Source organism: Urocitellus parryii, chromosome 4, assembly GCF_045843805.1.
Source record: "Urocitellus parryii isolate mUroPar1 chromosome 4, mUroPar1.hap1, whole genome shotgun sequence".
Lineage (NCBI taxonomy): Eukaryota > Metazoa > Chordata > Mammalia > Rodentia > Sciuridae > Urocitellus > Urocitellus parryii.
Window position 1 is genome coordinate 151,115,288 of NC_135534.1, and position 72,089 is coordinate 151,187,376.

Sequence of the window (72,089 nt, forward strand, 5' to 3'; positions counted from 1 at the left end):
ATAAAAGTGAATTTTAATTTCTTCATTATTTTGCCTAAATTAGATGATGATTAGAGTAATAGACTTGTGCATGTTCTGTCTGATCTCTCTGATTTATAAACGTAGACTACAAGGGGAAAACCCAATGAGGCAACTACAAAGAAAGTGTTTAAGAAGAAACTGCTTGCTGAACACAAAAGATCAGAGAATTTAATCTTACCTGACAACCCATAGAAGCATAATAATTGAACCTGTCCCCTGTGTGGTTCATCCACTTTCTCTATCAGCTTTCTACTGTCTTCTTGTAGCCTTGACTTGGCCAATGGCTATTTTGAAGGTGAGTATTAAAGAATCAAGTCTATGACACTAATTATTCAATAAGGTCACTAATGTAATTAGATATACATGCCTATTTAAAACTACAGTTATTTACACACACACACATGAGTTTGAGGTTAATGAGATGAGTTTTTTTATTTGTTCATTGACATATTTTTATTGAATATTCAATAGAAGTCTGCATTGGAGGCACTTAGGATACATTATTGAATCAAAGAAATATTTACTTTTTTTCCTTAGATGTCTTGAGGCAAAGACCCACCACTTTCATGTGAGGCTGAGGTTAAGCAGTAGAGACGTAGTTGAAAACAGAAGTTCAAAGGTACCATGTTCTATTATTATTATTATTATTATTATTATTATTCAGGGGATTGAACCCAGTGTACTTCAGTACTGGGCCACATCCTCAGCCCCCTTTTTATGTTCTATTTAGAGACAGGGTCTGTCTAAATTGCTTAGGGTCTCACTAAGTTGCTGAGGCTGGCTTTGAACTCACGATCCTCCTGTCTCAGCCTCCCAAGCCACCAGGGTTACAGGTATGAACCACTTTTATAGAGTTTAGATTCTATTAGGCAAATAAAGTCCTCAAATATTAAATCTAACATGTGGGTGAATTACATAATACTTGGAAGTTGATGTATAAACTTTTTTAAAAAAGATAAAAAGACAATAGGAACCAAATAAAGGGATCAATTCAAGAAGATGGCTGAAGTTGGGGTGGGGGAGAGTGCACTTGTGGTCTGGATAATTCTTTTTTTAACATTTTTTTCTAATTAGTTATACAGGACAGCAGAATGCATTTTGATTTATTGTACACAAATGGAGCACAACTTTTCATTGTTTTGGTTGTACATGATGTAGAGTTGCACCATGTGTACACTCATGCATGCACCTAGGAGACGAGGTTTTTAAGTGTGTTGTACATTGTATTTCCTAGAAGAAAATGGTGAAAGTTCCAAATATTTTTACTTTTTCAACTTTGCCTTCTTTCCCTTTTAACTTGCGCCTGATAAATATCAGTGATTTCCCACTCATGCCTTCAGATTTAGTGCTCCTTTGGGATGCCAGCCAAGCTGTAATGGACCAATGTCAGAGAGAAACCAACAATATTCATCTGATACCTTTCTCCATGTTGAGGGCACCTCCCAGCTTCCATTTCTTTCCTTATCAATTGTGCAGAATTAAAATAATAGGAGTCTACTTTCAACTATTTTAAGAATTGCTTTCTATTCTGGAGAAAGCACCAGTGATTTTTGACAGGAATTGAAACTGAACTATTACATGGGCCCCTTAAATTTGTTTTTAGAAATATTTGCTTTAGTCACACTTAAGTTCATGTATAATCATCTCAGACAAAAAGCAAGGTAACAACTGCTGGTGTTCGGTGCTTCAAAGGACCCTCTGAAAGCTTATCCCTGGTTCTCCTCCCTACCAATTCTCAAGGTGCCTGAAGTTCCACCATTATTTGTTCTTGTGGTTCTTATCTGGCTAAACATCCATTAAAATATGGGACTTTTGGGGAGATTATACATTAAGCTTTTATTATTAGGCACCTTAGATACCTTGAGGCAGAGATCCACCACTTTCATATGAGGCTGAGGGTAAGCAGTAGAGAAGTAGTTGAAAATAGAAGTTCAAAGGTGCCATGTTCTATTGTTGTTGTTGTTATTATTATTATTATTATTACTCAGGGGATTGAACCCAGTGTGCTTCAGCATTGGATCACATCCTCAGCCCTTTTTTTATGTTATATTTAGAGACAGGGTCTGTCTAAATTGCTTAGGGTCTCACTAAGTTGCTGAGTCTGGCTTTGAACTCATGATCCTCCTGTCTCAGCTTCCCAAGCCAACAGGGTTATAGGTGTGAACCACTGTGACTAGCTGCCATGTTCAAATTTTGACACCTTGAAAATTTGCTGAGAATCCACCTAAATTCTCAGTATCTTCATACAGTCTAAAATATTTACTTGTTCAAATATAAGCCATATGTTAATTCTTTAATCCATTCATTTCAACTTAATTTAATTCTACAAATATTTGTTAAGTATATTCTGTGTGCCAACCAGTGTGGCAAGTTCTGGGAAATAAGATAAGAAAGACAGGTATGCTCTACCCTCAGTAAAATCACAAATAGGAAAGATGCTCATGAAAATCTAATATTAACATACGAGGTAGACCATAGGAATGCCAAGCGGAGACTGAGACAGCATGCTGTGGGAAGGAGGAAAAAAGCTGTTTGTCTGCTTGGCAGATCAGAAAGACACTCAGAGAAGTGATGACATTTGACTTCAGCTCTGATTGATGAGTAGATGGAAAATAGAGGGAAGGACATTCTGGAGGCAACAACATGGGCATAATGGATTGGAAGCTTAAACATGTATGGATCTTCTGAGGAAGGTCCGTTACCTGGCGTGACTTCAGGTCTGGGTAGATGAAGGGATGAAGTGGGAAAGACCATCCATTCAACCACATTTGTTAGGTGTTTTCTATGCATAACACAATTGACTATGAAATAACACTCTACACAATAACTAAAGAGCAGTGTATGTGCCTGTGCGCACACGGACTATTTTCTAATTACTCTCAGTTCCACAGCAGATATCAATTTTGAGTTTCCAGAAGTGGAGAGGATGGAAATACAGAGGGTGATTGGTAAGGCATTCATAACTGGGGCCCAAACGTGCTCCAGAGGAACAAGCCTGGGAAATAACTGAAGCACGGGAGAAATAACTGGAGAATATTTCACTTATCTCTGAGAGGCAGGACTTAGGGAAGCTCAGGGGAAGTGCACATCACAGTTGATATTATCATACACCTCAAAACTGTCATTCAGTGAGTGAATAAAAATAGAGCAGTGGTCTGCTAAGTACTGGTCATTGGGCTCAGTGCTGGGGACAGAATGGAAACTACAGTTAGGTTAGGCAGAAACATGCACAAGCCAATAGCAGTAATGAGTAAGGGCAGTAGTTAAAATGGAAGATCAGGGGGGTTCATCCTGCTCACGGAAGACAAGAAAGACTTCCTAGAAGAGTCAGCAGGCAAACTGAGTTTGGAAGGATGAGAAGGCTTTCTCAGGGTCAAGTGGAAGAGGGGGATAGGCAGGCAAAGGCAGAGATTTCATAGCTTATTAAAATAGGAACTCCAAATATTTCCAGAGAGCTTAAGTAATAAGAGATGAGAAGAGCAAAGAGTTAGGGACTAACTCTCGAAGGACCTTATATGACATACAAAGAAATTTATATGTAATTGTATAGAGAATTAGTATCCCCGGGAAAAAGAAAGGAAGGCATTTATGCAAGCACATTACACTTTGAATTTAATAATAATATTTTTAATAAAAAATAAAATAGTCTATATTTATGGTATATAACATCGTGTTTTGAAATATGTTACATTGTGGGATGGCTAAATGAAAGCAGCAAATTAACATGCATTACTTCACACACTTACCATTCTCCTGTAGTGAGAATGCTTATCATCTTTTTTAGCAGTTTTCAAGTACATAGTGTTTTGTTATTAACTCTAGGAAACCTGTTGTACAATAGGTCTCTTGAATTTGTTCCTCTTATATTACTGAAATTTAGTATCAATGACCAACATCTCCCAATCTCCACACTCTTGTTACCGCCACCGCCACAGGTAACCGATACCATAACTAGAGTTAACTATGATGGTTGCTTGTTAGACTGGGCAGTAGTACTTGGGAGGACATGAAACCAATGCTAAAGAAGCCAACTGAGTAAACAGAGGGAGGAGGAAACAGCCTAGGAGCTCCAGCTCCATTTTCTCCAGCTTCTCATCTTCTGTCAGAGCCTTCTTCTAACTGAAAGTTGGTGGGGAAGGAAAATGTAGTCATCCCTCATCAATATAGAGTTGAGAAATAAAAGTCAAGGAATACAGTCAGGAATCGAGAGAACTCACTGGCACATTCACATATGTGTTTATATACCCTTAGGTAAAGTAATGTATAACACACGAAAACAGAATTTTATGATCTAATATCATATACTCTCTTTCAGATGCTATCAGATCTTTCCATGCAAGTATAGGTATTTTATTCATGTTTCTTTCTATTGACCTACCCAAATTAAGAAGGGGATGAGTATTTCAAAATTTGAAGTATTTTAAACAATAATCCTTGTGAGTTTCATAATCTGAACTGGGCAATAAAATATTCATTATTTTATTTCCTTCATAATTTAATCCAAATTTTAGCCACATAGCCCTCATAGTCTGCAGCACACATGGACTCATTTTCTGTATTTTGTGAATGCTCAAGGATGAATGTTCTTGCTTTCTTGAATCCAGCTCAAGTCTCTGTGAAGGGGGCTAGTGAATAAATACTATTTGATAATGAACTCATGGAAATGGAGCTTACAAAATGACAGTTGATTTCCTATTTCTATTGGTTTTTCTTTCCACCACAATTCTCAGTAACCTTAAAATGTATTCAGTGTGAAGAGCTCTAACATTGGGTTAAATTGTGGCAGATAAATATGTTTTCCCTTCATTAAGCCACATTTGCTTTAAAGTCCATAAAATAGTTTTATTCATGTTTCTGTTAATTGAAGAACTCCTGGTAATCTGCCAAGGATAATGACGTGTGCCACTTTTGATCAGTGCCTTGCTATAGAACAACTTCTTCAGACTCTTGCTGAGAAAAGAAAGAACTTATTAAACGGATTACACCACATTTGTTGTATGTCGAGTACCAAACTGTGCTGAGATCAGAGAGAGTGATAATGTCATGATTCATCTTTGTAACTCAGAAATAAAGAAACACTCAAATGTATCCTGACTGTGAAAGTTCTTTATCCATGCAGTTTTTCCTCTGCATTCTAGCATCTCATCTGAAATGAACAGGCAGCTTAGTTAAATAGTTTCTGTGACTTTTATTTCCATTTGAAGGTAAGGATAATAGTTAAAGCCAGAGTCACAGATTCATTAAAGGAGTTAGACAGAAAACTTAGAATGAAGTGGTCAGTGGCAAACCACAGAACACATGGCCCATCTAAAGACAGCAGCTGATTCTTAGCATGATTCAACACTGATGCAGGAAGTAATACCTGACACAAGATGAATAACCTACACAATCTGAGCCATCAAGCCATGTGCATGTTTAAGAGGAAATACTAGATCTTTCAAACAACAACAAAACAAAACACCAGTGAGTTCAAAGGCACTAAGGCAGTTAGTGGTTCCCAGATTTTGCTAAACATTGGAATCTCCTGGGCATCTTTAAAAATTATTGATATCTTTACCCATTCCTAGGCATTTTGTTTTAATTAGCTTGGGGTGCAAGTTGAGCATCAGGAGTTTCAAAATCTCCCCCAGGTGACTGTAGTGTGCAGCAGAGTTGGGAACCTCCATCCCCCCATGGTTTAGCTAATTGCTGTCAGGACTGCAAGACTGCAGCCTCCATGCTTGTAACCCTTTAATCTCTTGCAAGGATTGTATAGCTTTTGTTTTTCATGTATATTAATTCACATATGTTGAATTTTCCTAGTATCCCATGGATGACTCATTTGATATTGTGAGTGACATTTTTAATGTGCTGCCAACATGGTTTGCTAATATTTTTTGTTGAGGAATTTTGCATATATGTTCATCAGGACATTAGTATGTAGATTTTTTTTTGTTCTAGTTTGAGTTTTGTTGTTGTTTGTTTTGCCTTTTTTGGGGCAGGGGACTTGTTTTCATTTGGCTTTACCTTTAAGGAAATGTTTGACTTGTTATAAGAGTTTTGAAGTACTTCCTCCTCTTAATTTTTTGACGAGTTTGAAAAGAATTGGAATTAGTTCTTTAAATTTTGGATAGAATTCAGCAATAAAGACACCTGCTTCTGAGCTTTTCTTTGATTAGAGACTATTTATTACTAATTCAATCTCTTTATTCATAATCTCCTCAGATTTTTTTATTTCAACATAATTTAGTCTTGGAAGGCTGTAAATGCCAATTAATTTGCCCATTTCTTCTAAACTATCCCATTTGTTGGCATATAATTTTTTGCATAGTCCTTTTCAATCACTTGCATTACTGGTATATAAGTTGTAAAATTATTCTTTTTTTTCTTAGTATAGCTAAAAGTTAATTTTATCATTTTAAAAAGCCAACAGTGTTGTTGATTTTTCTATTGTTTCTCTAGTACCTATTTGATTTATTTTTCTCTAAACTTTATTCTTCCTTCCTTATACTAACTTTGGTCTTAGCTTTTTCTTGTTTTTCTAGTTCCTTGAGGAATTAGAAAGGTATACAATATTGGATTGTTTATTTGAGATCTTTCTTCTTTCCTGCTGTACGTGCTTATTGCTATAATCTTCCCTCTATTTTTGCTGTATCCCAGAGGTTTTGGTATGTTGTGTCCTGTTTTCATTTGTTCTGAGACTGTTTTATTTTTCTTTGCTAGGGATCAAACCCAGAGACCCTCCCGTGTTAGGCAAGAACTCTACCAATGAGCTACATCCCCAATCCTGTTTTGAAAAATATTTAAATTTACCTTTTTATTTCCTTGTTGATTATTCATTGTTCAGGATTATATCATTTAATTTTCATAATATAAAACAGGCTTAAGTCCAATATTTCTGTATTGATTCTATGTCTGGATGAACTTTCTATTGCTGTAAATAGGGAGTTGAAGCCTCCTATTATGATCATATTGCAGACTTTCTCTCCTTTCAGATCTATGAATACTTGATTTATATATTTAGATGCTTTTAGTTGGTACATACCTATTTACATTATTATATCCTCTGGCTGAATTGACCACCTTATCATTGTATAATGACTTTCTGTACTTTTTTTTAACACTGTTTTATTCAAAGTCTATTTGGTCTGATATAAATATAGCTAACCCTGCTTTCTTCTGGCCTCTGTTTGAATGGAATGTCCTTTTCTCCCCTTCACCTTCAGTCTATGTGTGTCCTTCAGGAGAAGTGAGCTCCTGCAGACAGCGTACAGTTGAGTCTTCCTTTTTCACCCATTCAAGTATTTTATATCCATAGGAGAACTGAATCTACTTAAATTCAAGATAATCATTGATAGGTAATGATACTATGGTCACTTTGTCATTTGTTTCCTAGCTGTTTTGTAGATTCTTTGTTCCTTTCTTCCTTCTTCGTGATTGATTTTTCTCTAGTGGTGTTTATCAACTCTGTAATTTATGTTTGCTTTGTATTGTTATTATAATCTCCCTATTAATTTCCAATCACTTCCTGTCTTCCACATTTTGTTAAATTGATTCTATATTTTTAAGTTTAATGAACTTCCTTAAAAGGGTTATTTTAAAATCTTTGCCAGGCATTCCATCCATTTCTTTAGGATCAGTCACTGGTACTTCATGTTGTCCCTTTGGTGATGTTGTTTTCCTGATTGCTCCTCATCCTTGAGGTCTTTGCCTTTGTTTTAGTCAGCTTTCTTGCTGCTATGACTACAAGACCCAAGTAGAGCAATTTTAGGGAAGGTAAAGTTTATTTGGGAGCTCACAGTTTCAGAGATCTCAGTCCATATATAACTGGATTCATTCCTCAGTGCTCCATGTGAGGCAGGAACAACATGGTGAAAGAGTGTGGCAGAGGAAAGCAGCTCAGATTATGATGATGATGATGATGATGATGATGATGATGATGATGATAGAGAGAGAGAGAGAGAGAGAGAGAGAGAGAGAGAAACGCTCCACTTGCCAAATACAAATATATACCCAAAGCCACACCCCAATGCCTCACCTCCTCCACCCCACCTGCCCTCAGTTACCATTCAGTTAATGACATCAGGTGATTAATTCACTGATTGGTTCACCTCTGGACTAGATCTAACCTGTGGCCAATCAGTTTCTAGTAGTTTCCATCTTATTGGAGCAAACTGATAGATTTCCAAAATAAAGGAATATTTTCTATATGTGAAACTATCAGTGTGAAGTGCCAAAGTATGGGAACTTTATAAGGGAAAAGTGAGGAGGTTGAGTAAGGCCAAGCCTATGTCATTCCTAGCTCAATCCAAACATCTTCACTTGATCTTGCCTTAGGACTGTACTTCTGTCCCCTGCTATCTCTATTCCAGCTTCTCAACTCATTTTGAAATTGAGTTTCAAGTCCAAATATATACTCTTTTTTTTAACTTTTATGTCACTGACAAAATTAGTTCCAAAAGATTCAGTTATATAGCTTAGTAGTACCTTCAATTTATCACTTATATGAAAAAAATCAAATTGCAAAAAGTAATATCTAGTAGAATCCAATTTTTAATAGTCTGTATATATATATATATATATATATATATATATATATATATATATCTTAGTAAATGTAACATTCTGGAAGAATATACCAAATACTAGAGTATTTATTTCTTTAAGAAACAAATATGAGTGTTTTAATTTTCGTTTTTTATTGCTGTCAACATTGAGTATGATTTTTTTTAAATGAGCTTATGATACTTTCAGAATCTACAGATTTTCCCATATTGGGAAGCCCTAGATATAAAGGAGTACACTATATATATATATATATATATATATATATATATATATATATGAAATATATTGAAAGATAGACAGATATTGGGTGGGTGAGAAAGAAAGAACCTGATACCCTGAAGATGCTAGTTTAATATAAGTGAATAAAATGCATAAATAGAGAAAGCATGAATTTTAAATTTAACATTTCTTCGACTTAAATGCATTATAAACATTAGTATATGACAGAGTTCAGTGAAAATTTTGCTTTGAATCTCATGCTTGGTGCAACCAACTCTCCTAGAGGCCCAAAAATGGGGAGGGAATAAAGAAGGGATGAGAGGTGGAAATGAAGCAGGAAATGGACATTCTTAATTGCCTTTCCACATTTTTTCCCAAAGTTCAAGTTCGTGCTAATTTCTAAAACGTCTACTACCTTATGTCCAAGTGTACTTCACTCTATCATTTTACTCTATCCAAATGTAAATTAAAGCTCTGATAATCAGAGGCCAGTGAAAAACATCACCATGTTATAAACAAGGTTGATTTTTGCTTAATTTCAAGGTTTATTTATTTTAAATGTGTTAATTTAATGTTTACTTTCTGTCTTCTTGTAAAGTGGGAATTTAGTCAGCAGATAAATGTTTGGGCTATGAACACTGGATGTACAATACAGTATTACCTTTCAATGGGCCAATAATTCTTTTCTCCTTTCTTAACCTTATCACTATCACCTGAACAGAAAGGAAGCCGTGGAAAGGAGGTACAGTGCTTTTTCAGTGCACAGTCCCCGATTGTGAGTTAGAATGTCCTTGGAGTTTACCTTTCCCAGTGATTCACAAACTTTATTTTAGCAGTAGGACCCATACAGTGAGAAAAAAATATATAACTGCAGCATCACTGAAAAAAAAAAAAACATAAATGCATCATGGCCTGGTTAAAGCATAGGCCTGAGACTTCCTCTTGTTGTTTCAGGTGACATTAAGGATCAACTTAGGTTCCTAGGGCTCCTAAGAGCAGTTTTAATAAGTGCTAAGCTAATCCAAGCTTCACAGCCTACAGATATTGAAACTGAGCCCCAGAAAGGCTGTGACTCATATTATACTGTCAAGTTAATGTGCAGAAAAACCACCTCTTGAATGTTTAATAGTGATGATGAGTGGATTCTTAATGGCCTTATCCAGTTTGTGGATTAGTTTTGCCATCTGTTTCATCTATTCTTCTCTAAAGGCTGCCTGCCCTCTGGCTATTTCACACTCATTAATAGCTCCATCAGAGGTCTAGTAAAGGGATAAGAAGATGGAAAATTCAAATCCCTTATTAGATCTTATCTATAGGAAGAAAGATTGAAACTAATGAACATGGCAAGATTGGATGTCAGCTCTGGCTGGGCTGAAAGTGCTATCAACTGTGTTCCTGTTCAGTTTCAATGCACTGTTCCACAGTCAAGTATTTCCACTCACCCAACTTCAGCCAGACTTTTCTCCTGAACAAACATGAAACTTTTGATGTTTTCTATCTAAAACAAAGACTTATGTTCAATATAAAACTTAATTCTACCTAGACTGAGGCTTGGTGCCTGGCACCAGACTCCACCTAGTTCTGTCTTAATTGAGAAATTTGATGCAAACTCAGCTTCTTGTTCAAGATTTCTTAGGAGCAGTTTTGGTTTTGACCCTCTATCAAAACATGGTCTCTATTATCAGCTTTTGGATTCTGGTCTCTGGGATTGATCTGCTTTTCCTTTGAAGGAATGGCCTTTGGCTTAGTGGTTTGGCTCCTAATCCCTAGTATATGATAACCCAGTGTACTTGCAGTGAGGCTAATGAGGAACTTCGTGATACCTCATTTTGGCAGAGTTCCTGAATGTTCCTTTCAAATTGAGACTAGTGGCCCTAACTTGTAGGTACAGGCTTAGAAAGGAAACCAGCAGCTCCACTCATTTAATATCAATTTGGTGAGTTGAGAATGGCAACCTCAAGTGTAGGAGATTCAAAGTCACCATCACTTAGTATGTATCAAGACACAAACCAAAGAGAGAGAAATTCAATAATATTGGGTATTTTAGCCACATACAAAACATTCTTACAGACTGTTTTACAAATAGGTATTCCATATTTAAGTCATTTCTTCTCTCACTTAAATTTGTTTTACCTATATATGTATAAATAAACATAAAATTATACATATTCAGATTTATAATATATATTATTACATAGTTTAAATATAGCTTTATTGGCTATAGCAGAGACCAAATAATGATGGTTTAAGTTAGAAGCATTTCATTTTCAAAGACTAGGTCTTAAATTATAGATATATCCTTTCCTTCTCCATTAATAAGTAGGATGCCTGAGTCATCCTCCCTCCTGTAAGAGCCTGAGAAGCAGAGTTGGTTTATTAACAATGAACTCTTCTCAGTGCACAACAGTCTACCACCATATATAAAGAATCATTTAATCTGCCTTAGCCCGAACGGCTCTCTCTCACTCAAGCATAGCTAATGCATTCCTCTCCTTTGGTAGATTGTTTGCTCTTGGAAGTGGGAATTGTATCTTCTATAATTTACCTTGAAAGGTCTTTGTCTGTGTAGATGGTGGTTATTAGCTATTTCCTATTACCGCAAAGGACAAAACAAGGAGAAATAGCTTTAAGGGAAAGGAGGTAATCAGATAAGTTGGTCAGACATTAGAGCATGTATTGAGGGAGTTCATTGAATCTTTTTCCTTGAAAATATTTCAAATAGAATAGAAAACTGTGTGTCTAGTCTGGTTTAGAAGCAATCTTGCCTGGATTTAAGTACCTAAATTTTGAAGCAAATGATTTTCTACAATTTGGATAGATTCAGTTGAGCTATTTACCTCTTCATTAGCCAAGAGCACATAGAGCTGGTTATAAAACCCAGTACATTTAATCTGAAGTTGGCCCTCTCCATTCCCTTTTAGGGTGAATTGTTGGGAGTCCTCTACCAGAACCCATAGACACTACATCATACTAATTAATTAATATATACTAAAGACTTTCTGTGCACCAGGTACTAGATACTGACCATAGAATTGTGAAGACGGCAGGATTATCCTTGAAAGTAAGGTCCTGGTTACACTGTGCACACTGACAACCTAGACATCCCTCTTAACTCCTTGAAGCTTAATGGCACTCAAGCAAATAAATCCCATACCCCTTCTAACTGGAAGAAATTCTCAAATTCTTTCTATTTCTGTACTTTGGTGGCCTTTAAGATCTGGAAGTTAAGAAGTGATACTGAGATTCTTTAGCTCTCATAAACCCAAATTTGAATTGTCATCCTAGATCCTTCTTATACTTATATGCATGTCTGAATACTTAGATCCTCCATCCAGGTGGGGGGGGGTGGTTATTGGTACAGAGTCTGACCCTTAAAAGTCACAATAATATTGATGTTTTATTATCTTCTTTCTTCTGTTTAATCAGCAGGGAATGGTAGAAGCACAATGAGACAGAGACTAAGAGGCATGTGAGGCATAAACTATGCACATTCTCAAAGCTAAGTGCTGAACTTCATATCCCATGTCCCCAAATTAACACACACTTTCATCTGAAAGGGAGATGAAGATCAGCATTAGCACTGATGATCCCAATGGATAGGTAAGTCTACAGTTTTGTAATTGCTTCCATCTTTAAACATCTACTAAGTGTCAGACACTGAGCCAGGTGTCTTTAATACCTTTCCCTAATTTTCATAACTACAACAAATGGTATTATCCTTTTCTGATAGCAAGGAATTGAGAATTAGAGAATCAAAGTATACTGTTAAGGTAGGCTATATGCTAACAAATAACCTCCCCCCACACACGTGTAACATATAATCTAACTTGTAATATATAACATAGAATATAATTAGGGTGGGCTATCTGCTAACAAAACATGTAACATGTGAAATTTTAGTGTCTGACAAAGCATAAAATTGTTTATTATTTAAAAATAGCCCAATATGGTTTTCCTGGTCAGGCAATCCTTCATATAGGATCCAGGATGGGAGTACCTTGGAGATTTCTCCAGCCAGTTCATGTGGAAAGAAAATGGAGAATTAAATGTGGTGTCACTTTTCCCTACATTCCATTCATCAGAACAATCAAATGACTCTACCTAACTGCAGGAAAGATGGGAAACATAGTTTAGTTGTGAGAACAGAAGAAATAGGAAAACAGATTGGTGAACAACCAGCTAGTTTCTACCATCCATATTATACAGTTAATATGTGGTGGGAATATGATCCAAACCTTCTGGCTGGGAGCTTAATTGTGTCAGTGTGCTTATAGGCCTATGCAGCAGGATGTTGGAGGGTCTTGACAAGGGGAAGTAATTCTTTGAAGAAAAGATGTTTAATTCATCGTTGGGATCCAGGAAGCACATTGAAATCAGAGATGGCTATGTTATTCCATCTGCAACAGTGATGAAGACAGTACTAAAGACTCAAAAAGGAAGTAGAAGTTTAGAGGTGGCTATGATACTCTTCCAGGAAACACAGTGATACCATCAGAGAGACCTCCAGGCAATCAATGCAGCTGAGTTATTACTGGATAAAACAACTAGCAGGAGAGGAGCTCCTGACTGTGTACTTTATTGAATCTGCACACTTCTCTGAAAGACCTGTGATCATGTCATTTCTATGAAGTTCTTGAGTGCCACAAAAGACCTGAAAATGCTTATGAATGAGTCCAACTCTAGCTTGGAGAAGACCCCAGCCCACAAGAAACACTTAGTTCATCCAAAAAATGATGCTAAGTCAATCGTGGCAATGGACCAAAAGCTATGAGCCACAAAATCACAAGGTAAATAAACTGTTCAGGAGGACTATAATCACCTTCATAGATTTTTTTTTTCACCCAGAAACATTGAGAAAGACTTGGGAGACACAGTGAAATCTTAAGAAACTAATACTTGGCTATTGCAAGATATCATGCTTGATTTTTCACTTACATATATATTTCACATTGTTTCTGATACATTTATAAGTGGATACTGGTCCAATATTTTGTCTAGAGACAAAGTTCTCCAGATTTGGGGAAAGCATGAACCAAAAGAAGTGACTCACACCCATAAAGTAACTTAGGGCCCAGATGTCATGGGTACTATAGATACAAGTATTGCAATAACATAAATATCTCAATTTCAAAAGGCATATTGTCTCAGAGGCTAACACTTCTGAAATGTTCTTTTTATTTTATATTGGTAGATTCTAACTTAGGTCTTCAGGCAGTATAATAAGTCTTATATAAAACAAAATCTCTACAGACAAATTTCATGGTACCTTTTCTTGCCTTCTCGGAAGGTTCTTTACTTTTGTTTTTGCCTATGTCGGTTTGGGAAATATACCTGCACTTACGTGTGTTTTCTTGGCCTTTGTCCATGCGAACTATTACGATTCTTTGGAGACCATGATGACATTCCTTTTCCTAGGTCTTGATAGCCTTGTTGCCCTTAGCATCCTACTATGCAGATGGAGATGAGCCCATGATAAGCCCAGCTACACGGAATAGATGGCTGTCTTCCTGGCTAAGAGTGCCCAATTCTGCCCCCAAATGGTTCACTTTGTCTTTAATTAAAACTTAAAGCATGAGCTTCTTGGCTCTGGAAAAGGCTCTCAAATGAGAACCTGCCTTACACAGATTTGTCTCACTGCAATCTGCCTCACAGCAGGCCCCTTAGATGGCTGCCATCAGATTCTGGGACGAAAGGAAGCTTGCAAGCTCACAGAGCCGCAAAGAAATGCAGTTAATGGCCAGAGATACCTGCAGCTCCTCTCAGTTCATTAACTAACACCAATGTGGGGATCATTGCTGGAGGGAGGCGGCTTTGGCATCTGTCAGCTTAGAGGGCCTGAGTACCACACTGCCTGGAAGCTATGTCAACCCAGTGCCCCCCAACCATCAGCTATTCGTTCTCTTTTCCCATCCCAAAGATCAGCTATTGCTGAATAAAGTCCCTCCCCATCTTTACCCATGACTTAACCTTTATCTAAATTAGAAAAGTTTTTTTTTAAATCTAAAATTCCCACATACTTTTTAAGAACATTAAAAGCCAATCAACTAACATTTTTTAAAATTATTCCCACCATACTTTACTAAAAGTTAATGATATAAAAAAAAAATAAAAGATATTATTTCTACCCACAAAGATCCTTCAGCCAAGTTGTTGATATAAACCTGTTTGAATACAATAAATATTATTTTGTATAAAAGTATAAAACATATGACAAAATTACATTTACAAAACTACAATTATCTTATATTAGACATAGGTGCCAAAAACATGCATTGGAGAAAAGATAGTCACTTCAACAAATGGTGCTGGGAAAACTGGAAATCCATATGCAACAAAATGAAATCAATCCCTTATCTCTCATCATGCACAAAACTCAACTCAAATGGATCAAGAACCTAGGAATTAAACCAGAGACCCTACATCTAATAGAAGAAAAAGTAGGCCCTGATCTCTATCATGCAGGATTAGGCTCCAACTTCCTTAATAAGACTCCTATAGTGTAAGAATTAAAATCAAGAATCAATAAGTGGGATGGATTCTGTAAGAATTAAAATAAAGAATCAATAGGTGCGATGGATTTAAACTTAAAAGTTTCTTCTCAGCAAAAGAAACAATCTGTGAGGTAAATAGAGAGCCTACATCTTGGGAGCAAATATTTACCACTTGCACATCAGATAGAGCACTAATCTCTAGGGTATATAAAAAACTCAAAAAGCTAAGCACCAAAAAAACCAAATAACCCAATCAACAAATGGGCCAAGGACCTGAACCGATACTTCTGCTCAGAAGAGTATATACAATCAATCAACAAATATATAAAAAAATGTTCATCATCGCTAGCAATTAGAGAAATGCCAATCAAAACTACTCTAAGATTTTGTCACACTACAGGCAGAATGGCAGCTATTATGAAGACAAACAACGATAAGTGTAGGCGAGGATATGGGGGAAAAGTTTACACTCATACACTGCTAGTGGGACTGCAAATTGGTGCAGCCAATATGGAAAGCAGTATGGAGATTCCTTGGAAAATTGGGAATGGAACCACCATTTGACCCTGTCCCTCTCCTCAGTCTATACACAAAGGACTTAAAAACAGCATACTATAGGGACACAGCCACATCAATGTTTATAGCAGCACAATTCACAATAACTAAACTAAACCTAGATGCCCTTCAGCAGATGGGTGGATAAAAAAATGTGGCATATATACACAATGGAATATTACTCAGTAATATAAAAGAATAAAATCATGGCATTCGCTGGTAAATGGGTGGAATTAGAGAAGATAATGCTAAGTGAAGTTAGCCAATCCCAAAAAACCAAATGCCAAATGTTTTCTCTGATATAAGGAGGCTGATTCATAGTGGGGTAGGGAGGGGGAGCATGGGAGGAATAGAGGAACTCTAGATAGGGCATGGGGTTAGAAATGATAGTGGAATGTGATGGACATCATTATCCAAAGTACATGTATGAAGACACAAATTGGTGTGAATGTACTTTGTATACAAATAGAGATATGAAAACTTTGTGCTCTAAATGTGTAATATGAATTGTAATGCATTCTGCTGTCATATATAAATTTTAAAGAATTAATAAAAAAGGAATAAAAGATACTATTTCTACCCACAAAGATCCTTCAGCCAAGTTCTTGATATATACTTGTGTGAATATAATATTATTTTGTATATAAGTATAAAACATATGAACAAATAAATTTATATGAAATTATATGTAGCATATCATTTAAATATTAGACATTATATATTGTACAGAGTAATGAAGAATAGGAGCAGTTCCAGAAAAGGAAGGTGCTCACAGGGTTTTATTCCTATTTTTGTCCTCTTCCAGATTATTAACAAAAGTCCCCTTTAATAAAATTTATAAAAGCATGGACCAAAAGTGGACATGTACACTTTAAATGTTTTCTGAATCCCTTCATTATGGATTTAATCTGCATCAACGTTCAGCAGAAGGGCCTAAGAGATTTTCAGATACCATAGAATGTAGAATGTGTATATATGCCATATTCTATTTATCCATTCATCTATTGAAGGGCATCTAGGTTAGTTCTTTAATTTGGCTATCATGAATTGAGCTGGTATAAACATTGATGTGACTGTGTCACTGTAATATGCTGATTTTAAGTCCTTTGGGTGCAAACCTAGCAAGTGGGATAGCTGGGTCAAGTGGTGGTTTCATTCCAAGCGTTCTGAGGGATCTCCATACTGTTTTCCATAGTGGTTGCACCAATTTGCAGTCCCACCAGCAATGTATGAGTGTACCTTTTTCCCCACATCCTCCCCAACATTTATTGTTGCTTGTATTCTTGATAATTGCCATTCTGACTGAAACAAGATGAATCTTAGACAAGTTTTGATTTGCATTTCTCTGGTTGATAGAAATGTTGAACATTTTGGCATATATTTGTTGATTAATTATATATCTTCTTCTCTGAAGTGCCTGCTCAGTTCCTTAGCTCACTTTTTAATTTTTAGTTATTTATTTTTTGTGTGTGGTATTGAGTTTTTTGAGTTCTTTATATATCCTGGAGATTAATGCTGTATCTGAGGTGCATGTGGTAAAGATTTTCTCCCATTCTATAGGCTCTCTCTTTACATTATTGATTATTTCCTTTGCTTAGAAAAACTTTTTAGTTTGAATCCATCTCATTTATTGATCCTTGATTTCACTTTTTGCACTTTAGGAGTTGTTAAGGAAATCAGTTCTTAAGCCCATGTGGTAAAGACTTGGGTCTACTTTTTCTTCTATTAGGCACAGAGTCTCTACTCTAGTGCTTAAATCTTTGATCCACTTTGAGTTGATTTTTCTGCAGAAGAGAGGTAGGGGTTTAATTTCATTTTGCCACATATGGATTTCAGTATTCCCAGCACCATTTCTTGAATAGGCTTTCTTTCCTCCAGTGAATGTTTTCGGCACCTTGTCTAGTATGAGATAACTGTATTTGTGTAGGTTTGTCTCTGTGTCCTCTATTCTGTACCATTGGTCTACATGTCTATTTTGGTGCCAATACCATGCTATTTTTGATACTATTGCTCTGTAGTATAGTTTAAAGTCTAGTATTATGATGCCACCTGTTTCACTTTTCTTGCTAAGGATTGTATTGGCTATTCTGGGTTTCTTAATTTTTCCAAATGAATTTCATGATTGCTTTTTCTATTTCTTTTTTATTTTCAAATTGGTATCAATATTTTATTGTAATTGTCCTTAACGTTTGTTTATCTTTATTGTCAAACTCTTATATGTGCCATCAATATTATACAATAAAATCTTGAAATTCATAGCACACAAAGTTCAAATCTTACATCTGATTTTTCTTTTTTTATTGGTTGTTCAAAACATTACAAAGCTCATGATATATCATCTTCCATACATTTGATTCAAGTGGGTTATGAACTCCCATTTTTTACCCCAAATACAAGTTGCAGAATCACATCGGTTACACATCCACATTTTTACATAATACCATATTAATGACTGTTGTATTTTGCTACCTTTCCTATCCCCTACTATCCCCCCTCCCCTTCCCTCTCATTTTCCCTCTCTACCCCATCTGCTGTTATTTAATTCTCTCCCTTGTTTTTTTCCCCTTTCCCCTCACAAACTCTTATATGTAATTTTGTGTAACAATGAGGGTCTCCTTCCATTTCCATACAGTTTCCCTTCTCTCTTTCTTTCTCCCACCCCACTCGTCTCTGTTTAATGTTAGTCTTTTCCTCATGCTCTTCTTCCATGTTCTGATCTTAGTTGCTCTCTTTATATCAAAGAAGACATTTGGCATTTGTTTTTTAAGGATTGGCTAGCTTCACTTAGCATTATCTGCTCTAATGCCATAAATCCATGATTTTGTCATTTTTCAGTGCTGCGTAATACTCCATTGTGTATAAATGCCACAGTTTTTTAATCCATTCATCTGTTGAAGGGCATCTAGGTTGATTCCAAAGTCTAGCTGTTGTGAATTGTGCTGCTATGATCATTGATGTGGCAGTATCCCTATAGTACGCTATTTTAAGGTCCTCAGGGAATAGACCGAGAAGGGCAATAGCTGGGTCACATGGTGGTTCCATTCCCAGCTTTCCTAGGAATCTCCATACTGCTTTCCATATTGGCTGCACCAATTTGCAGTCCCACCAGCAATGTACAAGTGTACCTTTTTCCCCACATCCTCGCCAGCACTTATTGTTACTTGACTTCATAATGGCTGCCAATCTTACTGGAGTGAGATGGTATCTTAGGGTGGTTTTGATTTGCATTTCTCTGACTGCTAGAGATGGTGAGCATTTTTTCATGTACTTGTTGATTGATTGTATGTCCTCCTCTGAGAAGTGTCTGTTCAGGTCCTTGGCCCATTTGTTGATAGGGTTGTTTGTTATCTTATTGTTTAATTTTTTGAGTTCTTTGTATATTCTGGATATTAGGGCTCTATCTGAAGTGTGAGGAGTAAAAATTTGTTCCCAGGATGTAGGTTCCCTGTTTACCTCTCTTATTGTTTCTCTTGCTGAGAAAAAAACTTTTTAGTTTAAGTAAGTCCCATTTGTTTATTCTTGTATATAACTCTTGGGCTATGGGCGTCCTATTAAGGAATTTGGAGCCCGACCCCACAGCATGTAGGTCGTAGCCAACTTTTTCTTCTATCAGGCCCAGAGTCTCTGATTTGATATCTAGCTCCTTGATCCATTTTGAATTAACTTTTGTGCATGGCGAGAGAAAGGGGTTCAGCTTCATCTTGTTGCATATGGATTTCCAGTTTTCCCAGCACCATTTGTTGAAGATGCTATCCTTTCTCCATTGCATGCTTTTAGCGCCTTTATCAAATATAAGAAAGTTATAGTTTTGTGGGTTGGTTTCTGTGTCCTCTATTCTGTACCATTGGTCCACCTGCCTGTTTTGGTACCAGTACCATGCTGTTTTTGTTACTATTGCTCTGTAATATAGTTTGAAATCTGGTATTGCTATACCGCCTGATTCACAATTCCTGCTTAGAATTGCTTTTGCTATTCTGGGTCTTTTGTTTTTCCATATGAATTTCATGATAGCTTTGTCTATTTCTACAAGAAATGCTGTTGGGATTTTGATTGGCATTGCATTGAATCTGTAGAGGACTTTGGTAATATTGCCATTTTGATGATGTTGGTTCTGCCTATCCATGAACAGGGTACATTTTTCCATCTTCTAAGATCTTCTTCTATCTCTCTCTTTAGGGTTCTGTAGTTTTCATTGTATAAATCTTTCACCTCTTTTGTTAGGTTGATTCCCAAGTATTTTATTTTTTTTTTTTGAGGATATTGTGAATGGGGTGGTTTTCCTCATTTCCATTTCAGAAGTTTTGTTGCTGATATACAGGAATACCTTTGCTTTATGCGTGTTGATTTTATATCCTGCCACTTTGCTGAATTCATTTATTAGTTCTAGTAGTTTCTTTGTAGACCCTTTTGGGTCTTCTAGGTATAGGATCATATCGTCCGCAAATAGTGATATTTTAAGTTCTTCTTTTCCTATTTTTATGCCTTTAATTTCTTTTGTCTGTCTAATTGCTCTGGCTACTATTTCAAGGACTAAATTAAATAGAAGTGGTGAGAGAGGGCATCCCTGTCTTGTTCCAGATTTTAGCAGGAATGCCGTCAGTTTTTCTCCACTCAGAATGATGCTAGCCTGAGGCTTAGCATATGTAGCTTTTACAATGTTGAGGTAAGTTCCTGTTATCCCCAGTTTTTCTAGTGTTTAGAACATAAAAGGATGCTGTACTTTGTCGAATGCCTTTTCTGCATCTATCGAGACGATCATATGGTTCTTATCTTTAAGTCTATTGATGTGATGAATAATAAATTATATTCAATAAAACCCAACTAATTAAAAAACAACTAACTTCTTTCTCCTCAAATCAGCACAGGACACAGTAAAGATTTTTTTTCACAGTTGTTTCAGAAGCACCATAGTATAATTTATAATGTGTCTTCTATTTTGAATTCTCTTTAAGTACAACACCATTTTTTAAATTTAATTTTTGAAATTTAAATTTTACATGTGTTTTTTGTCAAAACTCATAAATTTGTAGAATAAAATCTGATGAGTATTAACAATTAAAACATACTTTGATAAATATGACTTAGAATAGTTATTTTACTAACAATTTTAATATTCTATTATGTATGCCTGTCATTGGTAATACTTATTTCAATAATGTTTTATAAACTCAGGATACATGCAAGTTCATTTAAGACCCAGTTGATAGTACAGCAGAATTTCCCCATGTCAAGATTCTTCATTTATGACCCTTTCAAAGAAGGTCATATTGACAGGATCCAGGAATTTAGACCTGATTTTTCTGCTGTCATATACAACTGTTAATTAATTTAATAAAATAATCATAATAATATGCAAATTTATGACAACTGGCATTTTTATTTTAATAAATAATATGAACTTGTAATCGATCTAAATTATCACATTTTATCATCATTCAAAAGAAAGCTCTGTTAAATGCACACAAAGTATAAAAATATATAATGAAATATTATCTTATGCAAGATGATGTTGTAAATATTAATATATAATTTTTATAGTATAGATAGAACTTGTGTATAGGTCTAAGTATTTGTATTTTTTCTCTCCACTATTTTAAGTTTTTTATATCCTTCCAGATCTTGTGTGTAAGTATTTACAATCATGTTACTCATATCACACGGCTTTTTCTAATTCTATGAAGAATGTCATTGGGATTGAAAACAAGTAGGGGTTTTCATCCTTATATCAGATACAGCAGACTTCAAGCCATAGTTAGTCAGAAGAGACAGAAAAGGATATTTCATACTGCATGAAGGAATTATACGTCAAAAGACATAACACTTGTAAGTATTTATGCCCCAAACAATGGAGCATCTAAGTACATCAAATGTTTCTCAATTTCAAGAATCAAATGGACTACAACACAATAATACTGGGTGACTTTAACATACCTCTCTCACTACTGGATAGATCTTCCAAACAAAAACTAAACAAAGAAACTCTAAAAATAAATAACAATCAATAATTGTTAACAATCAATAAACAATCAATAATTTAGACTTACTGGACATATATAGAATAATTCATCCACCAATGAGTGAATACACTTTCTTCTCAGCAGCACATGGCTCCTTCTCTAAAATAGACCATATCTAATGCCACAAAGCAACTCTTAACAAATACAAAAAAGTAAACATACTACCCAGAATTCTATCAGATCATAATGGAATGAAATTAGAAATCAAAAGTAAAACAAAAAATAGAAATTACTCTAACATTGGAAACTAAATAATTTACTATTGAATGATGAATGGATAACAGAAGAAATCAGGGATGGAATAAAGAAATACTTAGAGGTAAATGAGGAGAGAGAGATAGCATATCAAAATCTCTGGGACACTATGGAGGCAGTGCTAAGAGGAAAGCTCCATTACACTAAGTTTGTTCATTAAAATAATAGAAATTTGACAAAGAAATGACCTAACATTACATTTCAAAGCCCTATAAAAAGAAGAACAAATCAACACAAAAAGCAGAAGATAGGAAATAATTAAAATCAGAGCTCAAATCAATGAAATTGAAACAAAAGAAACAATTTAAAAAATTGACAAAACAAAAAGTTGGTTCTTTGGGAAAAAATCAATAAAACTGATAAACCCTTAGCCACACTAAGGAAGAGAAAGATTGAAAACCCAAATTACTAGATTTTGTGATGAAAAAGGAAATATCACAATGGACACTACTGAAATACAGAAGATAATTAAAAACTATTTGAAAATATATAGTACAATAAAATAGAAAATCTCGTCAACATAGACAAATTTCTAGAGCTTTGACCTACCCAATCTGACTCAGTAGGACATACACAATTTAAGCAAATCAGTTTCAAGCAATAAAATAGAAAACACCATCAAAAGCCTATTAACCAGGCTAGGGATTTAGCTCAGTTGGTAGAGTGCTTGCCTTGCATACACGAGGTCATGGGTTCGATCCCCAGGACCACACACACAAAAAAAGCCTATTAACCAAGAAAAATCCAGGATCAGAGGAATTCTCAGTCAAATTCAACAAATACCAGTACTCCTCAAATTATTACATGAAATACAAAAGGAGGGAACCTTTCCAAGCTCATTCTATGAGGCTAGTATCACCCTGATATCAAAACCTGACAAAGACACATCAAAGAAAGAAAATTTCAGACCAATATGCCTGATGAACATAGATGCAAAAAATCTCAATACAGTTCTGGCAAATTGTATACAAAAACATATTAAAAAGAGTCCACCACAATCAAGTGGAGTTCAACCCAGGGATGTAAGGTTGATTCAACATACAGAAATCAATAAACGTAATTCTCACATCAATAGACTTAAAGACAAGGATCATATGATCATCTCAGTAGATGCAGAGAAAGCATTTGACAAAATACAACACCCCTTCATGTTCAAAACACTAGAAAAACCGGGGATAGTAGGAACATACTTTAACATTGTAAAAGCTATCTATGCTAAACCCATTGTTATATCTATGCTAAACATTCTAAATGAAGGAAAAATGAAAGCATTCCCTCTAAAAACTGGAACAATATAAGGATGCCCTCTTTCACCCCTTTTATTCAACATTGTCCTGGAAACTCTAGCCAGAACAATTAAACCCAAGAAAGAAATTAAAGGGATTTGAATAGGAAAAGAACTCAGGCTATCACTATTTGCTGATGGCATTATTCTATATTTAAAGGATCCAAAATATTCCACCAGAAAACTTCTAGAACTGATAAATAAATTCAGCATAGCAGCAGGATATAAAGTCAACACTCATAAATCAAACGTGTTCCTATACATCTGTGATAAATCCACTGAAAGAGAAATTAAGAAAAATACACCATTCACAATAGCCTAAAAAAAAAACATACAACTAACAAAACAGGTGAACAATGTCTACAATGAAAACTACAGAACACTAAAAAAAGAAATTGAAGAAGACCTTAGAAGATGGAAAGATCTCTTATGCTCTTGGATAAGCAGAATTAATAATTGTCAAAATGGCCATACTACCCAAAGCATTGTACAGATTTAATGCAATTCCTATTAAAATCTACATGGAGTAATTTTAATGGAAAAACATAATTATTCTTTTATGAAGGCCTTTGTTCTCACTGGTAAGGTTACTTCATTGCTCACAAGAATATCATCAATCATGGCCTCTTAGTTGTTTTTTTAAGATGTTTAAATTTGTCATATTATAGAAGCCATTAAAAAGTAATTATTAATAACAGATACTAGGTACATATCATCTACCATATACTACAGTATACAGCATATAAGTCAACTTTTTATCATCTGTGACATCATCCCTACCTATGTACACATTATAGATGAGAAAAAACTTGAGTCTCAGAGCTAATTAGCTAGTAGTATTTAAGAGGAAAGAAAAAGAGAGAGAAAGGGAGGAAAAGAGGGAAAGAGAGAGAGAGAGAAGGGAAAAGAAAGCCTGATGCTATTTATAAAATTTCTGGCTATACTAGAAACAGTGATGAACATACTTGCTTTATTGTTTTGTTTGGTGTCCTCTCATAATAAACCTCTGAAATAATTTGGGTAAGGCTTTTAGGTATGTTTGTCTTGTCTCTGGAGAAGTAGAAATCATTCTGTGATTTATTGTTAGTTCTAAGTGGGAATAAATGACTTGCACCTTAGAAATAAAGGAAAGAAAATATCAGCATAAAGCTGTTATCTGAATCAGCATTAGAGAGCTCATTATAGACAAGTAATGGGCAAGACATTTAAAGAGGGAAATAATGAGCAGAATACAATTTAGAGAATGGCTAGCTAGACAGAAAACATTTAATAGTCATAGGTTTTTAAAGGCAGGGGGTGTTCTTAAAGATCTGATGGTATGACTATAGGGTACAAAGCAGGAACCGGGAGCCAGTCTCCCTGGTATTATTGCTGTATGACTTTGGCTTTCTGTTCTCTTCAGGCTTCTGTTTCCTAGATGCACAATTCAAATTTGATGAAATTCAATATGATTCATGGGTTTATTGACTGGAAATCAGACCCCAGAAATTGGCTTATATGATCTCTACACCTGCTTTACATTTCATGATCAGGGACTTCAAACGTCCCTCTTCACTTCTCAAAAAATAACCTGGGGTCCAATATTATATAGTGTAAGTTTACATGACTGACTAGTAGCAGAAAACAGGTCATTATTACAAATGTCATTTTATATTACTAATGTGTCATTAGTTAAAAACCACACACTTCTGTTTAGGAGTGTAAAATGTGTACATCCATCACATCTTCAACAACATGCAGAGTAATCTATGCAAAATTTAAGAAATGTGAAATTTTGAGCAAATTTAAAAAAATAATTTCAGGAAATGAGAAAATGGTACCTTATTACCTATGAAAACAAATGAAAGATCGTACCTTTTTTTTTCTTTCTAGTACCAGAAAACTAAAGTTGAATTACAATTCTGTTGATATAGCCACATGACCTGGTTCCTGTGAATATTGATTTCCTCATGTCTAAAATGAGATGGGATGTTTTAACTATCAAATAAGACAATATATGTAAAAATCCTCTACAAACAACCAAAACACTACAAAAATACCTGGTAGTCTTAAAAAAAGGTATTTTTCTAAGAGAATTTTTTTTGTGTATCTCCATCTTCTTCTAGGACAGAGAAATTACATTAAATAGTAAAGAAGGCATTTCATCTTAACAAAAGAATCACTGATAAGTTGTTTGATGCTCTAGAGGGGTGGACAATAAAGGTATGTTAAAGTAATATTTCATCAGAAAAATTTAGGAAGATAAACATGTATAGTTTGGTTTACTTCAAGGAGGAAGAATCAATAGATGAAGATCCAGCATAGCAAAGTATCTGTGTGAGATTAAAAGGCTGCACTTCATTTATTTCTTTTGTATGAAATGAAAAAATGAAAGCCTTATAATACTTGGTTCAAATACTTCCTTCACAAATGCCAGGAGTCTTTTAATAGAATGTAGTGGTCATATGCATTTTGGAAGACTATCCACGTGATCAGGAAAAGAGTTTGATCTTCCCTGTACAAGTGGGTTTTCTGGGTGAAAGCAGACTCTCAAAGCAGTTCTATTCTGTAATGGGGAAAAAAAAAAACCCACAGAGAGAATAGATATGGCTGCGTGTATTTCAGTGCTTCTCTCCTGACAGCGCACTTAAAGTTCAGAGACAGTGTGTTTTAACTGCATCGCCTTTTATTTTCTCCAAAGAGCAATTTAGGGAATGGCGAGTTGGCATTTGCAAGAGGTTAAAAGAAAAAGAAAATTGTTACCCTGCTGTGAATTTGTTCGTGTGCCTGTTTTATGTTTCCAAATAACAGCCTGTGACTTTATTCAATATAATTGTGAACTGTATTTTTAAGAGGCTAAGAGAGAGAAGTTTCTTAATTTAAAATGTGTGTGAGAGACCCGAGACATGGGGAACAGTTTTTATTACAAACTCTATACTTTCAGCACTTTAGGTTGCTCCATTATATAGAAGCTGTGGTACCAACCCAAACACAACATGTACATTGTATGTATGTTAATGGCAATTAAGATGAGAGAGCAGGAAGTTCTGTTTGGTCAGCTTTTAAATTCTGCAAGAGCATTCTGAGACCACCCAGCATAGTGGATTGTCATTTGCCAGAGAATGATTGGGGTCTGTGTGTTTTTATCTGGTATGATCTTTCATCTTTGGGGGTTCGGAAGCACCAAGCATAGCATTGGCACCTGGAGAAAGTTAAAAAAAAATCTCTGGAACTGAAATTTATTGAATGAAATTCGTAAGACTGGTGTTGACTACCCCCATGGAAAGCTATATGTGTCTTTAAAATAAAGTTTGTCTGATATTTCATAGTGAAAGAGCTTTAACAGTCTTTCTGCTTAAGAGAACATATTTTACCTAGGTGGAATATGCCTAGTTACAAACTATTTATTTGACCTTGGTAAGTTACCTCACTCTCAATTTCTTCAGAAGTAAAATGGAAATTGTTATAACATTTACCTCATTGAGTTGTTGTGAGGTTTAAATGAGATCATCCATACAAAGCTCCTAGAAGAGTGTGTGTGTCCTATGGCAAATGCCTAATAAATATTAACTGTAAATATTGCCCTTAAATCAAGGCTTAGCTCATGTTTTAGTCAGCTTTCTCACTGCTATGACTAAAAGACCCGACCAGAACAATTGTGGAGAAGGACAAGTGTATTTGAGGGCTCACATTTTCAGAGGTTTCAGTCCACAGACAGCTGGATCCATTCCTTGGGGCTGGAGGTGAGGCAGAACAACATGGCAGAAGAGTGTGGCAGAGGGAAGCAGCTCACAGGATGACTAGGAAGCAGAGAGAGAGGTCTCCACCTGCCAAATGCAAATATATATCCCAAAGCCACACCCCCAATGCCCCACCTACTCCAGCCTATCCCACCTGCCTTCAATTACCACTCAGTTAATCCCATCAGGGGATTAACTCACCTATGGGGTTAAGGCTCTCACAGCCCAATCATTTCCCCTCTAGATCTTCTTGCATTTTCTCACACAGTAAGCTTTTGGGGAACACCTCATATCCAAACCATAACAGTACACTAATTTCAAATGTGAATATGAATGAACATAAACATGCACATATTCATTCTGCTACATGTTTATTGAGAGTTTATTATGTGACAGGCATTGTTCTGTTCACAACAGTTACAGTGGTGAATAACTAAGAAAGAGATAGTATATACTAAGAAGAAAGCAAAACACAGTGATATAGAGCCATTGGAGTGAAGGCTGGATATGGAATCTGGGTACAGGCGTGCTAGACACACTCTGAGGCCTGACCTTTGAGCAGGGAAAAGGGGAGTCAACTGGCTACATGGAGATCCAGGCAATGAACTTGTTCTGAATAGGAATGGAAACTGAAAAGACCCTTGGATTTTTTTAAGGAATAAAACAATTAGTAGTGGAGGGCTTTTAACCTGAGCCCCATTGACCTCTGGGCTGGATAACTAATTCTTTGGGATGTGGTTCCATGAATTGTTCAGCAGCATCCCAGCCTCTCCCCACCCACATTAGTCATAACTCTCCCCATAATTGTGACAACAAATGTATCTCTAGATATTGCATAATATCCCGTGCTGGAAAAATTGTCCCTCATTACACCTCTCTCATTGAAACCCTGGACTAATAAATGAGAAGGAAAAAAAATAATTTTATGTGGAATCAAAAGTGTTGGGGCACCAGGCCCTGTGGCACATACCTGTAATCCCAGCAGCTCAGGATCATTGCAAGCTCAAAGCCAGCAGCAGCAATTTAACAAGGGCCTAAGCAGCTTAACAAGACCCTGTCTCTAAATTTAAAAAAAAAAAAAAATTAGAAGGGCAGGGGATGTCATTCAGTGGTTATGTCTCTCTGGGCTCAATCCCTGGTCAAAAAAAAAAAAAAAATACTCTTCAGAGGTCTTGGTAGTTCTTCCTAGCAATACTCCTAAGTTTCATTGGCTAATCACTTGGCCTCCACATCCACCTAGAAAGTAATGTCTGGTCTGGATATGCAAATGATGACTCAACTTCCTGGGCCTCCAATCCTTCATATCTGTCACAAATCCTCTCCGAAACCTCAAGGTCCGTGTCTTTATTTCTCTATCTAGACTATGAAGCAATGTTATGTTACTTTGCTAGGTAAAATATGTAAATATGTAATGTGGTAGAATAATAAATATTTGGAAAGAAAGGAAGACAGGATTTCTTTAGATTCATAAAAGTTAACACTTGACATATTTTATTAAGTAAGCATTGTATTTATTGTAGTTGATAATTGAATTGAATTGCACATTTCAAAAGCTATAAGAAAGTATATTGAAAGTTTTTACCAAAAAGAAATAAAATGTTTGAAGAGATAGATCCATTAACCTGATATAAACATTATATAATGTATACATGCATCAAGACATCATGTTATCCCAATCATACATAGAACTTTTATGCTTGTATATATCCATTAAAAATAAATTTACTTTCAATTTTAAAAAGAAAGAAAATAAGTGCCTCTTTTGTGTCTCCAAAGATGAAAAGACTCGAAATATTCAAGTCCATGTAACTTAGACTTGAAATATTCATCTAAAATGTGTAGATTTAACCTGGATTGCAAGGTGAACGAAGAGATAGTAATTCTCCGAATCACAAGCCTCCCAAAATATTTTCTGATCTTTATACAATATTACCAAGTGATTTATTCTTTAGAACTAGTGTGATTTACAATTTCTAAGGTGATTTTGTCTGCTGAAAAATGAATAGTTCAAGAAGATATCACTGATGCTACCATTTTTATGAGGATAATCAGAAAGAGGATTTGCACCTGAATGGGTGAAACATTAATCAAGTTCAATTTTAAAGTTATCTAGTGGTTTGGGATTTCCTTTCATCTTTAAACCATTCTGTCCTCCCTGAATATGGCAACACATTCACCAGAAATGGCTTTCTTGGCTTATTTATGTTCTGAGCAGAAAATGCCCCAAGAATATTCCTAGATATAGAAAAATACCCTGGAAGTTAGCCTTTTGAAATACAATTGGGTAATCTGATTGAGTTTCCTGGTTTCTTTCCTGAATTGTAAGATTCTGAATTTTCTTGACCTATCTATGATGATTTCTTAGATTAGATTTAGTGGCTGCTTTTCATCCCATTGATGGGTGCCAGAATAAATGAAAATCCAGAGTATGATAATGCTGTCAAGGCTCTGGAGAACTCTGTTTTTAGTCCTAGAAACCTGTTCAGTGCACTGTCTCAAATGCTATGACTTATTCTAGGTCACTGGGAAGTCCTTCAAGAGATAATTTCTTCTTGGCATACATATCAGAATTTTTTACCCTTCATCATTCAACCTGTATGCTTCAGAATAATAACCAAAAATAATCCTTTACTAACAATATCTCTTAGCTTTGGGAATCAATTTCTTCAGAAGCGGAAATTTCAAGAAAGGAAGGATAATTGAACCCAAGAATAGACTACCATGGGAATCTCTCCATTCCCGGAGAACATAAAGAAAAGAATATGCAAGCATCTGCTGGATGGATGGGCTAGACACAGCCCTGTCTAGGCTGGGAGGTCTCTTGGGCTCCTTTCAGCTCTAGGCATCTATGATATTTTATGTGTGTGTTGAGGCAAAATAAATGCCATGGATTTTCTTTTTTCCTACTAGGAATCCGTGCCTTTAAAATATTATTTTTGTTTTAACAAATTACAAATTAATACATGTTTGTTGCAAAAAAGAGTACAAAGTAAATGTGAAAAGCGTCCACAGATCCCAAGTCCAAGTCCTTTCTCAAAGTAAAGGTTAATGGTGTGAAGGGCATTCTTTCAGGCTTATTTCTATGTGGGTATAAATAGCTTTACAAATAAGTTTTTAAATAAACTACACAAACATACATGAACAGACATTTCTTTAAATCTGAAATATATATATATATATATATATATATATATATATATAGTTTATTTTTTATTATAAAATAAGATTTTTCAAAACCACTCTCTGAAGTACTTCTTCTGTCTTCGCATATATTTCTTGTTCTTCTTCCTTCCAACTCTATGTTCCTGCCACAATAAAACAGAGTCCTGAAAAAGGATGGTCCTAAAGGATGGGGATTGGGAAGACACAGAGAAGCCAGAGTGGGAATATCTCATATTTATGATGTATTGTTAGTGGTGTGTGTGTGTGTGTGCTTGCGTGTGTGTGTGCATGTAACTTTCATGTATCCTGTTTTATGTAGGATATATTCATAGGAGTGGAATCACTGTGTTCAGGGATATGCCTTTATTTCCAACCTGTCTTTCCTCAAATATCTCAAGGAACCTCTGTGAATTATTTTGTTGTGAGCTACCCCACAAGCATCACATACCATATTGCCATGTTCCATGATGTCTACCCGTCTGGAAAGAAGGCAAGGTGAGCCTGTAACTCTCCAGGAAACTCATTATGAACATCTAAGTTGAGGAGGAGGCAGCCTCAAGGCAAGGAGGGGAGCAGAGGGAGACTGTGAACTGAGTCGGCTGCAACAAAGTGCAGAATCAGGAAACCAGATGGGGCTAAACCAAGAGGAACTTCTTGATCCCACTTGCTGCTTACTACCTCTGACTCTTCTTTCATTATCTACTTTTTTTGTTCAAATATCTTTTTTCCACCTGGAACTCCTTCATGATTAACCGATCTCTTCTCTTCAGCCACATATTCAGTTCTTGGCTTCATACATTATACTGCTCTCACCACATTACACCACTGTTTGATTTTTAAAAATTATTTCACCAATCTAAATTTCTTCAAGAATTCTTCCATCTCCATATTCCTGGCACTAGGCACATTCTGATGTATGGTAGGTGCTCAATACACGTGAAGAGCTGATGAAAGTTTGATGTTGCATTATACCAACTTAATCAGAGCATCGTATGTTTACCTGAAGCGCCCAAACTTCAAAAGACACTGATGTGTTCCACTTATTTTGATATTTTTGACTATTAAAAACTGTAACATGTCCAAGAAACTTCTGTAAAGTTTAGTTAAAATAATTTGAAAGAAGAAAAATTGACAGAGACCATCATATGGAACAACATGATCATCCTAAATCCACAAACTTCTTACAGTGTCTCTCAGGTTATTTGTTTTTCTTCCTCTTTCATTCATTTCTCTCATTAGCTATGACTATTTCTGTCAGAGCAAATCTGACCTTATTCTCCTTGGTTAAACTGGGTGGGTAACTCTCCTGCCCAGAAGCTCACTTCTGAAAGACAGCTATGGTTGCACATTAAGATGCAAGTAGTTTTCTCTCCAGCCAGAAATGTGTCACTGGCATCAGGACAAGGGACAGCACATTACTATGCTTGTGTAGTGATTGGATAGAGGCCAATATTGATCCTCTTCTCCAACAACCTGAACTCAAATAGGAGTTCCTGGAAAGCCCAACTGAATGGCGATGAATCTTGCCTAACATTTGCATTTTATATGCCATATTTCTGATGCTCAAAATCACATTTCATTACATAATGTTTCTCAGCATCTCAATGACATTTGGAGCAACATACACTTAATTTTCTTATTATTGGAATTATGTACTTTCTTTCTCATCAACTTCATTTCACATATAAGCTAAAAACCCTTGGATCTTTTTCTAGGTTGGATGCCTTTGAAGTGTTTGATATTTTCGACTATTACAAACTAGAACATGTCCAAGAATTGTCAGAACATGGAGATCAAATCACAGGATACATAAACTAAGGAAACTTTATATGTGAAAGGAACCAACTAGTGATTTATATATATATATTTTATATATAATATTATATTTTATATGTGAAAGAAACAAACTAGTGATTTTAATGTAGATATATTATATATTAATATTATATTTTCACATATATGTTATATTTTAATATACATATATAGGTGTATATATATGAAAATGTATTATATATTCATATGTAATATCTATATACTACATATATGCATATATTTAATATGTATTATACATATTTACTCCAACTTGGAAGATGTACTCTGTGAATTATTTTTCAGCTATGCATCAATTAGGCTCTGAAAACATATCAAATGTGCTCATAAACGCTTCTCTGAGTGTGAAGTATATTGTAACTTGCATTTGAAGCATACTGCAGCAGCGACTAGCTCAATAACTCAATTTGCAAGAGGGTCTGCCTGGACATCCCCTCCTAGGGCTGCTCCTCCCCATAAGCACACAGTTCTTTTTCCGCTTAGAGCAGAGTGGAATCACATGCTCCCAAACAGTTCTTAGGAGTGGAATAGTCATTGCTTCAGTGCTAATGTTCTGTGTCTGCATTTGCCTGACTGTGCAGTGCAGAACTGGAAACCTCATGCTTAATGCCATGTAGAGGAAAAGACTCTATGAAACTAATTTCCTTTTCTATCAAAAATTCATTTAGGTGCACAGAATATAAAGCAATTGCTCCTGGCTTGATGCAGTCTTATTCTTATATAGTTGGAAAATGGGAACATCAGTTCCAAAGAAGGCAGAATTTTTATGTGAATGCCAATAGCTTGTAATTTTTCCAGTTTCAACATTTGATCTCGACTGCTGATTGGATTTTAGTGGTGAGTTCATGAAAATAAAGATTCCCATTGTTATTTCAGGTTGCAGGTAGGAAAAAGCCAAGTCAAGGATACCTTGTTCCTTCACCCCTGCTGGCCAGGGCAGCAAAGGAGTCTGGGACCACTTCTCTTTCTCCCATCTTTGCCACTCTTATTCCTCTCCCCGAAATTGCCTTGATCATATTACTATGCTTAAAAACGAGACAAAACATTCACCCTTTCTCTGTTCTCTTTCAGATTGTATAAAATTATAATTACTTCTTGAGTTTGTTATAACTTAGCTGTGGAATCATTTGTGCTTAGAACATTTTTGTGAAAGGAATTTTAACTACCAATTCAATTTATTTAATGATAATAGGACTATTCAGGTTTCCTGATTACTTAGAATCATTTTTTTATAAGCTACATTTTCCTAGGTTTTCAATTTTTGTCCAGGATTTCAAATCTAATGGTTCAAACCCATTTAGAGTATTCTCTTATTCTGCTGTATCTGTAAATATGACCCCTTTTCATTGCTTGTCCTTATTTGTGTGTATTATTTCTTATTTATTCATTAAATAGCTCACCAGAATTCTATTTAGGAGTCTACAAAACACATACTGGAACACACAACATCTAGCTATTGTGATCTTTTATTTTTATGTTCTTTTTCTCTTTTATTACTTTCTTCTTTATCTTTACATGCACTTTGAGTTCATTCACTTATTTTTTCTAATTTGTTAAATTTTGATTCTTAATTAAGTTTTAGTCTTACTTTTTAAATAAGATAAATATTTAAGATTATCAACTTTCCTCTAATTATTATTTTTACTGCACCCTTCAAGCTTTGATACATAATGTTTTCTTTATTAAACTATATGTATCTATCCAGGCACAGTGGCATACCCCTGTAATCCCAGCAATTTAGAAGGCTGAGGCAGAAGAATCACAAGTTCAAAGCCAGCATCAGCAACTTAGTAAGGGCCTAAGCCTTGTTTTTAATGTAAATTTTAAATTTTTGTATTTTTGAGCTTATTTCTACCTTTATACTTGGATATTCAATTTTTCTTAACCTCTCTATTCTTCTTTTTCCTCTTTTATTATGTTCAACTATTAAAATTGATGATTTGATTGCATTTGTTTCACTACTAACCTGAAAGCTCTATCCTCTATATCTACTTTTAATGGACTGTAATTTAAATTATACCATGCATACTTAAAGCCTAAAGTTAATTTCTTTATCACTACCATAAAAAAGGCAGTTCTCCCTCTCCCAACTCACAAGCCATTGTTGTCCAGCATTTTATTTCTGTCTTTTTTAAATTCCCCACATGACACATTGTTGTTACATTATGCAAGCAAAGCTAGTCTATATTTGCCTACATGTTAACTGGTTTCTTTGCTCACGGTTCCTTCTTTTATTCCAAACCTTCTTACTGGAATCATTTCCCTGTTTCCTGAAGTGCATACTTTAAAGGTTCTTTTAAAGAAAGTATGTTGGCAGCAGTTGATGATAAACTCTGGCAGTCCCAGCTCTTCACACTATGGAACCACTTTAGCCATTTCTGATCCAGAAGATAGAACTCGCAGGTTCTGCTCCCCATCTTTCGCTACCCTAAGCTTAGTCTTTCCCTGTGTGTTCCCATCTCATCCCACGCTGGAATGCTGATATTTGCAGTTGCCATCTCATTTTGTTCAGTTTCTTGGTGATTTTTCTTATTTAGCCCTAGCAATTCATTAAAAATGCTATTTTCCCAAATCTAGTTATTTTATAATGGAGGGACTTTCAGAGTATTTAATCTACATTACTGCCTGGAGGCGATAGCTCTTGATTGATGAGCCTCTTGTATATTCTCGTGCTATAAATGGCATTGTTTTTGAGTCTTAAACAACTGGTGTATCTCTGACATCTGGCCTTCTCTGGTGAAGCATAGCCTCAGTGCTATAAAGTAAAGTATCTATGGTTGAAAAAAAAAGGCAGTGATTTCTATTCATCATAATTTACTAGCACAGACTTAGATTTCAAGGACTACTTAACCTTCGCTATTCTCTATTTCTACTGAGCAGTCTCTTGCCTTTATCAGGTAAGCCATGAGATTTTTCAGTAATTGTAGGGTTTTTTGTGTGTATGTAACACATATTAGAAACCAAGTAGTTCTAAAAAGGCTTTCAGTTTTTCCTTTGTTTTTGCATCATATCTTGCATTTCTATGAATGTCAGAAGCAATAATTAAAGCATATGAGAATTTTAATTTCCTTGTCCACATTTCTCTCCCTCTCTCCACACTTAAAAAACCTCATCATGAGCACTCTATATTATTTCCTGCCCATGATGATTACATCATGAAAATGCATCTAGGACACTGATGGTAAGTCACAGACATAGGTGATCCTTAATATACTTAGGCACACTACTGATTATGGGACATCATTCAAGGTATCTCCCCAGGCCATGAGCCATTTCCTTTTCTATGCAATTATTCACCACCAATAGCATCTCAACTACTAATAAGTACTTGGAATTCATGTTCAAACTATATGAGCTTGTGCAAATAATTGGACTAGGGATGGTCACCTGATAAGCAGAGCCAATCAAATTCTCTTTGGGGAAATTTGAAGACAAAAGGGTTATAGACTGAAATGTGTGTGGGAAGTCAGATTTAAGCCCCCTATAGGAAAATTTAGATAGTTCCTCAAGAGTTTGGTTTTTTTCCAAATCAACGTTGCAATTCAACTTTTCCCTCTGACCATACCTGCTTCTACCTTCTTGTTTCAAATTGTTAATGAATTTCCACTTGTCAAATCCAACATCATCTGCTTCAGGAGAACCCTAACTTTCAAAACTTATTACCAGCTGATTATTTCCTTTAAAAAATTTTTAACCTAAGTTGAGTTGGTTCTGTAGCTTGTAACCAAGAGTGTTAATTAAGACACTTCAATACTGGCAGAGCAGCAACAGAAATGATTGGCAGGGATGTCTTTACAGCTGTAAGAGTATCCTGATTAAATGGATGCAAAAGGATTTAATTTTTTTTTCCTTAAAACAGGAGGTAACATATAGCTTCAATTAAATTGGTACAATTCAAATGGCATTACATTAACTCTTCTGTATAACCTCTTATTCTTTGTCTAGTTTGCATATCTTTATGAACTTGATATCCAAGACAATGACTGGGACATAGGAGATTCTCAATAAATTCTTCCCGACTAACTAAATAAAATCTGATTTCAATTTCATTTGTCAGACTCTAAAAGAAGTGTGTCAACTGCACAGATTTTTAGTGATAGAATTTTGTGCCAGCTAAGCATTTCATGATTCCATCCCCATTATCCTCTGACATTCCCATTCCTTCCCATTCTGTTCCTTGTCTCTGATTCACTTGTTTATTGTTCCTCTCCTCTCTTACCTTACTTCTATCAGCATCTCTCCTAGAACCTTCCATGATAGACATACCTCCCCTACCCTCAATCTTCTATTCCCTTGGCTTCACTTTCTCCTGAGTTTAGCAGTACTACTTACTTCTCAAGACTGAAGTAACTCTGATATTCAGTAAAGATACTCATGTTGAGTCATACCTTGTGATCTTTATTAATAACAACAAGAAGTGTCACATCCTGCTCAGAGGGACCAATGCAAGAGACTTGGAAAGATCCTAGTGTTTGTAATTCTAGCTTTGTATCTAAGAGAGTGCTCAGTTCTGCTTAAAGTTATCTATCAAAAGTGGAGAAGGGGGAGAAATTCATTTCAATGATCCAAAGATGATTCAAACAACAACATTATGTCCATCTAAGGAGTTGGGCAATACACAGAAGGGACCCTGTGTATTCTAAGTGTGAAGGGTTTTGATAAAGGAAATAAGACTTATCCGTCATTGGAAAGTACAGAAGGAAAAAAATGTCATGGAATACTAGAGAGTATTTTAATCTTGAAGTCGAAGATTCTTTATAACTCACCTGAAAACTGTTGCAAATCTTTAGATGCCTGGGGGAAATTGCATTAGCTAATTAGTATTTATAAGTAAAAGGGTGACTTTCAAGAATCAGCTGAAAATCTGGAAATCTGCTCTTATTCCATACATCTTCATTTAAAATATCATCCTCCTTTTCTATTGCCTTCTAACTGTTTCATAAATGCCCCTTATTGGCTAACTGTGACCTAGAACAATGAAGGGAGGGGATTCTGGGAACTGTCATTTATATGTTCTCCACTGCGGGGCAGTGGTGAGTCAGAAGGAGGTGGAGATAGCTGGCAATGCCAAGTTGCCAAGGGACTATCAAGACAATGTCCTCTTTTGTCTCAGGAAAACTAAACGTGGTCACAAACTAAAAAGGTCTCAATTAGATAATAAAAATTACCTGGGGCAAAAGTTAAAGTTTCATTCCTTCCCTTGGCCAGGTTACCTAGCAGAGATGGGTAAAATTCACTAAAACATCTCATTGCCAGAATTAAACAATTAATACAGGCAATTCGAGGCTAGGCAAAGAAGGGACCCTTTTTATCCTAAAATATTCCCATTCCTTTTTTGGAACTTTACATAGCATGTGCCAGTCCTCAATCTCTCTACTATTTCTGAATTGCACTAAAACATTAATTAAATGAATGCAGCAATCAATCCTGGCAGGTTTTCCCCTTGGAATAAAGTAAAACTTAATTTATTTCTACTTAATTACCTCATTTCAGCCTTGTCATGTTTATTAATAATGAATATCTGTTCATTTTTAAATGGCATTGATCACCAATTTCCACTGCTGCTGAGAAGATTTGACATGACAAATGTCCAGAGCTGCAAGTTCAGGGTTATTGTTCAACTTGATATACTTATAGCATAATCAATTTTTTAGGTAATCTATAGTATGTATGTAGCAAACAAGTTATCAATACTGTACAAGAACATTTTTTTCTGTTTCCCAGCATTTCTTGCTAAAGCTTGGAGCTCACTTTATTTTTTGTGAACTTGAAAAAATAATGCAATTTTATTTGTTCTGTGATTTTTTTTTCCTCCCTCTTCCCCTCGCCAGTTCTTACTTTTATACAATGAATGTCACCAAGACTAATTGATCCATTTTCAGTTGAGGAGAAAACACCCCAATTGATGTTTCTAGCCATCTTTTAAACAATGTTAACGGTTGGAAACAGGTGAGGGGAAAGATATTTACTACTTGCTGTGAGTGAGTAGAGTAAATGATATTGATCTGCTGTGCAGGTTCTACAGTAAAGAAACATTCAGCACATTTCTTCAAGTGTAAATACCTATTTGAATTATTTTGGACCTATTTCCAAACATTTTTAACATGATTTTCCTCTTTTGTTTGATTCTCCACCCCTTTTTAATGTTTTTGTGACAAGCAGTGCCCAGATTTGTTCTATGATGTTGTTTGCATGTCATTTCTAAAGGATAAATGATAAGGGACAAGAAATTAAAGGGAAAGGAAAGGCTAATGAACACTTGCATTTGAAATTAAGTAATAAGAAGTAAAAAACAATTCAGTTTCTCAAAGCCAATGCAGAAAAATGAGGGCCAAGAAGGCATCTCCTTCAATTCCTACCTCTGCCTCCACTCTGTCATGAGATGAACTTCCTCACTAGGGTGAATTAGAAATTCTCAGAGAAGCAGAACACAGTCACATGCATGTAAAGTTAGTTCTCTCTGCTTGATAAAAATTTTACTTGGTCAAAGGGGGGGAAAAAAACTGGGGTAGGTTTCTCTCACAATGAATGTGAATAAAAGATGAATCAGACAGAAAAGAAGGTCAAGTCAGTAGATCCCGGAAGGGCTGACTTGAAGGAAGAATAATTTCATTCTATTTGGAAATAAGATGAATTCAGGTGCTACATTTTACTACTGTTTTAGTCAGCTATTTTGCTGCTGTGACAAAAAGACCCAGCAAGAACAATTGTAGAGGAGGAAAAGTTTATTTGGATGCTCACAGTTTCAGAGGTCTCTGTCCATAGGCAGCCAGTTCCATTTCTCTGGGCTTGAAGTGAGACTGAACATAATGGTGGAAGAGTGTGGCAGAAGGAAGCAGCTCACATGATTATCAGACAGCAGAGACAGACTAAGCTCAGCTCACTAAATATACATACTCCAAAGGCACATCCCCAGTGATCCACCTCTTCCAGCCATACCCTTCCTGCCTTCAGTTTCCACTCAATTAATCCCATCAGGTAATTAATTCACAGTGGGTCAAGACTCTCTCATAAGCCAATCATTTCTCCTCTCAACCCTCTCGCATTGTCTCTCATGTGAGCTTCTGGGGGACACCTCACATCCAAACCATAACAACTACATTTCCCTTTATGTAAAGAAAAGCAACTATAGGCACTAACATTTTTGAAAGAAAATGCTCATAATAGTATCTAATGAACTTAGGAACAAGATCACATTTCTAATTTTTCAAGTTTCATGAAGGGTAATTTATCTTAATATGAAATATAGAGAATGCAATGAATATCTCTTTGTACCTACCCTTATTAGAAGTAATCTCTGTTAACCACTTTATATAGAATCTTGTAGTTCTGTTTTAAATTTAACAAAAATGTTAGAAATTTAGTTTTTTTTTATAATTTGTTTTTTTTTTCACTTAAGCTATCTTGGAGATTTTCCATGATAATAGATAACATCATTCTTCTAATGGATTACATAAATTTCATAGGATATGCATAAAAACTAATTTTAAGTCTCCTTTTTGATTACTGTCTTGAAAATAATTTTGCTATTAAAAACAGTTAACATTTTGAAGCAGATTTTTGTTCTTAACTTAGTATTTCTTCATGAGAGAGTCTTAGAGTAGAACACCTGGACAAATGAATGTTTCAAGTATTTTAACTTTTGGTAGAAGGCATCAAATTCCTTGAAACAGGCTTTAAAAATGTGTGCTATGAGAAAATATACCACAGTGTTGTTCCCACCATTCACCAACACAGGTTACTACCAATTTAAAAAAAAAAAAGTTTGTCCATCTAATGGACAAAAATATCTGATTGTCATTTTAATTTGCAGTTCCCTCATTAGTAATGAAATTTAATTTTTAAAATGTGATTATTAGTCATTTATTTATGAATTTTATGTTCATGGTTTTAGTCAGCTTTTTTACTACTATGACCAAAAGACCTGACAAAAATAATTTTAGAGGAATAAGTTTATTTGTTCCTCATAGTTTCAGAAGTCTTCATCCATAGACAGCTGATTCCATTCCTCTGGGCCCAAGATGAGACACAACATCATGGCTGAAGGGCATGGCAGATGAAAGCAGCTTAGGACATAGCAACTCTGATTACCAGGGACAAAATATAAAAACCCAAAGTCATGTCTCTGGTGATCTTCCTTCTCCAACTACACCCTACCTGCCTGTAGTTACCACCCAATTAATTGCTATCAGTAAACTAAGTCATTGATTTTGTCACACCTCTCAAAACCCAATCATTTCAAATCTGAACCTTCTTGTGTGGTCTCACTCATGAGCTTTTGAGGAACACCACCTATCCAAACCATAACAGCTATATACTTAGCACAATTTGCCATTTGGTTGGATACATTTTCCCCAAATTAAAATACGATGTTTTCCAGATAATTTTATGAATAGTCTATCATTTTGTGTGAATTGAAAAGCTACTTTGGTCATGTACTGTCTTTGACTTGTCATGCTCATCATTCAATCATCAATTTTCTAGTTAATTGCTATAAGTATTTAAGGATTCTATTGAAATTTTAATATTAGTTTCATACCCAGACAAATGAATTCCCATTATTTTTCAGTTAATTTTTTTTTGTGGATTCTCTAAGTAGAAATCAGGCTAGTTTCTTTCTTTGAAATATTTATACTTCTATTACTTTTTTCTTATCATATTGATGAAAGCTTACAGGACTATATTTAATTACAGAGATAATAGTGACATCATTGTCTTTTTCTTACTTTCTTTCTCTTTAAAGAATTCTAATATTTGCTCATTGAGTCCTTTGGTTGGTTGCCTTTTGGTTTCTGGTAATTAAATTTCAAGTCAAGAGTTTCATTTTTATTTCTTTAATTTGTGTTTACCATCTGAAATTCATGTTGATTATTATTTGATGCTTTTAGCATTTACTGAAATAATCACATATATTAAAAGCTTAGTGTTGTAATTTATATGGGGAAAAAACCCTTATGATTACATATCATTGCAATTTTTGAAAACTTCTAACTTGGTCATAATTTATTTTTCTTTTATTATAAGGTTACATTCAATTTGTTAATATTTATGTAGAACTTCTAAATCTGTTTCTGATTGAGAGTTACATTGTATGTGAACAAATGCTTATTTTATTATAACAGGGCTACACTAATATTATAGAATTATTAGTGAAAATATCCATTTATTTCATGTCTTGAAATGTTATTTCACAAGTTGACTTACCAGACACATCACTTTGAACAAATACTCACTAAAAATAGGAAAAGGGAAATAAAAAGGGATCTCACAGGGGCTCAGTTGGTAGAGTGCTTGCCTCGCATGCACAAGACTCTGGGTTCAATCCCCAGCACCACACAGAATAAAAAAATCATGAATAGATGAACTTTAGATACGGCAGTGGAAGGGGTATGGGGTTAGGAAAGATGGTGGAATGAGATGGACATCATTACCCTAAGTACATGTATGAAGACATGAATGGTGTGACTCTACTTTGTGTACAACCAGAGACATGAAAAATTGTGCTCTATATATGTAACATGGATTGAATTGCGATTCTGCTGTCATATATAACAAATTAGAATAAATAAATAAATAAAGGGATCTCATAAAAATAGAAGAGAAAACAATAGAGTAGAGGAAGAGTGATGAGAGAGAGGAAGGAGGGGATGACAAGGGAAGGGAGGCATTAGGAAATAAAATGAACCAAATTATGCTATATTCATATACAAATATACCACTTTCATAATCTATTCATATAAATGTATTATATATGTATTATATATATTGTTTCATTATACATGAAAGTGGAATTATATATAATATGTATAATATCTATATAATATATATTTTATATATTCATATATAATCCACTTTCATGTTTAATTATAATGTTTTGATTTAAAAAAAATACAAGGGAGACTAGTAAAGTAGAAGAAAGGGATCAGGAGGATGGAGGACTAGAGGGAAAAGGGTGGTATGGGGAATGAGATAATCCAATTATGTGCACATATGGATGTGTCACAATGGAGTCCACTATTTTGTATAATTATAATGCACCAATAAAAACCATAAAAAACAGAAATTCTCTGACATTTCCCATGAAGATTCTCATTTAATAAACACAAGGGAATATATACTTGAACAAAATCTCTAAAGGTGCTTTTCTGGTAATTTTGAGAAATGTAACTTTGGGAAATATTTAAACAATTCAGATGTATGTATTTCCTGAAGTTATGGCAGGTTTTTAAAAAATACTTTTTATTAGTTGTTGACTGACCTTTATTTTATTTATTTATAAGTGGTACTGAGAATAGAACCAAGTGCCTCACCCATGTTAGGCAAGCACTCCAACACTGAGCTACAACCTCAGCCCCATGTTTTGACAGGTTTATCTTTAATTTTGGATTTTAAGTGATGGACTGAAAAATGATATTTATGTCTACTCCCTCCAAACTAACAAAAGGAACAAAATAGCAGAGCAAATAGAAAGGAAAAGAAAGAAAGCCAATTATATCACAAAAACTCTGAAGTCTCGGGAATTGGTAAAAATTATGGAACTGGGAGACAGAGCTGGCATTAAGAAAGAAAGACTGATCAAAAGTATATTTAAAAAATAATTACTGGGAAGGCAGGGGAAGGGAAGGGGTAGGTGGTAGGAAAGATGGTACAATGAGATAGACATCATTAACTTAAGTACATGTATGAAGACACAAATGGTGTGACTCTACCTTGGATACAACCAGAGAAATGAAAAATTGTGCTATATATGTGTACTATGAATTGAAATACATTCTGCTGTCATGTATAACAAATTAGAATAAATAAATAAATATAAACTAAAACAAAAGTAATTATTCCAGCATAAAAATAAAAATATAAAAGTAATTAAATTCATATCTCTCTGCCCCAATTTTGAGTGACCAAATAACCATATAGAAGATGGAATTTTGTTCCCTAGAATAGGAAAATAGATATCTTTGGATAATAAGACTTGACAAATTAAGGATAGAGTTCTGTAGTAAACACAGGGAAATTACATAAATGTTTGCAAAATAAATACTAATACATAACTGATGAACCATTTTGCTTGCTGGATTACCAGTGACGCTCCAGCATGTACATTGGAGGTATCAGTTCTGGGGATCTGACTCGCCCAAAAGAAAAGACTCTGAATATAAGCCTAAAAAATTATTTAATTACAAAATGCACAGCCGGTGGGAGCAGTGGCATACAACTGTAATCCCAGAAACTGTAGGCTGAAGCAGGAGGATCACAAGTTCCAGGCTAGCCTGGGCAATTTATCAAGCTCCTGTCCCCAAATAACAAACATAAAGGACTGGTAGAGCATTCCTGGGTTCAATCCCCAATATGGGGCAGGGCCTGGACAATGCTGATCACTGTAGATTAAGACCACAGTAAATTAAAGAATATGTGTGCAAAAAAAAATAAATGTTAGTATTGTCATCTTAAGTAGAGAATCAGCAATCACCAGACAATGTCAGAAAAGCTTCTGATATAAAATAAGAATGAAAAAAGTAAAATAAATAAAAAGAAAAAACACCAACCATACAGACTATCCAGAGAGAATAAAATATAAAAAAGAAAAAATAAATAAATAAACTCTTATTATGTTTAAAATGATAAAAGATAGTGCAATTTTAAAAGAACATGTGTCAAATAAAAATTCCTTACATTCTCTGGCCACAGTGACACATGCCCATAATTCTAATGACTCGTGAAGCTTTGGCTGGAGGAGTCCTGCTGACAATTTTAGCAACCCTCCAAGCAACTTAGCAAGACCTTGTTTCAAAATAAAAAATAAAAAGGGCTAGGGATGTAGTTCAATGGTAAAGACCCCTGAGTTCGATACCCAGTACCATCCCCCAAAATGCCTTACATAAAATATGAAAAAATTCTTAGAAATTACAAATATCGTAAAGAAACAAAAAAACTGAACAGCAGAGTTAGACGCTAAAGTTAAAAAGGATTTCCTAGAAACTGGAATTGAAGAGCAAGAGATGGATAACTGAGAAAACTAGATCCAACTTTTAAATTAAGCAATTAAAGGAAGAGAGAACAGAAAAGTGCAAGGAAAAAAATAAAAGCAATAATATAAGAAAAAAAATGAATTGAAGACACGGATAAATTCAAGATTGAAATGACAAAGACCCAGCACAAGAGATGAATACTTATCCATACCAAGGCATATTACGAACTTTACGGCTATGAAGATGAAAAAAATTATCCCCCAAGTTAAGAGAGAGGAGGAAGAAGAGGAGGAGAAGGAGAAGGGAAACAGAAGGAATGAGAGGGCAAAGAATAGAAGGATGAGGAGAGTGAGGAAGAAAGGAGGGAATGGGGGGCCCAGTAAATATTTGATAAATGAATGATTCATTCATGAATAGATTCATGAATACCCTCTATTCAATTAAGCAAACTGATAAAAAATGCTGACAGTGCTATTGTACTTATTATTCCTAAACTGATAAATATTTTTAGAATGAAATGTTTCAATGTATAATTATAATCAGAGAAAAAGATACTCTTCAAATTAGTGAAGTCATGTTTGAAACTCTATTCCAGAGAATGACTTTAAGAATACATTGGTTGTCCTAGCAGTTTGGGAGGCTGAGGCAGGAGGATCACAAGTTCAAAGGAAGCTTTGACAACTTGGAAAGGACCTTTCTCAAAATAGAAATTTAAAAAGAGCTGGGGATATGACTTGGTGGTTAAATGTCCCTGAGTTCAATCCCCACTATCAATCAATCAATCAATGAAAGTGAAGTTAGCCAATCCCCAAAAAACAAATGCCGAATGTTTTGTCTGATATAAGGAGGCTGATTCATAATGAGGCAGGGAGGGGGAGCATGGGAGGAATAGGCGAACTCTAGATAGAGCAGAGGGGTGGGAGGGGAAGGGAGCTAGCAAGGATGGTGGAATGTGATAGACATCATTATTCAAAGTACATGTATGAAGACACGAATTGAGTGTCAACATACTTTATATACAACCAGAGATATGAAAAATTGTGCTGTATATGTGTAATAAGAATTGCAATGCATTCTGCTGTCATTTATTTTTTAAAAAAAATCAATTAAAAAGAAAATCAGCAATGATGAGATGAATAAAATTCCAATGAATCAATTAAAAAAAAACAAAAAAGAGGAGGAGGAGGGAAGAATAAAAAGAATAAGATGGAGAAGGAAAAGACATTGGTTGCATGGAGATATTTTTAATCAGCTATGTATTCTTCCCAGAAACCTAGAAATAGCCTAAATGCCCAGAAGTAGGGGAAGGGCTAAGCATATGCAATATAATATTGAAACAAAGTACTTTCCCATTAAGAATGATAAAAATTAACAATACAAGTAGGAATACATGCTGAAAACTACAATAGATTTTATATAGAGAAATAGAAGAATGACTATACACATTAATTATAAATAGAACAAATGACAAACTCACCAATGATGACAATGATATTTTTATAATAATTTGTAAATAATTTTTTTCACAAATAGTAATTCTGTCATTATAGGTTTATATTATACATAGCTAGCTAGTTCCCTTTATTTGTTGTTCAACTAAATTCACTTTTTGTTAAGTAATGCCTAATGTTTTTTTTCTGAGTTTAAGTTCTAGATGTTCTTTGTAAGAATGGTTAGGAAGGGGAATACATAAAGTATAATGAAGACAAAAATGTAGTCATATGATCATTACTGTTATTTTATTGTGTTGACTTTCAAAAAAAAATTTAAATGATTTTTGAGGATTTTGGAGTAAGATAGGTATGGTTTGCAACAGTAGCAATCATATGAGATGGGAAAATATTCATTTTCCATCAAGTAAGTAAAAAGAAGGGAAGAAGTAATTTGAGTGATTTGTTAAATACCTCTGATCCTCTGTTTCCTTCTTTGTGAAATGGAAATACATGCAACAACCTAAATTCAATTGCACACAATCTGTCATCAACTTAACCACCAATTAGACTAGGCTAACTCTTGTTTGTCTTTTAAGATCTCAGCTTAATGCAACATATTCCAGGACTGCTAGGATCTCCCAAGCAGGGGCTGGTGCAGACTCAGTGACAAATGCATGAACAAGGTGTGAACAGAGCCCCTGTGGAGTGCGTGATCCCCTACCAGGCTCAATACCTGTGAGTTAAGATTGTATCACACATACAGTTTAAGTCTTGCTTTATGTTTACTTATATGACTAAAAATAAACAGTTTCCCCTCTTAGCACAAAGCTGAACAAAGTTTAAAGTCTTTAAAAGGAAAATATAGTATACACACAGGCTGTTTTTACCCTCTCTAAAACCTGATTCCAGAATTTTAATATGAATGGTTCTTTGCAGTGTTTGATAGCCTAGTTCTCAGGCTGGGAGAGCATAGATAGAGTGAATTTCTGATATCACAGTAATAGTGATCCCTTGAGCCAAATGTGACTGCATTCACTGACAGGGACCTCACTACTAGCTGCTTTTGCTGGAGGATCTGTGCTCTTTTCTGTACCTCTCCAAAAGACCAGAGCTGTGTGTGACTCCAATGTAAACTGACAATAAAAGAGACGAATTAGCATAACTGACTGTTTCAGTTATGAAGATTAAATAGCCTTTTATTGCAGATGTTTGCCAAGGAAAATGCTCCCCAGTGGAAGACTCTAAGCAGTTAAGATAGATTTGATGAGGGTTTTAATTGCTGTTATGCAACTGGTAATGGAAAGGTTTTATTAAATGTCATGCAAGAGTCAATCGATAGTTTAGAAGAGAAAAGCTTCTCTCTAATATAGACCTCAGGCTTTTCCAACAGTAGTTTATCAGCAGGGGCAGCTTCATCAGCAACCACAAATATTTATCAAGTACCCAGTATGCGTATGGCAATATCATAAATGTGTTGGGGACTGTTGGGGTCTAGCAAAAATAAGCCCATGCTGTGGAAGATCTAATGATTTGAAGCAAACAAATAGCTACCATAGAAACCAAAATAAATATAGATGCATGCATTTGTATACACATGTATAAACACTCTACTTTAAAACAATTCAATATACAACATTAGGAATCAGAATGAGAGATATATTCAGATTGACGATGTACAAGAATGTTTTACCAAATGATTCACCATAAACATTTTATTTGTTTATTCTTGTTGTTGTATTGTTTGGTTTTTCTGTTTTAGTGGCACAATAAAGAAAACAAAAAGACTGTAATACAGAACACTTGGATTCTACTCTACCACTAACGATGTGTATCTGGGTAAACTCCTTAATTTTTCTGAGTCTGAATGTTCATCTGTAAAATGGGGCTTTAAATAAAATTCTAAGGACTTTCACTAGCTCTAAGATACATTGATATCATGAAGGAGTAAGTAATCACAGTGCATAAATACAAAACATATCTTACAAAATCATTTCATGCAATTTTTATTACTTCATTCATTGCATAAAGTACATATATACTAACAAAAGAATCAAATTTCTAACAAAATGTGTCCTTTAAAACTAGGATCTTGCTCAGGAAATTATCATTGGTATTTTCCAGATCCTCAAACCTACAAAATTATCTAAAGCAATTTTTATCAAATTTAGCATATTGTAAAGCTTGTCTCTCCCCATTGGTGTTACATTCCCCTAGCTACTCAATAAGTGATGCTGATAAGTAAAAAGCACATTGCTTTGTAAAAACAGCTGATCCTTCCTAAAATTGGTGTTAGTGAACCATGAATCATCCTGTGCCATTCTGTAGTTCTGTGATCTATCAAGACTAAATCAGCAACTTGTCTGCTCAAAAGGAGTGGCAGAGAAAGGAGGAAGTTATTGGATTTAGAGTGGGAAGATCTGCATTCAAGTCCCCACTGAACCACACTTTTGCCATGTGACATTGCGAAAGTTGTCTACCTCTCTGAGTTCATTTGCTCAATCTGAAGGCATAATTTCCAGCACTAACCGAAACACTATTGAAAATGAGATAATACATAGATTTCTATACTCTCAGACATCATACATCCTATTGTAGTTTAGATATGAGATATCCCTCAAAAGCTCTTGTGTGAGACAATGCAAGAAAGTTTGAGATGAAATGACTGGTTTTGAGAGACTTAACATAATTTGGCACATTAATCCACTAATGGATTAACTGGGGGTTAATCCATGGGGGTTTTGTGCCTGTGATCACCAGGCACAAAATATAAACTCAACACTGAGGCAAGCCTTTGGAGTTTATATTTTGTGCCTGGTGATCACAGCTCTCTCTGTTTTTTGTTGCCATGTTTTAAGCTGTTTTCTTCCACTACACCTTCTGCCATTATGTTCTACCTCATCTTGGGACCAAAGCTATGGAGTCAGCTGTCTATGGACTGAGACCTCTAAAAACATGAGCCAAAATAATTTTTTTCCTCCTCTACGTAGTTCTTGTCAGGCATTTTGGTCACAGTAATGAAAAAGCAGACCAAAAAACATTCATAGGCTGCTATTTTCCAGGCCTCTCAAGTATTTTCCAGATTCAAAAGGATTTTGTTGAGTTCCTATCTATGTTAGAATTCCACTGGGCAATTTTACTCTGAACCTCTTATTAGATCCATAAAAGTTGCATTGAATTATCCAGAATAAAGATGGATTAAGGCAGAATAATTTATGAGGATTCAATGAAAATGGAGTTACTGATTAGAGAAGGAAGTGACTTTAAGTATTTGTCCATGGGTAGCAGCTTTGGAAATAAAGAAGAAAACACTGCACAGAATGATCCACAGATTAGTCACAAGGATTAAAATAAAATGTCACTGACCCTTTAACCCATTCTCTGTAGTCCCCAAGATCTAGCATGCACCTAAGGCCATCTACATGCAGCATGTTTACAGAGGACATGGTAACAGCTTCAATGCAAGGGACATCAGAGCATTCAGAAAATACACTAGATAAATAAAAGCTGCTCTGTGCTTCTAGACAAATTGTTTAATAAATGTAGTTTACTTCACCTTCAAAGTGCAAGAAACATGGCAATTCTTCCCTTAAACATGAAGTATGAAAGAAGGGAAATTATCAATATGACTACTATGTGCTGAGCACATCATTGAAAACAAGGCAATTTATATATCATATTTTATTTTGTCCTCCTAGCAATTCTAGAAAGGTAATTAGCAATTCCTCACTTTGCAGGTAAGGCTTAGGAATGTTTTCATGCTGTTAGCAGTAATGGGATTTAAACCTAAATCACCATTAATAATCCCAAACCCAATTATTCCTGAGAATGCGTTCAATTCCCTGTTATCCATCTATGGAATCTCTATCATTTGGTTTCTATTTTACAAGTAGATAAGGGGTTGTCTGTATTGTACATTAAAGGGACTGAGGGAGTGTTCTCATTTTGAATATACTGCTGCCTGTTTAGAATTTCAATAGAATTTGGCTTAAAGCTACCTACTTTTGTTAAAAATGAATTCCCCCGAAGGGCCAACAATCTGTCAGTAGCCTCAGGATGTGTGGTAGATTAGATTATTGTTCCTCTATTCTTCATGATTTTCCTGTATTAGAAGTAGACCTCCTTGCTTTTTGCCACATGACCTTGGAGTTCTTCCCATTAGAGGTAAGGTGTCACTCTTCACTCTTGATGTCAAGTTTGATGATGAGACTTCCTTTGGCCAATGGAGTAAGTAAGAAATGACAGGGTGCCAGTTCCAGTCTGAGAACCCCACCCCCCCCCCAAAAAAAAAAGCATTGGCTATTCTCTCTTGTCCTGCTGTGTTCTTGCTTTTCATCCTGAGAACATGCTTGAATGTTTACTGATCCAAAGAGAATGAGAGAAATATAGAACAGACTTCAACCCAAACTGCAGCCTAATCCCTTGTCTGAAGCAATTGATCCACAAACATAGAATAAGTCATTTTTCATTGAAGCTCCTGAGTTTGGGGGCATAGAAAAGTGATAGTTAAATTATATGGTCTGTTGGAATTAATAGGGTGCTTTTGAAAGGAAAGTATTCATAGGCAGAGTGAAGAACTCGGGATACTGGACATAGTCTAATAAGGGAAGTAGGGAAGAAGTCAGAGAATAGGATTAGGGTAGAAAAAGGCAGAAGAAGACCCCAGATATGACAATATTCAAATCAGATCTTTGAAGGCTACTGGGTCAAGAGGAGGGACAGTGCTTATGTAACTTCCTTGAACCCTTAATGATGAAAGATGAGACTCATTGCCTGCAAACAATTGAGAAGGTTAGAGACATTGAATTACACAGGCAAACTTCTTGCAAATTCTGAAACTGGTAACTCACCATCCAAGTTCAGGAACAAAAAGAACTGAATAGGCTAGGAACTCTGAATTCAGTCTCCTGCTCTATAGCGTCTAAAAATTATTTGCAGTGAGTTTTTTGTTTAAAGAGAAGGTGCCAAAAGCAGGGGAAATAGTTTTGTTTTGTTTTTTAATTTTTTCCTTCTGAAATGACTTAATTTCTGTAGTCCTCTAATAAGCATGCTTTGCCTGATGGGCTGATGGCCCTCTGTATTGTGTGTGTTTGTTTCTCTACTGCTCTTCAGAGCCACAATAGCACTCCAGATAATAGCCGCTGCTTCATTGCCATCACACAGATGTTATTTGGTCAGATGCCGCTCATCTCTTTGGCTCCTAAACAACAGATCTCTGTAGCAACACACATTGTCATTCAGGTGGGAAGAATCAGAATTTCAGTAGCTCATTTCCTTTTCCAAATTACATTTCTTAAAACTACCATAAGTCCTGCCTTTCCAAGAGAAGAAGAGAGGGGGAAAGAATGTAAGAAAACCCAATATTCTATGTAGAAAGCTTGGTTAAATAAATCATCCTATATTCACAAAAAGAACTACCAGGCCACATGATGCTATGGATCAGTATTTACTTATCTGAGTGTGTGTGTGTGTATACACACACACACACACATATTCTAATTAATTAATGAAAAAGCATATTGATATATAATATTATTTTATTGTAATTATACAACTGTGTGTATATGTGTATGTGTATGTACAGGTAAAGTAGAATATACATTAATATATGACCTAAACCAATAATCTTAAAAGTGCCAAGATTTTGTTAGTGGTCACAGCTGATTTTTTCTATGATATTTAAATGTGTGCTTTATATTTTTTCCTATCCTGTTTTTGTACAGAGTACAACTTTTTATCATCAAAAAATGTATATTATTTTGCCAAAAATAAATGAAAAGCATGTCTGTATATCTTTTTATGAATTATGAATGTTTTTCACCTTATTCAAAATAATGTAAATCTGTCTATCTTCCTTCATCTATGACCAGAGTAGAGGCAAATTTTCATAAATGGGCTAGTGATTTGTGGAGCTTTGGAGAAGCCCTGAACACCTGGCTCCTGTGCATGATAATGACTCTAAATGTGCTTTGTGAGATTAAATGAAAATGTTTCTCCTTGAAAATGTAGCAACACAATTAGTTATTCAACAATTACATGTTCATTATCTATAGCAAGGCATTATTCTTCTGCAGTGGAGTTGAAGAGAGGATCCAGAGGAGTAGTAGAAATAACCCTCTACTTCTGCTTTCTAGCATTTCTTCCTATGTTCCCTATGTTTCCTTTGTTGACTTATGCTCCACAAAGCCAAAGTATGCTCACTTTTCAAATGAAGGGATTGAAACTGAGATTGATGGACTCAATCATGCATATCCACAGAGTACCATCTATCTCCAGACTGGCCGCCATATTTCTTGTCCCTCGGTTCATTGTTTTTGGCACTCCACGCTTCTTCAAGGAAATGGAAGTCATTTTTGGTTTACCTATTTTTTTTCTGTCTACCTGCCTATCTATCTGTGGTTACCTAATAAACTCAGCTTTTCCACTTAATGGATATCATGTCTAAATAACTGGGTCTCACCTGGAATTGGATTAGCTCTTCATCTGGGTTTTGCTGGAAAAACCAGTCTGGTCATTATAACCATATAAATTGGTTTATATGAGTAACTTGGCAGCAGCCTGAGAGTAGGTAGTGGAAGAGGACAGAAAACCAAGACACCAGGGCACATACAGATCTGGGCAGTAATCTAGAAGCAGGGACAGCATGGGTGCCAGGGATTCTGAAGTGATTGATTCCCTAGTGTCCAATGTACCTACAAAATTAGCATAGAATGGTCCAAACAATCTTTCCCCTGCCTACTAATTTATTTATTAAATAACAAGTGGGCCATTTCTGGCAAGTAGGACATGATGGGCAATCTCCTGGGAGCATCCTAATGAATGTTTTCCTCACGTAAAAGAGCAGAAACAAAGAAGAGTATATTCCCTTCTTTTCCCCAAAGGCTCCATGAAGTAAGATAAAGCCTGGAATTGCTGAGCTGCCTTATGACTAAGGAGAAGCAGCCTGAGGTCAAAGCTCATGGAAAGATCTTGAATCTGTTAACAGCATGGACGTGATGACAATCAAAAAGCCTTCAACTCAGATTTGTTGATTTTCTGCTGCCTGAGATAATTGATTTCTTCATAGATGAAGTTCATTACACCTAAGGTTTCTTAGTATTTGCTGTAAGAAGTCTTAAAAATGATATAGGTTCCCAGGAGAAGAAAGTAGAGTCGTCAGAGGTGAAAACGGGAAGACTCTAACAGTAAAGACTCTTACTTCAATTTTTTTCCCAGAAATAGCCCTCCCTGGGAATATACTGCAATAGTGTAGATCAGAACTTCTCCAACATTAATGTAGACTCTTGTGGGGAGCTTGTTAAAATTCAGATTTTTATTCAGTAACTAGCTCCCAAGTGACACTGACATTGCTGGTCTAGAGCCCACTTTGAGTAATAGCAAGAATGTAAGCAACCAAGAATTGGATGTTGAATCCATGAATGCCGATTTAAGCTCTAAGAACCTTCTCATCACATGAGGGCAATACTTCATAAATTGTACATCCTATGTAAAAGCTATTGATGATGGTATTGATAATGTTGCTCATGAAAATGGTTACAGCATGTCAATTTAGGTAATATAGACAGCAAGATGGTTAAGAGCATGGATTCTAGAGTGAGCTACATAGATCCAAATCCCGGCTAAACCTCCTCCTAGTTGCATTACCTCAGACAAATTATTTAACATCTTTCTATGTGTCAGTTTCCTCATCTGCAATATGGCTGTGTTAATGGTACCAATCTAACAGAGTTATTCTGGGCATGAAAAAAGATACACTCAAATACTTGAAGATGCAAATAGTAATATTCTAGTAATAGTACCAACTTGATAACAGTAGCAATAGTTTAAGTAGTCATAAGTTTCTCCTTTGGCTATCTTCCTTTTGTTGTAGTCAAACTCCTCTCTGCACTGAAACTTTTACTTGAGTATTATCTACTTCTCCTAAAATGAAACCTGGTTTGGTCCCTATAATCCTACTTGTACACACATCCCCAAAAGCCCGAGTGGCATAACCTAAGCATCTTACTACTAGCTGTTTAAGGCCACATATAAATTCTTGATAATATATAAACTGTTCTTTCTTTGGAGTTGCCCTGACGTGTTACAACACAAAACTCTTTGTGACATTTCTTCAAACAGAAGGAGGAATTCTTTTCTTTGGGTTTTTCCCATCACCTTTCTTTCTTTTCCTGTTCTCATTGTTCCCCTCATCTTCTCTCCTTTTCTTGAACTCGTCCTTCTAAGAGCTTTAGAAAGCAAAAAAGTGAATTCATTTTTGTCTATTTCAATGTCTAGCAAGGATTTGGCTGAATTAAGCATTTAACCAACAGCCTTTCCCCTTCCCACCCCTTGTCCTGCCTTAATTTTGTCTATTTCAATTTCCAGGTAGGTGAGCAAATTAGATCCCTAACTTCCAAATTCTTCAACTCTTTTAGTGACTTTTAGTTTCTGAAATCTGCATTTCCATTCTACTTCAGTTGAATAAAACCATTGCTGAAATCTACTCTACCATTTTGTGCAACATCCCAGACTCAAAATCAACAACCTTCTCTCTCACTGTGCCCAACCACTCAGCTCTTAAGGTTTGTTCTGATGCCCCCATGATCAGCCTCCTTCTGGCTTTACTGGATCCTTTAATGAACACTAACTAAGCTGCTTGGATGCTATCGTCTCAATCACTTTGGAAATTTTGCTGCCTTGCTCTTTAGTCATGTTCTTCTGTCAATCTACAATCCTGGGTCACAATCATAATTCTGTCTCTTTATTTCTGGGTTCTGACCTTCATTGGAGAAACTTAAATAACAACCAAACTCAAATACTGATTAGAATCAGTACCAAATGATCCCTTTTCAACTGCCTATCACATTCACATAGCAGCTGTTCCAAATATTTTCCACACTTTTTAAGCTTCTGATCTCATTTCTTTTTACAGTAATGTTCTTAAAAGCTAATGTACAAACATGTCTCTGGGGAACCTTCTTAAAGTAAAACTTCACCAAGTGAACATGATTTCACTGGTTTAGAAAAACTGTATTTTTGAGTAGGCTGGACTCAGGTTTCATCACTTTATCCTTTGCTGGAACACCGTCAAGTTATATTCTTTTGTCTGATATCTTCCATCTCTTCTTCTCCACCATCTCCTTCTCCTAAGCCAAAAAGAATTCTCAGATCTTCTAAATGTGACCTTCATCAACTCTATGTTTCTTGTAGCAGCGTTTCTCAAAATGTGGTCCATGGAATACCAGTCATTCAAAGTGTGAATATCTTGGAAAAGATAAATTTTATGGTCAAATATAGCTGGAAAGGCTAAAGTAAACATAATCAACAATTTCTTTATGATGCTATTTCCTAGAAGTATTTTCCTAAGCAACAATTCTGGAATTGTTTTAGTAAACACTATTTTAGATATGTTATCCCAATTGTGTCCTCCATAAAAAGCCCAACTTTTGCAAGCAGTGGTTTCTATGGCTTACCTCAAATCCATCAGTGCCTGTGGAGTCAGTAAGCCCTTGAGTATCTGCTTTTGTTCACTATTCAACTTAAACTTCTCCAGCAAATAAAATTAGCTACTGAACATCATCTTTTACTAACGATTTTTAAGTTATACATTCCTGTATGTAAAAAATACATGTAGATTAAGGTAAGAAGGCAAAATTTCCCATATATAACCAATGTTGATACTGTTTTACAAATCCTCCCAGCCTTCTGTCTAAACAAATATGTATATGTAGACACACACACTGTGTTAGTCAGCTTTTTCTCTGCTGTGACTAAAAGGACCTGACCAGAACAATTGTAGAGGACGAAATGTTTATTTAAGGGCTCACAGTTTCAAAGGTCTCAGTCCACAGACAGCAGCAGGTTCCATTCCTTGGAGCTGCAGATGAGGCAGAACATCATTGAAAAAGTGTGGCAGAGGAAAGCAGCTCATGTGATGATCAGAAAACAGAGACAAAGAGACTCTAGTGTCTTACACAAAATATACACCTCAAAACTACAACCCCAATGCCCCACCTCCTCCAGTCACACCCCACTTGCCTTCAGTTACTATTCATTTAATCACATAAGGAGATAATTTGCTGACTGGTTTAAGCCTCTCATAACCCAATCTTCTCCGAACTTTCTTGCATTGCCTCACATGTGAGCTTTTGGAGGACATCTCACATCCAAACCATAACACACACCATGTACTTGCATATAATGTATATATGTGTGTGTATTATATGTGTGTGTGTGTGTGTATTGCCTGAATACTACATGTTGTATAACTAAGTAAATAATTTTTCTCTTAATGATGTCACATTTCCTTGAAAGAAGAGAATAGCTCCTAGTTAAAAAAAAATGCTGTAGTAAGTGATTAGAGTGGAAGCTCCAGAGGGAGATCTGTCTTCTGTAACAGAGGGTGAAGCACTTATCCCTTCCTTGAGGTTTTGAGAAGGACACGGTGATGAAGGGGAAGATTTGTGGATAGTGAAAACCAGTGTGGTAAACAGCCTATGCATATTTAGGAATGTTTTGAGCAGCTTCCTTTTGTGAAAAGTTGTGGTGAAACTGAGTTTCTTATGTAGAAACTCAGAGCACGTGAATAAGAAACAAGGGAACAAGAGCTCACCATGAGAATATATGAAGACAAAAATCCTCCACACATTATACAGGTTATCTTGGGATATTTGACTATCCATAGACTAGCATTGGAACTTGAAAGCTGAGAAAACTTACGTTTTCATCAGCTTTTGCATGATTGTAACCAAAATACCTGATAAAAACAATTAGAGGAGACATGTTTATTTTCGTCTCACAGTTTCAGATGTTCAGGTCATCATTGATGGACTCCAGCTCTGGGCCCAAAATGAGACAGAATATTATGGCCAAAGATCACGTCAGAGGACAGCTGCTCAGGACATGACAGCCTTAGGAAATGAGAGAGGGCTCCACACACCGGACAAAATATAAATCCAAAAGGCACACCCACAGTGACTTACTTCCCTCAACCAAACCCTACCTGTCTTCAGTTACCACTCAGTGAATCCATATGATTAGGTTACACATCTCATAACCTAATCATTTGACCTTTGAAAATTCTTGCGTTGTTTCACACATGAGATTTTTAGAGGACACTTCATATCCAAACCATAATTTATATTTTTTAAACAAAGGAATCAGCCACCCCAAATATAGGAAAGTTAAGATACATATTTGTGTGTTACATACTGCTCATTAGATATTCTTTTGCCGAAAATGACAACATTGCAATCTGTTTTATATCCTGCAAATCAAGTTCTCAACTTTTGGGGGTGGATCAGGCATTGATTTTCAGTGATGCTGTCTTCATATGTAAGTACAATTTCATGTAAGTGGTTTTAATAAAACTGAAAGCCCTGACCACATCACATCATCTTTAAGTTTGAATCTTGGCCTTTAATAGTGATGTCTCAGCTCTATATTCCAGTCACTGCCACTGCACTCCATCTTGCCAATATCATCTCCTCTTGTCCACTCCTACCCCTCTTATTTCCCCTAATCTAAATGCACCATAAATTCTAGGCACTCTCTCTCAACCTCTTAAAAATCCCTAAATGGTGAAAACTTTCAATACCTCCTGTGTTCCTGTGGTCTAGAATGCCCTTCTTTACAATATTCGATTCAACCACTACCTGCTCAAGAATGCTTTTCTTAAAAATTTGGCATATATACACAATGGAATTTTACTCAGCATTAAAAAAGAGCAGAATCATGGCATTTGCAGGTAAATGGATGGTGTTGGAGAAGATAATGCTAAGTGAAGTTAGCCAATCCCCCCAAAACAAATGCCAAATGTTTTCTCTGATATAAGGGAGGTGACTCATAGTGGGGTAGGGAGGGAGAGCATGGGAGCAATAGATGAATTCTAGATAGGGAAGAAGGGTGGGAGGGAAAGGAAGGAGGAAAGGGATTAGCAAGGATGGTGGAATGTGATGGTCATCATTATACAAAGTACATGTATGAAGACTTGAATTGGGTGTCAACATACCTTATATACAAAAAGAGATATGAAAAATTGTGGTATATATGTGTATTAAGAATTGTATTGCAAAAAAGTACATGTATAATGGCATAATTTGGCGTGAACATACTTAATATACAGAGATATGAAAAATTGTGCTCTATATGGTGTAATAAGAATTGTAATGCATTTCACTGTTGTGTATTTAAAAATTAATAATAAAATAAAAAAGAATGCTTTTCTTCAATCTCTTGTGGCAGCATAAATAGTTCTTCTTTCAGAGATTTCCTAGCCCTTAATTTACATCTCTATTATAGCAGTTATCATGTTACCTTTTAATTATTTGCTCACATGCATTTTTCTGGTCTAAAGGTGGGAGGGGAGATTATTCAATATTGTAAACTATGTTATGAATCTATTTATGATCACTTATAGTCATCATGCCAAATCTAACGTGATGATTACAATATGATAGTACATGTGGCAATAGTATTGCACTCAACTATTACCCCTGCACAAATGTGCATGTGCTTTTTCTCTCTTTTTCTTACTTTCTTCTTAATTTACACATAGATAAATTTCTAAGAATGTCTATTGCAGCATACATTTCCTCACATGGAACTTGTAGCATGTTTCATCTCAAGCAATACCATGCATGTAAAGCAACTGGGGATTTTATTAAAATACAGATTATGATATATTAGATATGGTGGGGTTGGTCTTAAGATTCGATATTTCTAATAAGCTCTCAGAGGATACCAACACTGGTCACCTGTAGGCTCTGGAAAACATGATTTTGTTGTCATGAATTGAATGAATGCAAAGACCTGGCAGTAAATTCATATAAATGGGAAAATTCATATATGGGAAATTTACATATGGAAAAATTATAACTCAGATGAGATGTGGGTCTTAAAACCAACCAACACGTCCATACTTTGTATAGGAAGGTGCCATGGTGGAGAAAAGCACAATTTCTCTCTATGAGTTCCATATGACTTTAGCTTGAGCCTTCTGTGTGTGCTTGATTGATAATTCTTCGGTTGAACACTGAATAATGGTGTCCATATACATGTAGAGGTCATGTTGCAGAAAAAATTTTAAAAATTGCTTTCTAAAGTAGGAAAATTAACAAATATCTTTAAGCACTAAAGTTACAATGCTCACACTTTGAGAGATATGTGGGAACTAAGGCTGGTGAGGATAAAGTACCCCTTAGCTGCTATTCTCATGACCACTCTTGGGCAGAGGATCACAGAGTAAAATAGAAAACAGAACTCACACTGGATTAATTTGTTATATCCTCTATTTCTTTTCCTATTTTCGACGGAATGGGTATAGTTAAATGTGTATAAATTATATGTGTGTGGTGCCAACATTCTCATAATACCAATGCCAAGCACATGTAAGTTTTTTTGGGTATTCCTGCCATCTGTAGATGGAGAGAAAAAGTTCAGGGTTTCTTACACTAATAGCCTTTCAGTTGAGACCTACAAAGAAGTTGAATGTGATATGGAAAGCCTGCCATAGAATATTGAATAATATAATAAACATGTTTATGCTGAAATACATAAACCTGTCATTCTCAGATCCAAGGATAAGCTGACATAACAAAGTCCACATAATTTTTTTTTATAATTCCTTATTCCTTTTTATGAACCACTTTCTAATAAAAGAACTAGATAGCTTTTGTTGTCATTTGGTTCCTGGTCTCTCCCTAGAGAGTTTATTTGGACATGAGTATTATGCAATTACGGCATATTCGTTTCACCCTTACAAATAATATTGAAATTGAAGGTTTTATGCCTCTCTAATGAAATCCAATGGATGTCTTAGTTCATGTGGTTACAGAATAGGCAATAATCAACTTTCCTAGAATGTAGTTTCACACTTATCCCTTGCTTTCCCTACTATCTGCATCATTACATACAAATAAATAGTTTTTGAAAAAGAAAATACATTCAAAGTAAAAGTATGGTTGGCCCCTTTTGCCTCCCAATCTCAGAATCAAACTGTACTAATAACCTGCTTTCGATGTCTTCGAGCAAACTATCCTGCCTCCTGCCTGAGAGTGCTTGCAGAGATGATTGAAAATTTTAAGATATGAAAACATGCTGGAACTATAATAAACCACTCAGCAATGTGCCTTCCAAGGTGGACAGATTCTTGGTAGGCAGCTCTAATTGTTGCAATCGCTTTTAGGTGTTCTAATGCACTCAGCTGAATTATGCACCACACTGCTTCTGAATGACACAGCCATTTCTGACTCCATTAATATGGAAGATTTCAGCCAAATGCTCTTAAACGATAGCTTCTCTTTATTTGTAATTTCAGACTCTATTGATTTCCTTCTGTTCCCTTCATTATGATTTCAATTGATTACCTTGGCAACTGCAATAACAATGATTGCACTTGACACTGTCTGAGACTCTTGAGATGGTATTTGAATAGGAATGGTATAATTTGGGGGAAAGCGCCAGCAAGAACCTGTCATTAACAGTACACTTACACTTTACTTTTATTGACTTTCCTCTCTTTTGAGTAGGCCCTTGTCACAGAGTTGGCTGTTAACAGGGCTACAGTAGTAGTTCAGATTTCGGCAGCTCTTCAGAGGGTAAAAGATTCTTATTATTGAAGAGAATGGAGTGGACTTGCATACACACACACACATTGTGTGTGTGTGTGTGTGTGTGTGTGTGTGTGTGTGTGTGCACGTACATTCATGCATGTGTAGCAGTTACTGTTTTCTCAATACTGCAAGCTCTGTGATTTGCCATTCAGCTCAACTCACCAGCGGGTTGGGCACTTGATGGTAGTTCAACTCTTAGGTCATCAGAGCTCAGATCAAAGAACCCAGCCAAGATTTGATAATGAATTCTGTACTATGGCTTTATTAGGCTTTTAAGAATGAAGGAAACAAACAAACTTGCTTTATGTCACTGCCACACCACACATTTTAAAATTCAAGGTCTCAACTGTGGATTGCAAGCTGCGAATTTTATGCAGGCTCTTAGGTCACCACTTGAGCTCAGCTGGCCCTTTCTGAAAGACTGTTTTCCATATGAGATTCATGGAAAATATGGGCTGTGCAACATGAGGGCATTTGTGGTCACACTCCCCCAAGTTTTTTTTTTCTTCCAGTATTGTTTTAATTAAGGAGCTACCCATTTATCCTTTTGATAATAGCACAAGTCTTCTGGGACAGGGGTATTTGCCACCTTGCAGGGCTTCCAAGGAATTTAAAAATACTACATTTGAGCAATTTTCTGCCAATAGATCTTCATTCTGTTCATTCTTTGGAAAAAAAAGTAATATTCTATGTCCCACCAAAATGTGTGGCTTATTTACATGAGATTTACCTGGGCTTAGTATGGTGGGCTCATAGACATATTTCTAGGCTCATCTCTGTTAAGGACTGACTGAGCTTCTACATTTCATTCAGTTTCTTTAGATCTGAATTTACTTAACCTGTGAAACAAGGAGATTGGATTTGATCATGTCTCAGGCCCTTACCAACTCTCAATTTTTTTTTGAAATAATATTTGACAAAGTAACTTGGTGAGCCAGCTTATTATGTAATAAATGTCAATGAATTTAAATAAGGGAGGAAGTGTCTGGCATAAAATGTGCTTAGTGTTTGCAAAATCCGCAAACTTGAAAACAAACAAAAAAATACCAAAGAGGTTTATTGAATTCATTTTTTTTTCTTTTTCTCTTCAAAGTCATTGCCCTTGCCTGTGTAGCTCCAATGCTTTTATTGAGCTGAAAGTTAATTAGATTTGATCAACTATTTCCTGTTTATGTGGAGGACACAAGATTCTAGTTCCATCCTCGGTACAATCAATTTTTAATTTGATATTTCTTCAATTTTTCCCTGATGTGGTGTGGGAATAGATGCATGAGGATTGAGCAGGGGGAGCCTATGGCATTGACAACTGCAGACCAGAGAATGGCAAAATAAGCTTTTCAGGGTCACTCAACTACATCAGTGACTTGAACTGACTTGAATGGCACAAGTCCTCAGGAGACACATTAAATGTAAGCCAGTTAGTGGGTTATGTGTTGATTGTATGTTGTATCTTCCATTATTGAATGTGAGATAAGAGGCAAGAGGAAAAGGTTAAGGGCAGTCTCCAATGGAAAAACCAGAGGAAGAGGAAAAAAAAGGAGAGAAGGCAGACTTTGGAGAAGCCCGATTAAGTCAGGCTCAGTTCCGTTTCCATTTCTAAGGCATGTGTCTTTTCACAGAACTGTAGATTCTCATTTGATTTTGACATGGCCCATCCCTCATCATTGCCAGAAGGGAAATCAGCGTCTTCTGGATGAAAAGTCTTTATGTTTACCATATTTAAGAATGCCAATCACTCACCAGCCTCAATATTCAGACTTGCTTGTCGGTGGGTAATCATGCTGCCAGCAGTCCTAAAAGGCATCTGGAGTAAATGGTGGGCATATGACAGCTCCACTCCCTGACAGCAGCCAAGAAAAGGTATAATTTTGATCACAGAAGCTAGGTGGGGAAGGAGCTTCCCTTCCTACTTTAACACGTCCTACCCATATCTCCTTGTCACTAACACAACCCCTGCATATGGGGATCTCTTTTGTTTAAGAGAGGATTGGTGGCAACAGCTCTATGATAAAATACTGCTAGTGGATTAAGGTAAAGAAAGGAGATTTGGGGCTCAGACTTCTGGACTCACCACAGCTCTTGGTAATGGCTTCCTTTCTAAACTGAAAAGCCAATTTAAAATGGAAAAGACTGGATTAAACAAAAGGAACTAGAGGATGCCAGCAAAGACTCTGACAGTGTTATTAGTTTTATAAAGATTTATAATGTATTATATACCACTTGATTCTTAAAAGAACACTGAGATGTAAATGTATTATTCCCTTAAGTCCATGGGAAAACAAACCCACAGAAATTAGTAGGGTTTATAAAAATAATAAGAGGCAAAAGTTAGGAATTGACAGCACATATTACATCAAGTCAGAATATTCTGGCCATTATAACACTGTTTTCCTCTGTATTTAGAAAAGCCATGTCTGGGAGACCCTGCCAGGGTCCACTGGGATGTGCTTGTGAAGGAGTTAAGGTGACTTTGGCCTTGGCTAAACATTGAGTTCTGAACCTTAGAGGTTATGGTTTGTTAACAGCAAAAGTTTTCTTGGTACCATGTCTGAGACCCTGAAATAAATCCCAGGCTGTTTGTCCTGCTGCCAGTACCTCTTCGCTGGCACAGCATACCACCCAATGGCTAATCAATCTGGGAGACTGGCACAGAACTTGGGAAAGAGCACTGTTTCCTTATGATGGTGCCCCTTTGTAATGGTTGCTTGCCTCCTGATTCCATTGCCAGGGAATATGTCCCTTCATGAGGACATCTGAAGGAGATGCTTTTTTGTTTAGTGATTTTCTGCACCAGCAGTTTCCTCATTTAGAGACTGAAATGGATCTACTTCACCTTGGGAAGTGATGTTCTAGAGTCTGTTCCTCTTCTGTGTGTAGCCAGGTGGCAGGGACACTGCAGACTTGGGATGAAAGAGGATACAGCTCTGCAGAGGAGAAAGGGGTCTGTGGGAAGAGTGATAGGTCCAGGAGTTGATTCTGGCCATCACTTTCAATAAATGAAATAAAATAACGGACTTTACTTGCCAGGGCTGTGGTGAAGAAATCCTATAGAATGTAGGGAGTCAGCAATGTGGTTTCTAGTCTGGATTTTGAAAAAAAAAAAAAAACTTCTCAGTGGGGATCTTTGATGTTTTTGAAAGTGCCCCTTGTATGAAAATTTAATAAAACAAATTAACCTGGGGACCATGATGGGGATATTAGTGAAAGGCCAAGCAAAAGGGAAACAGATGTGGAGAGGCACAAAATAACTACATGGGTGGCAGTCATCAGGCACCATGTTGTTCATACAACAATAGAACGTCTTCCAAGTTCATTGTTCATTAAGAGACCAGGCCAGGGTTCAAAAGTTTAGCTTAGGTACCAGTTAGTTTTGAATTAAAATTTACTTTCTATTACCAACAAGCTGCATAGTCTTGGAGGAATCATTGAATTTCATAAGCCACAGTGTCCTCATCTGTGAAATGAAATAACAGTGGTATTAATGTGTAAGTATATAAAACACTTGATAAATGGCAGTTATTAGTGCCACTATCATTAAATTTAAAAAAAAAAACTGGTTTGTCAGCACTGTTTTGTTTTTGCTGTTTGTTCTGATGTTTGCTTGTTTCTCTGGTCCCTTGCTCTATGTACAATACCAAAAGGTTACTGCTTTAAAGTAGACATACTCTAAAAGACCTGGAAGGAGAGAAAGGATCAAGGGATGGGCTGCCTTCATTAGGAATACCAGAGGAGATTCTCACAGTGTGAGAGATGTAGTTGGTGGGTTGGAAAGCTATGATTTGCATTTCAATTGCTTGTCACCCATTCATTGACACTCTGAGGTTAACACATCTACAGACTTTCAGCAGCCACAGTACATATTACCTGTCCTGTCACATTAGACTCTCCTCATACGGCTTCTTCTTTTCTATTTTTTTAAGTTATTTTGAAAACAGAATTAGGCCAAATCTATGTTCTATCTTATGTTATTTCTTTTCAAATTGGTATTTGCTCCTCTACCTTATACAAATCACTTTCTTTATTTCTTATTTACAAAAACAAATCTTAAGTCACTGACAGTGAAGTTAATGATAAATAATAGCAACAAATTTTACATATATAGATGGTTCTTATCATTTGTTAGGCATTGCTCACTGTAATGAATATTCCACTATTATTTCCAGTGTACTGATATATAATACCACTATTAGGAACGCTGACCTGCTGTGGCTTTTCTTCAGTCATGCTCCCATCGTGGACAAAGAATCTATAGACTGTGCCCAACTAGAGCCAGAGGCATGATAAAGAAGGACCATAGAGTGACATCTTGTGTGAGTCACAAAGGAACCCAAGGCTCGTGAGTCAGGGAGTATAAACAAGTCCATCATAATCCTTCACTGGAAAGGAAGAGTGTGGTGAAAAAAGGTGTGTGTGCTACTCACCATCTGTCCTGGTGGTGCCACATTCTGGCTTGGTTTTCTGAGAATTTTAAATATGAACTTTGTCTTCCTAGTATGATAAAAGATGTAACAGATTGCCACCTTGGTTTATGGCCTTTAAACAGACATATGGTATGTGGGCCTTCATTTGTACTCTTTCCTCAGATTGCATAGGTGTTAGGGGCAGGCTTATAGAGGAAGCAACCAAGGCACGTAGACAAGAAACAGTTTGTCTAACATCTCAGAGCAAGAAAGTGGTTTGAACCCAGGTACCCTGGCTCAAATATGCATCTTCATGTTATGATATTGCAACAGTCGAGTTTGAGGAATCTGCAACTAGGCTATGACCTCTCACTCTCCCGCTGCCTCACCTTCAAGCAATGGTCACACAAGAAAACCTAAGATTTCTGTGTTATTTAAGGAAGCATCAAGCAGCCATTGCCATACCTGGTTTAATAAGATCCACAATTCTCCTACCGATGAGGAGCAAGCGGCAGGGTGGCAAACTCCAAATCAAACAAAGGAAAAACCATTTTGCAACCACCAGAGAAATTAGGATACTGAATAACATGTGGTTGAGGGAAATAAGGATTCCATTAAAAAAAAAAAAGAATGCCCTATTGTAATAAAATGAACTTGGGTTTGGAGCCAGACCTGGGTTTAAATTGATTTAATTTCTTAGTGTCTTTGTCAAGTTACCAAATCCCACCAGGCCTTTGCTTTCTCATATTTGAAAATGGAAAAGACAGAAATCTCATGTAAAACTGTTAAAACAGCATCTGACACATTAAAGTCACCCCAATAATGGAGATAAGAACAGTAACAGAAGTAGCAGCAGTAATAAGAATAATAATAGAAATAATAATAATAATAGTGCAGTAATAATTACTGCATGCCAGTCACTCTGTATTTTCTGATATAAGAAAGGTTATGGGGAAGTCCCACCATTATTATTATCCTACTTTTACAAATGAGGAAACAGAGGCACTGAGAGGTTACATAACTTGCCCAAAGTCACTGGGATAATAAAGTGGCAGAGCAAGATTCTAAACCAGAGGTCAGAAAACTTCTTTTGTAAAAGACCAGATCATAAGTATTTTAGGTTTTGCAGGCCAGGTGGTCTCCCTTATAGATGCTCTACTCAACCCTTGTATTGCGAGAACGTCTATCAACAACATGTAAACAAGTGAACATGACTGGGTTCCAACAAAACTTTATTTATGAATGCTAATGTTAACATTTCTTGTACTTTTACACGTCATGAAGTATTCTTATTTTGACTTTTTCCTCAACCATTAGCTTGTAGGGTGTATAAAAACAAGCAACGTACTAGGTTGGGGCAGGCCTTAGTTTACTGTGCAATTATTTAAGGGAATTGTTCCTAGTCCAAAGGGGACATATGAGGTACAGAAATTGATTTTTGAGGGAAACAGAAACGAAATAACGCATTTCTGAGACAGGAACTCTGGACAAGAGAAATGAGAACTAAGGAGAGAGGCAGCCAGAACTGACCCCTGTTAGGAAAGAATATGGTAAAGAACTGATGAGATCGGTCTGGAGCCCAGTGAGAGCTATTTCAAATTATGTGGTGTGGTAAGCCTTGTCAGCTAAGGTAAGCCATACAGCTTAGCCTAATCTTGCATTACAGGGCCTGAGGAGAGGAGAAAATAGAGACAGTAGATGGCTTTTTGGCCTGAGTAAGCAGTTTACCAGCAATAAAGAATTGACAAGTAGAAAGCTCTACACATTCGTTGCTTGTTTTTATTGATGTCCTTTCAAGCATAAATATTCTCCTCACCATCAGAGAGACATTTGTGAAGTCCTTGCTTCGGGCATTAAACGTTCAGATGGGTTTATATACTATGTGGAGAGACATTTTGTCCTCTAGGAGCTCACAATTCCAAGAATTTTTCCAAATAGTAGGAGATTGCCTCCCTTTCTCTAGAACAGATTGGGGAAAAAAAAATGTCAAAAATCCTGTCTGTGGGTTTTGTGTTTGTCTAAAATTAAGACCTAGACTAGGTGGGGAAGCTTGATTAATTCTGTGGGCAGAATCAAGTCTGTTCCATCCAGATAAGAGAGGCTGAACTGCTGGGGACAGCCTCCCACCTCCCCACCCACTTCTTCCTTCTCCAAGGACTTGCTGGTGACTGATAATTTTAACCATTGTTCTGTGAAAGCAGTCTTTTTCTTTTTTTTTCCCCCCCTGTAAGGTGGAAGAATATGAGGACAACAACAAAAAAAAAATGAAAAAGAAAAGAAAAAAAGGGAGAGAGAGAAAGAAAGTCAGGAGGCACTTCAGGTCACATTCATCTACTGAGCAGTCTTCTTTAGCCCCAAGGTGTAGGGTTTAACCTTTGGGATAAACCTCAGAAGGATCTGGACACTTTGGTGTGCATCTAACATTCACCTAGGATCATTCCTAAGGCCTTTTTCTTTATAAGTGTCTTAAAGAAATCCCCACTGCTCAATTCAGAAAGAGCACATCACATTTCACGTATTGCTCCTGAAGTTTTTCATTGGGAAAATCAGTGCTTTGAAGAAAACTGTGCATTATCTAGATCACACCCTTTTTGGCTATATGATTCTGATTCTAGGTTAGCTATGTTGCAATCTATAAGTTGAAGAGAGGCTGAGATAAATGCAAAATCATTCCTGGCTAGAGACAGACAAATTTTACCCAGTGGATTTTCGACTCTCTTTATCCTCCTTGAAGAGGTTTAGTTTCCCCCTATTTACATACTCCTTTCTCGATTCCTGATCTACAAATGCATCTGTTCTTTGGATTTTCTTTTGAATTGCTTGTAATATGTGACCAGCTCCCTCATTAAGGAGTTAAATCTTTCCAAATGTTCACCCTGTATCTATGTAAGAGACATTATTTTAACTCATTTAGAAAATTATCCTTCAATGCTCTCTCTTGGTTTGCAGATTAGGGGTTCACATCTGATAAGTACTTCTCTCACCAGTATCACCTGCTAAGGTGTAAATAGATACACAGTGTGTTTGCCTTTCTTATTTCTACAGCTTCACCTCATCCTAATACTCATATTAAATTTCAAGTTAAACCTCTTCAGAGTTCCAAGGAGTGAAGAATAATTGTCTTTCTGGATTGAGGAAATATTTTTAAATAGCCCAGAGGCACAATGTTCTGCATAGCAGCATAAAGGCAGCAATTACAACATTCCCTGCACCTTTCCTTCCCTATTACCTCCAGCTAATAAGCTCTGCAGAATCAAGGTTGGTTTTTCCTTGATGGCTTGAAATAAAATGTTTCTTTTATGTTCTTCTGCCCATCCCTCTTAAAAACCAGCAAATAAATAACACACCTGCTGTGGGTTTTTACAGACCAACATAATTGACCAAAGAAACAAAATTTTAAAAAGTGAGAACTGTACACTTCTATGAGAACATTAATGCAAAATGTTCTTTCTGCTTGGCTGGTTGGAATGGGGCCTGATGAAGAAAGAGCATAACTCTATTACTCGATGATTGTTGCTCAGTATAATGCACTCTTGAAATAGGTTTAAGAACTAATAGAATTAGTTGATTATAATTAGAGTTGATGAGATCAGCAGATGAGGTTGGCACAATAAACCATCTCATTGCTTAGGCAGATTCTCTTAGCTGCTTCTCTGGTACTACTTTGTGTCTACCTGAGTCTTGGGCTGGGCATCTCACTCCACAGCATGGCAGCTCTTCCAAACCCACTCACTATGTGCATTTTTCTGGGATATTATATGTTATATTGTCCTGTTGTATTAAGGAATGGAGTCTCATCCCCAATTACTCTTAATTAATTTTATATGACCAGCAGTACTCAAAAGTGCTGGCAGTAAAACAGAGTATATGTATGATAATGCCTAGCACCAGAGGCTTATAAACTAGTTGGAGAGAAAATTAATCAATCTATAGCAATTTGAAAACATTTGCTCACCTGGGATACTGATTTCAAGTACAATAGTCACATGTAGAACAGTAGGGAATAATTGCTCCACAGAAAATGTGAAATTTGAGCTAGTCTTTGTGTGATTTGAAAGTCGAATATTCCAGGGAAAGTTGGGGAAACAAAGTAAGGTGGAAATAACATGCCAAGTATGGAGGAATTAGTTCTGATTAATGTGAAGAATGTAGAGTGTGAAGTTGTAGAAAGTTTGGCTTGGAGAAGGAGAGAATGGAGATCTCAGTTGACCTGTAGAGAATGTGCGGAAGCATTTGCATTTAGTGCAAAATAAATCCAGGTCATTATGGGTCTAGGTGACTTATGTGAGATAGATTAAAAAGGAAACTTTATGAACATAATAAACAAGGTTGGCAATAACTGGGTCCTCCTTTGGGGATAACATTCATGGAATAAAAATAACAAAAAACTCAATACATATTTTAAAGGAACCAACAATAACACTTTAGTTCAATAGACTAAACATTTACTGCATATGCTTATGTAGAAAGCACACTGTCAAGCATTGCAGGAAAACAAGATAAAAAAGGCAGCACTATGTTTCAAGAGTGTGGAATTGAGGAACTCACAGTAACTAGCAAATACTATACAGACCATGAGAAGTGCATATGTGCTTCTCAAAAAAGTATTAAAATTTATTATGTCAAGGGGATAGGCATTTCTTTTACCTAAGGTAATTTGGCAAGATTTTAAGAAGACTCACTATGATTATGATAATTGAAAAAAGCTAGAAACATCATTGGCATAAGATTGGTTCGGGTAGAAGGTGAAGGATGTGGATAAAGCAATAAATATGGCAGGTATAATATAGAGAAGGTCTAATTTCAAGAAGAAAATATGGACTTTACCAAGAAGACAATCAGGGGGGCATAAATGATTTTTTTGAGTGGAGAAACTGAGTATGCATGATAATGATAACCCTGGTCATGCATCCAAGGAGGATTGTGGAAAGGAGTTAGAGAAAAGATTGGTGCTGAGGAAGTCAGCTTGGAGTAAGTTGGCCTGGGAGCTGTGAAAAATAGTCATAATGAGGAGATAATTTAACAATCTCTACAGAGGTAAGATTTTTAAAGCTCGATTATTAATTGAACATAAGTTGAGGAGCAAAAAGATGGTATCCACATATCTAGGATTTCTTATTTGTATAGTGAGTAGGTGGCAATATCCTGAACTGAAACAGGGAACATGGAATCCAAGCAGACTTAGAAGTATTACTAATGAATTCTATCATGGACATACAGCATTTGAGGGTTGATAGGCCACTGTTATTGAAATGACATATAAGGCAATAAAATATTTCCCTGGAACTTGGAGGAAAAATCAAAGCTATAGATGAATTTTATCCTGGAGGGTGATAATATTGAATCATTGGTATTAAGCAAAATTACTCCATATTGAAAATATAGAAGACATAAGCTAAGGATTGGACCCTATCCTTGGGAGTAAAGCCATTTGATGGTCAAAGAAGAAGATAAACTATTGAAGGGGTTAGAGAAAGGATTACCAAGAGAACCAATGGTAATGTTACTTAAGCCAGATATTGAGGGTTTTTTTTTATATAATGAGGTTGGTTGGTGATAAATATATGTGGATACACACACACACACACACACACACAAACATGCACATACACACAGAGTTTGGATCATGACTGAGAAATACCATTTAGCATCAAGAGTCCTGAGATGACTTTTGTGAAATAAGCTTTAAGTAAATTTATGGGGTGAAAGTAAAATTGTACCAGGTAAGAAATAAAGGAGGAAAGTCATCAGGATATTGTTATTGCTCCAAAATGTTTAGCATCGAGAAGGAGAAAAGAAACCACATATATTGCAGGGGCAACAACACTGATGAGAACTCAGAGCAGCTTAACATGAGTATGGAAAGAAATCAATGGGCAAATGACTGAAGATATAGAAGAGATGTAGAGGTAAAAGATAAAGAAGAAATGGGTGAGAATGCTACCAAGGCATTACCCTAAAAGAAAAACAACATTTTTATTTTCCCTTTCAGGCATTGAGATATTCAGATCATTTAATTTCTAACAAAATTACTGTTCCCTTAGCTAAGGCTAAATAAATTGTGTATAGGGAGCCAATATTAGTGACTCAGCTATATACCACCTGTGACCCACAGCTTGAACCTGCTCAATCCAATTTTGTATTTTCTGCATTGACCCCCATTACCTCAGACTTGGCTCTTCTCCTTCAAATAACAGTCTATTGGACACTTTATTGGACTGTACACTTGGCTTTCAGTCTTATTTTCATACCTTGGAATCACCTCTGAGATCACCTTGAACTCCATAGTCTTCAAGTTGCCAGTTTATTTCTTTTTTCCCCATTTGCCCGGCAAAGATCGCTGTGAACACACTCTGAGCCTAATTTATGCAGAAGGAAATAGCAGAGCCTGGATCGACACTGAAATGAACCTTTTGAGAATTGGAGAATTCATGCATTGCTGATAAAATCCCACAGCTTTGAAATATTGGAGGTTTTTTGGGAAAGAGAGCTGATTAAAAGCAGAAGAATTTGTTTTTAGTTTTGTTGAGATTGTTGTGACCATAGAACATTCAAGTATGGTCTTTATGCAGTTGGAAATATGGCTTTAGAGCCCGATGAGAAGCCTCCAATTTCTTCTCCATTACAAAAGTTGACCCTATTATCCATCCCTAAAATAAATCCACATATATATTCATACTTCCATGTATGATCACATGTGACTTGGGGGTTCTCTCCTCTCTCTCTCTCTCTCTCTCTCTCTCTCTCTCTCTTTCTCTCTCAATACAGATGCTTAATATCTGGAAGTTTACATTCATTTATTTACACATGAAAGTGACACACACATAAAAATAGGATACTGCAGAAAATAGAGATAATGAAGATAACTTATATATACCTAAATATATATGACATGCATGGATATAGAAATATAATTTTTATAATTAATATAAACTGCCAAAGGTTAAGCATTATGTATGTGCACAATTCTTTCCAAGCAAGGAGTATTAAGTGTTCATTTATTTTTTTTCCTGGTAATAGAGATGAGTTGCTTCCAAAACAATTTTATGTAGGTCTCCTTATTCCATTTGATTTATATAAACAAGTTCTCAAATACATTATAGCTTTTTGCAGAGAGCTGTGATTGACATGTATAGCCCAGACCCAGTTTCCAGCAGGTAGTCTGAGAGAAAGCAGAGGCCCCTTAAAAGGTTGTAGGAGGCTCTTAGATCACCTTGTAAGGCCCAACTTTTCCTTCTCCAAGGGACTGCATTTTAAATTAGCCAAAGCCATAAAACATCCTTGGGCTTTCTTTATTGTCTTCGTTTCCACTTATTGCGGAAAGTGTAAGTCATTAGGAAGATTCACTCCACCAAGGGACCGTGGAGAATTGACTGAAATGGAGCAAAATCATGGGGTGAACTGAAGGTTTTCTATTTGTATGAGTGTTGAATTAGTACATCTCAGAGGTCTGTAAAAATGAACAGATTTGATATTCTCCTTTAAGGAGGGCACCCAGGAAATACTGCTGACCTGAGAACTGCAGATTTGGTCTATGTTCCCCTTGTAAGGAATGATCCTCCTGTCACCTGAATGTAATAATAAAGGCAGATATGAAA